This window comes from Spea bombifrons, chromosome 4 (assembly GCF_027358695.1).
Source record: "Spea bombifrons isolate aSpeBom1 chromosome 4, aSpeBom1.2.pri, whole genome shotgun sequence".
In the NCBI taxonomy this organism is placed as follows: Eukaryota; Metazoa; Chordata; class Amphibia; order Anura; family Pelobatidae; genus Spea; species Spea bombifrons.
In genome coordinates this window covers 110,860,804-110,932,892 of record NC_071090.1, presented here as the reverse complement: position 1 = coordinate 110,932,892, position 72,089 = coordinate 110,860,804, and the positions used below count along the sequence as shown (strand labels likewise).

General features: G+C 39.2%; 2 protein-coding genes and 8 non-coding genes across 10 annotated transcripts; 1 reads left to right on the top strand and 9 right to left on the bottom strand.

Annotated features, from left to right (window-relative positions):
* Nucleotides 1-11,541: 11,541 nt before the first annotated feature.
* TRNAI-UAU (transfer RNA isoleucine (anticodon UAU)) lies at nucleotides 11,542-11,634 on the bottom strand. The gene is given in 2 exon segments: nucleotides 11,542-11,577; nucleotides 11,597-11,634. It is a non-coding gene; the product is annotated as a tRNA-Ile (tRNA).
* Nucleotides 11,635-17,858: 6,224 nt separating this feature from the next.
* TRNAI-UAU (transfer RNA isoleucine (anticodon UAU)) lies at nucleotides 17,859-17,951 on the bottom strand. The gene is given in 2 exon segments: nucleotides 17,859-17,894; nucleotides 17,914-17,951. It is a non-coding gene; the product is annotated as a tRNA-Ile (tRNA).
* A 5,724-nt stretch (nucleotides 17,952-23,675) lies between these two features.
* TRNAI-UAU (transfer RNA isoleucine (anticodon UAU)) lies at nucleotides 23,676-23,768 on the bottom strand. Its single transcript is given in 2 exon segments — nucleotides 23,676-23,711; nucleotides 23,731-23,768. It is a non-coding gene; the product is annotated as a tRNA-Ile (tRNA).
* A 4,007-nt stretch (nucleotides 23,769-27,775) lies between these two features.
* Nucleotides 27,776-28,711, top strand: LOC128491721 (olfactory receptor 10A7-like). The gene has a single exon (XM_053464034.1). The coding sequence runs from the start codon at nucleotides 27,776-27,778 to the stop codon at nucleotides 28,709-28,711; it is 936 nt and encodes a 311-aa protein (XP_053320009.1).
* Nucleotides 28,712-29,499: 788 nt separating this feature from the next.
* TRNAI-UAU (transfer RNA isoleucine (anticodon UAU)) lies at nucleotides 29,500-29,592 on the bottom strand. The gene is given in 2 exon segments: nucleotides 29,500-29,535; nucleotides 29,555-29,592. It is a non-coding gene; the product is annotated as a tRNA-Ile (tRNA).
* Nucleotides 29,593-35,417: 5,825 nt separating this feature from the next.
* On the bottom strand, nucleotides 35,418-35,510 carry TRNAI-UAU (transfer RNA isoleucine (anticodon UAU)). The gene is given in 2 exon segments: nucleotides 35,418-35,453; nucleotides 35,473-35,510. It is a non-coding gene; the product is annotated as a tRNA-Ile (tRNA).
* Nucleotides 35,511-40,898: 5,388 nt separating this feature from the next.
* Nucleotides 40,899-41,786, bottom strand: LOC128491720 (olfactory receptor 5V1-like; the record flags this gene model as incomplete). Its single annotated transcript, XM_053464033.1, has 1 exon — nucleotides 40,899-41,786. A coding segment is annotated over exon 1 (888 nt), but the record flags the coding sequence as incomplete, so codon positions are not given.
* A 22,093-nt stretch (nucleotides 41,787-63,879) lies between these two features.
* On the bottom strand, nucleotides 63,880-63,972 carry TRNAI-UAU (transfer RNA isoleucine (anticodon UAU)). The gene is given in 2 exon segments: nucleotides 63,880-63,915; nucleotides 63,935-63,972. It is a non-coding gene; the product is annotated as a tRNA-Ile (tRNA).
* A 5,829-nt stretch (nucleotides 63,973-69,801) lies between these two features.
* On the bottom strand, nucleotides 69,802-69,894 carry TRNAI-UAU (transfer RNA isoleucine (anticodon UAU)). Its single transcript is given in 2 exon segments — nucleotides 69,802-69,837; nucleotides 69,857-69,894. It is a non-coding gene; the product is annotated as a tRNA-Ile (tRNA).
* A 362-nt stretch (nucleotides 69,895-70,256) lies between these two features.
* TRNAR-CCU (transfer RNA arginine (anticodon CCU)) lies at nucleotides 70,257-70,329 on the bottom strand. Its single transcript has one exon. It is a non-coding gene; the product is annotated as a tRNA-Arg (tRNA).
* Nucleotides 70,330-72,089: the final 1,760 nt, after the last annotated feature.

The window sequence follows — 72,089 nt, the reverse complement described above, 5'->3', positions numbered from 1 at the left end:
CAGGTTGATGTCTGTTTTATCATAATCAGTTTTGTATAATAAAACTTAAATACAAAAAGAAAAAAAAGCTGTCCATGAGTGGTCCTCCTGGGAGTGTGGTTTGGCAGAGACGGCGTGGTCCTGAAAAGCTGGGAGGAGAGACTCAAAGTAAAGCAGAAAAAACAGCAACAGAAAAAAGAAGAGTAAAATAAGATGCCTTCACACCTACGGCCATACCACCCTCTATATGCCTGATTTTGACTAATCTCTGAAGCTAGGCGGAGTTCAGCCTGGTTAGTACCTGGGTGGGAGACCCCCTGGGAATAACAGGTGTTCTAGACTGTTGCTTTTCTCACATGGGGTTCAAGCCTATGCAGAACAGCAGCATGGGACAGTGCATCACCTTGGTATATGCCAGACTTGATGGTCACTTGTGCTTGCTGTCTTGAGTTGGCTTCCAGACTCCCACTGAGTTCTTGAGGAAGGTCCTTAGTGTTGACTTTGTATGGCTGTAGGCATTCACTGATCCGTGTATTGCCTTGAGTCGTAGTCTTTCCTGAAGTCAACCTAGGCTGTGCTCAGGTTGGTCTGTCTAGACATTGAGTCTTAGGCGACTGTTCTGTCTATAAGAAACTGATGCTTGGAGCATCTAGTGTTGTTCCCAATGGGATACTGGCTCAAGTTAGGCAACTCCTGCACCAAAAAAGCACAGACAACTACTCAGACATTATCGATAAGCACACACGCATGCCCGATCATCAAAGCATAAAAATTAAAAACGTATAAACAATAATAAAAATAATAATGCAACTTAAAATGCCCCTTTTATGTTTAGTTGTTAATACTGGGGTGCATTTATTCTGCAAATTCTATTTTTTGGAATTAAGAACTCCTTTACAGAGTTAAAACTTTCTGAAGATGAGTTTATAAAACAAATTGTTTTTGTCACATCTCATTAGAAAAGTTTCATCAGTATAAAAAGTTTTTCATGCAATTAATATTGAAGAGTCTGGTTCCAGCTGCACATGAACTCTCTGTATAATACGCATCCCTAGTGGTCTTACAAAGAAATGTCATTCCTTCCTGTAAATTTCACAATCTATAAAAACCTATGGATCATGCAAAGACAAATGAATTGGGCTGATACACCGTCTGTCGCAAAATAGTAATGGTTTTTATCACTCATTTTAGTATTAAATCTTCCTATTGGGGACTTAACAGCAAAAATCAGGCTAAGCGTAAGTTTACCAACTTTTTTTTGTTATAGCTGATTGTGAGATATAAATAATATTCAATTTAATCACATCTAGAGGTTGGTTGCCAATTGAAATATAATCAATAATAATAATAGTAATAATAATTTTCACTTGAGTAGTAATATTACTTTTTCCTGCTAATTTTATTAGAGGGACACACAATATTTGTTTGTATTAGGAAATAGCAGATCAGCTTGAAGAGGTTTATTGTATCTGCATGCTGGGTTTTTTTTTCCGTTTTAAAAAAGTATACAACATGTATTTTCTTTTGGCCCTTTAAGGGTTAAGGGCACTGTCTGAGGCAATGGTAAATGGAGAATACCAACGCATGCATTAACCTATAACACTCTAAATCAATTTCCAATTTCAAGGGATCATGTCTAAAACTACTCCATCGTGTATCGAAAAATTTGGATTTTGGATCGTTGCATTGGGCATTGGTTATTTTTTTTTTCACCTTATGTTGAGGAAAACTAGATTTTTGTCTGAAATGTAAACTCCCGAAAAGAACACCTTTGATATCGGCAGCAAAGAATGCTGGGAATGGTATTCATACGGGCCCATACTGCATGATATATTTCCTTTCTTTCTCTTGTTTTTTAGACTATGTTTAAAGTCAATGAAACTAAAGTGACCACATTTCAAATGTTGGGATTTCCGGGGCTCCAGATGTTCAGCCCCGTGCTATTTATGCTTTTCCTTTTGATCTACATCTTGATCGCGCTCGGGAACTTGCTGATTATTGTGTTGGTGGTGAAGGTCCAAAGCCTGAAGTCTCCCATGTATTTCTTCCTCACTCAGTTATCCTTGTCTGATATTCTGCTCACCACAGACGTTACTCCTTATTTGCTCCATCTTATCATTAACGGAGGAAGCAGAATATCTATTACTGGCTGCATCACACAGTTTTTCTTCTATGCAGTTTCAGTTGCTTCTGAGTGTCTTCTTCTCACAGTGATGTCCTATGACCGGTATTTAGCCATCTGCAGGCCGCTCCATTACACCTCTGTCATGGATTTAAGGCTTCAGCTCCAACTGGTCTTTTGGTCTTGGCTTCTGGCTTGTATAGTAACATTATTTGTTGTTGTACTCCTTTATAACCTACAGTTCTGTGGCCCCCAATTTATTGACCATTACTTCTGTGACATAGCACCTATTATAGAACTGTCCTGTTCAGATCATACCTCTATTGATCGTATATACTTTGTCCTTGTATTTATTGTGGCACTTATCCCATTTTTGTTAATCGTTTTTACATATATCTTCATATTTATCACCATCTTTCGGATTTCCTCCAGCACGGGAAGGCAGAAAACCTTTTCCACTTGCGGCTCTCACTTGACTGTAGTGAGTACCTACTATGGCACTCTAATAATAATTTACATGGTTCCCACCAAAGGTCAATCATTTAATGTCAATAAGGTTATATCTCTCCTATATACTATGGGGACCCCATTTTGCAACCCTATTATATACAGCCTCAGGAACCAGGAGATTAAGACTGCGTTGGTGAGATGCCTCCTTTCCTTGTGGCCAGATGATGATAGCACCTCCAAGATGAAGATAAGAAAGAAAGGAAAATGATTGAACTATGTCCAGTTCTATTTCAGTAAAGACTATTTATGTTCTGCAAATCAACTTTCACAGCACCATTTACTTTATGCCAGGCACACGGTTACATCTTATATTTGGTACCTGTACTAAGGTTAAGAAACCAAGTTACCAGAGCAACATGAGCCAAAATGAGAGTTCATAAGATAGCATTCATTATTCTTATTACCCTTGATCATTGAGCTTTGTGTTAGGCATACAATCTTTCTAAGTCTGGAGTAAAACAGGGTTTATTGTTAAAATCTCACATCCTCCGTTGAGTTGGGAATATATTTTATTTGAATAAATGCAAATGAGCACACTAGCATATATGGCTAATATATCTTCGGGCAGAATGCTGCCCTCTATTGGTTAGATACATTGAGTAGCAGAATAACTTAGGATTTCAAGCATATGGAACAATCCTACTCAATGTATCGTACCAACAGAGGGCAGCATTCTGCCCGAAGATATCATAAGTTATTATGCTATGTTAAATGTCCGTACCAGCGACTTTGTTTGTCGCTGGCACGGACTTTTAACTGTTGCAGCAGGGTCCCAGTTTTTTTTTTTCTTTTTTTCTGCATAGTAACCAGTGGTAAGGGGCCGTGCGAGTGAGCCTATTGGTTGCTTGCATGGCCCTTTAACCTACGGATTTCTGCTCCCGTTATCCAACGCAGCATCGCAGGGGTTAACGGGAGCAGAAATCAGGAGTTAAAAAGGCTGTGCGAGTGAGCCTATTGGTCACCTGCAGGGTCTTCCTCTGACATCAACCAATTGGTTGATGCCAGAGGAAGACCCTGCAGGTGACCAATGGGCTCACTCGCACTGCCCTGTAACCCCTGACGACGAACCTGCGGATTTCCGCTTCAGTCAACTCCCGCGATGCCGTGAAGATAAGGTAGGCTAGATGGGGAAGGGACCGGGGAGATTAGTAGACAAAGACGAATACGATCATGAAGATTCTTCGCGTGTGAGTCTTCTTATTCGCCTACGTTTTACCGGCACTGTATTCTCTTCTTCGTGTCTTCGGAACGAACATGAAAATGCACGTTTTCATGTTCGCCCGAAGACGAATGCACAAGTCTAGTATATAGTAATACATTTGACCCTCAGGAAAGAATTGAAATCCAAACATGTAGGAAATTCCACTTCACCGATCATGTCGTGTCAGTGCTGGGAACCTCAGGTCAGGGTGGGGGCATCCGGGTCCCTTCCTTAAGTGGTATTTGGTTACGGTACCTGGATTACTTGGCAAGCTTGGTGTGTGCATTGTGTTTATTGTATATATTTACATGTTGGTGTTTGAGTCATTGTCCTTGTTAACGCACCGATGTTGTTTCAGGTTTTGGCGTGACAATGGCTCTAATAAATAAAATTGGCTGTGGCCTTTTCTTATCCATATTCTATGGTATGTGGCGTCATTATTGGGGTTAATGGGGGGCAAGCCTAGGCCGGAAGATCAAAGCTGGCCTTGTCTTATACCTATTTCATAAAGCTTTAAATCCGTCATAGTCTTTACCTATTATTTTTTTCTAGGTTAATGTTCTCGTATGCTAACAGGCTCTGCTATCACCCCAAATAGTGACCAAATAGGTTAAAAAGCTGATTAAAACAAAATCATTTATGTATTTTAACCCCTTCGCGACCTTTGCCGGTTCAGGACCGTCATGACAAGAAGGTCACTAAATGACCTTTGACGGTCCTGAACCGTCAAAAAGTTAAATAAGCTTAGAAAGTGATCAAGGATCACTTTCTTCGCTTAAACGGCCTTGCTGCAATGCCTCGATGTCGAGGCATTCAGCAAGGCCGAGATCGGCATCGGGGGCCATGTCTGGCCCCTCCCCGGGGCGTCAACAGCCGCCATACATTGTATGGCGGCGGACGCCCGTTTTAAAAGCGTTTAGGAGGCGATCAACGATCGCCTCCTAAACTTAAATGGTGTCGCTGGAATGCCTCGATCAGGAGGCATCCAGCGACACCAAACACTTACCTTTAGGTGGGCTGTGACCGCTCCGGAGAGCGGTCACAGCCGCAGCTGCCGGTGATCTTCGCCATCAAGTAAGATGGCCGCCGCCCTGTAAAAAAAACAAACAAGAAAAAGTTTGCTAGATGGTCTCCAGACCCTCTAGAGAACTGGCTCCACTTGCTGGTTGAATACAGGTACTGCATTCAACCATGCAAGTCAATGGAGCCCAGCTTTCTAATCACTATGTGATTAGTAAAATATTCAAAAAAAAATGGGAAAAAAAAAAAATGGAAAAAAAAAAAGTGCTAACATTTAAAAATAATTATGCAGTGATGTCACTAGATGAACCATCCAGTACCAGCAAAATGTGTAAAAAAAAATATAAAAAAAGTATTAAAAAAATAAAAAAAAATAAAAAAATAAAGTTTATTATTTTGAGCAAGTGCTAAAATTTCTCAAAAATCTCAAAGAGTTAAAATAAAAGCACTTCAAATACCCAAGGGGTGTCTAATATATAAAAAAAATGGCTGATGGGGTAAATTGGAGTGGCCTAGCTCACAGATAGGGCATAGGTACAGACTGACCAAAATGGAGAAAAAAAGCGCACTTCCCAAATGTGGCATTTTAAATCTGAAACAACCCGACAAACCCATGCATGTCGGGTATCACGGCACTCAGGAGATGTTCCTGAACACATATTGGGGGGTTGTTTGACAGTGACATATACCAGAACCTGTATATCTATAACTAAAGTACAATTTGTGTGAAAAAAATTACTATTACAAAGTTTGACAAAGTGTAGTTCTATAATTGGTGCATGGAAAGGGTTAAAATAACAACATTCGGGATACCCTGGGGTGTCTAGTTTTCCAAAATATATGGTTTGAATGGGTTAAATTGAGTTAACCGGCTTCAAAGATATTCCAAAGAGGAGATGGAGGCAGAATGACCAAATGACCACCTGAATTACGCATGCCCCAAAAGTAGCCTTTTACCAGCCAAACAATCTGACAAACCCATGCATGTGGGGTATCGCTGTACTCAGGAGATGTTCCTGAACACACATTGGGGTGTTGTTTGACAGTGACATATACCAGAACCTGTATATCTATAACTAAAGTACAATTTGTGTGGAAAAAAAAATAAAAAAAATTACTATTACAAAGTTTGACAAAGTGTAGTTGTATAATTGGTGTATGGAAAGGGTTAAAATAACAGCATTTGGAATACCCTGGGGTGTCTAGTTTTCAAAAATATATGGTTTGAATGGGTTAAATTGAGTTAACCGACTTCAAAGATGTTCCAAAGAGGAGATGGAGGCAGACTGACCAGATTTGTTAAAAAAGATTTGGAAATCATAAAACGCTGCTTGTACTTATTGCCCTATAACGTACAAAAAACAGCAAAACATAAAAACATTGGGTATCTCTAAACTCAGGACAAGTAGTAGAATCTATTTAGCTAGTTTTTTTACTTGCTTTTTTAGGTGAGTAAAAGATTTTTCAAATAAAAGTCATAAAATGTCTTTTTTTTTCAATTTTTCACCATGTTTTTTTTATTTTATTTATAGTAAATAAGATGATACGATCAATGGTATCTGAAGAAAGCCCATCTTGTCCTGAAAAAAACAATATATAACTTATGTGGGTACACTAAATGGGTGAGGAGAAAATTACACCTGAACACAAGCACCACAAAAGTGTCAAAACAGCCTCGGTCCCACAGGGTAGAAAACGAAAAATGAGCCCGGTCCTTAAGGGGTTAAGAGAACCAAAGTTTTTCTAATTCATATGTTTCAAGGCGTATCTAAAGTATCCATTACTTGAGTATTTGTAAAATACATGTTTCTTGTTACTTTCTCAAACAAGGATTTGAAAGAAAATCTATATTATCCATGCACAATATATTATATTACCATAGGAACATGGATTCTCTGTGGTCTCTGACGGAGAAGTTGCTGCATTAGGATTTTAAAAGTCTGTCAGGAGTTAAAAATCAACCAATTGGCCGATGCCAGAGGAGGTCCCTGCAGGCGACCAATAGGCTCACTCGCACTGCCCTGTAACCCCTCACGACGAACCTACGGATTTCCGCTTCCGTTAACTCCTGCGATGCCGCGAAGATAGTCTACTCATGTTTAGTGCAATCTTATGTATTATGACTAGGTATATTTTACTTCCAATAGGATCAGTTCACAGTAGTTATTTGTCTAGTTAATCTAAGTAGCACAACTAAAGTCACATGCACCACCACAATATAAATCCAAAAGCAACTCAATTCACATTTAACCCCTTCATGTCCAGTGATGTACCGGATACATCATGCCCAAGTGGGCTCATTGGTTCTATGATGTACCTGGTATGTCATGCAAAAAAAATTATGCCCACACGTGGTGATTGCGGGGGCACTGCTGCTGCTGTCTGCCTTGGTGTCTCTATAGGCTCAACGCGCAATCGAGGGTAAATTGGCAATTGCGTTCCCAGTTTTTGCAGGGCTCTGCAGCTGCTGGTCTGGGTTTTAACCACAAAAATGTTCCTACACTTCATGAGTGGTGAGTGGTAATAAAAGAACAGAGGCATACATTGCCCTATATAACCCTGCCTAATCCCAAGCTTGTAGGTAAAGGGGCTAAATATTATTAAATATCCATTATAGGGTCATTAAATCCAGGGGGACTTAGTGTTGTTTTTTTTTTTTTGTTTTTTTATTTTACTACTTTAATACCTTAGGACGGGGATGGAGGGAGAGAGGAATGGGATGGGTTTTGTGTCCCTACAAAGGGGATCATGAATTTAGAAGGAAAGGGGTAAGTACATTACATCCCCAGAAAGGTAAACTAAATTAGGCCCAAATGCATTAGTTCCAAAATTTTCCTCTCAGCCCTCCTCCAGCAAATCTACCATTGTAAGGGTCCAAGAAGATCATGTTTCCATACATCCGTAGATTAGTCTCATTGCATAGACTCCCGAAGAAGAAACAAAAAACCAAGAGAGGAGCAAAAAATGCTGAAATGTTTTGCGAAAACATCTTCTGGTTCGGTTTTTCCTAATGTTACATTAGGGAGAGTTTTCTGTTTTCTCATAACTTTCTTCCCAGGTTATTGGTCAGTGGGGTTCTCCATCACCATAAAAAAAATCTATTCTTTTGTTTTCTCTTACTGTAACATGTTTGCATCTTTTATCATTACATAAGTTATGGTGGGTGATGGAATCCCTTCCACTTAAAATTAAGGGGGTAGTAGAAGCATTATTATTAAACACTGATCTACAGACACCAGACAAGCCAGAAGGCTTGTTTTTTCCCCACCATAACTTTAGTTATTGGTATTTCTCATGCTTCCCCGAGCCTCAAGTATTAAGCCAGTATCACAACCTCATGCTGCCGAGTCCTATTAAGGATGAAACAGCTGTCCATGGGTGGTGATCTGGCTATCGCACCTCTTCCTGAGTTTTGTCTAAAGGCTGTCCAGCACAGCGGGCAATTACTTTCAAGGGATCCATGTATAAAGTGGATATAGAGGCAAAAGGTGATCATCGTTGACCTTATTTGCATGCGCCTACCCAGAATCCCTTGCGGCAGTGGCAGCACCATGAGATTTCTGAGGGAAAAACACACCTTCTGGCTTATTTGGTATCTGTAGATGAGTGTTTAATAATAATAATGCTTCTACTACATCTTTAACATTGTAAGTAAAACTTTTCTGGAAGATTAAAAATCTTAAATCCACTGAATCTCAGTCACTACAATTTAAAAATAGTTAATACACAGAGGGATGTGTAATCCCAGTATTGCTGCAATCAGGCCTCTTCCCTGGAGTTCTCTGAGAGATGCCCATCCCCAGGGTCCTTACAGAGAAAGGACGTCATGGTTCTTTAACCTTATAAAAAGCAGGCATTGTCTGTTTATTGCCTGGTATGTCTTCTACAGAAACAGTGTGGGGTCCGATCAGGAAATTATTTCAACCATGCTTCGGTTAGATCAAAACCTGAATCCTCTGATATGGTGATATAACAAGGTGGACTAGGCAAGTACGTTTTCCAAAGCTCTGGCTTCTAAACCTCATTGATAAAAAAGCGAAGAAGAATACTAAATGACTTTTGATATATTTTTTAAATATTTTATATACCTAATTAGCTATGTCTTGATGTCTAGTTAGGTGATAGAGTGATAATAGGAAGGTACAGTAGATATATTTTAATCATTTCCAATATTTTTCTTCTGAGTGCTTCATGTCTACAAAACATTCCCTTTTGGTATCTTACTTTGAAATGCAAATATTCTGGCAGTATTTTAAGACCATAACGTTGACTTAAGACCTGTTCTCTGGGAATCTCAACCCAAATTGGGACTTTAGGCAATGGTGTGTTCTAAAGGGCTTCATTAAATCAAGATCATGCAAGATAAAAGTCATGTCCAACTTCCACCTCTCATGTCCTCGTCTGCAACTCGTTAATCCCCACTCTACTCAACTTTTAGAGACTTGACCAAGTGGGTTGAAAGTACGTGAGATTTTACTGTATGCAACTCAAGGTGTATCGCTAACTTTTTTCCCCACTTTTTTTTTAACCTAAAATATTTTATTTAGATTCTTTGTAGGTTTTATATAAATCTGTACATCTATAATATCTCCGATTTTAGGATGCTGAAGCTTCACTGTTTGAAAAGTTCAGCGTGAAGAGAACTGCATAACCTGAGAACAAACCTTTGGACTTTCATCGCTATTGGGTCACTGTAATACCATCTCTACCTGCTACTTCGTCTTTACGTTTAACACTTGGGCTTTACACAGAATACTAACTGCACATTTAAGATAGAGCTGAAGCACCGAGAAGAAACAATTAACCCTTGTGTGCCTATTTCTGTAAAATCTGTCAGATACTTATATCTTGTTGTCTCCTTTCTTGATCTCTATGTTTGAAATAAACCAGACCAAAGTGACGGAGATTCTGTTGTTGGGTTTTCAGAATCCTCAGATTTTTAACTCTTTAATATTTGTTGTGTTCCTTGTGATGTACATCTTGACGTTAGTTGGGAACCTGCTGATTATTATACTGGTGGCAAAGTTTGATAGCCTGAAATCTCCCATGTATTTCTTCCTCACTCAGCTGGCATTGAGTGATAACCTTCTGACCACAGTTATAGTTCCAATCATGCTTCACGTTATAATTAATGGAGGAAGCCCAATATCTCTTTCAGGCTGCATCACCCAGTTTTATTTTTATTGTGTTTCACAAGCTTCAGAGTGTTTCCTTCTTGCAATGATGTCCTACGACCGGTATTTAGCCATTTGCCGCCCTCTGCATTACACTTCTGTCATGGATTTTAGGCTAAATGTTCAACTTATTCTTTATTCTTGGCTTTTAGCATGTTTACTAACATTTATGGTTGCCCCTGCGGTTTCAGTGTTACAGTTCTGCGGTCATGTCATTGACCATTATTTCTGTGATCTCGCTCCTCTACTAGAGCTCTCATGTACAAAGCATACTGCTGCTGAACTCATAGATCTTATCATGGGCATACCCTTTGTAACCATTCCTTTCCTCTTTATTATTTTCACATATGTTTCCATTGTCATCACCATCCTTGGTATCTCCTCCAGCGCCAGGAGGCAGAAAGCCTTCTCCACCTGCAGCTCTCACCTGACTGTAGTGTGTACCTACTACGGGACTGTAATTATAGTTTATTTCGCTCCTTCCAAAAAACAATCATTTAACATGAATAAATTGTTATCTCCTTTGTATACAGTGCTTTGCCCATTTGTTAACCCCATTATATATAGCCTTCGAAATGACGATATTAAGATAAACTTGAAAAAGTTTATTATAAATGGCCTCAAAAGAGTTTAGAATAATGTCTGTTGGGTATTCAATTTATACATTTTTGTCAAAAGCCCACATATGCACTTAAAAAAAAACAAAAACCTTGCATACACTGGCATGCAGGAGAGCGAATCGCCAATTAATTAACCTGTAAAATGCAGGCGAGTTGGAGCTCATTTCCTTCCCCCTTACCTCAAAGTCTGGGTAACGGCAAAAATCACAATCTACCCCTTGGACCTGAAAGGGCAAAAAACCTCTGGTGGAAAAAACTCTTACAGCACCCATGATCAGCAAAGCCATCAGCCATCTTCTTTTGCTGAAGGAAAGGATCATCCAAGAGATAAAACACGATACATACTAAATAGTTTTTTTTCTGTATTTTAAATGCATATAGAGCTATGTCTTGAAATGTCATTATTCATATACATTTCCTGAAACACTAAGCTTCTTTGGGATAAAATCTTAAATCTGTAAATAATTCTGCATGCAATAACTCACAATGGCTCTAACTATTTCTTCAAAATGTCCATCCTTAGTATATATATTCCCAAAAAATCACAGACTTTGAATTTTTATACCAAACAATTTTATTTCCTTATAACTATAAAGTAATTAATAAATACTATTCTAAAACCATGTATTAATATTTTGTCATGGTATGAAACTCATCTACATCACTAAAATCACATTCAGAATCACTCTGTACTAATAATATAGCTAATTCTTACCTACTGAGCATGTGTAGACCACCAGGGAATCGCTGTTGGTTGGTTTGGAACCATAAACTCTCCCAGCAGTTCTTAACCGCGGTCAGTGCTTCATTAAGCCGTGTTAACGTCTACTAATGAAAATACTGGAGAAAATATATTCCTGCACATTATTCCTATAAAAAAATTTTTCAAATAAAACTTGAAAGCTTAAAGGGAAGTGCTCCAGGTGAGGCTTGAACTCACAACCTCGGCATTGCTCAACAAATACTGCCTTATAAGTACCGCGCGCTAACCGATTGCGCCACTGGAGCTTCGTGCTGGTGTCACCTTACACTCGGTTTTCTTGTTTTGTCACTTGCAAACTTAACGCTCCTCTGTGGGACAGCGAAAATTGATGAAAAGGCTTCTTGCACATTAAGAAAGGTAGCTTGACCAAAGTTCGCTTGAAGCCTTTTCAGTCCACAAGCCAATTGTCTGTTTTTTCTTTCAAAATAGGCGTGTGGAAAGCTTTGTGATTCCCATGCAAGCTTGTAGAGCCATGCTTAAAGGGGTGGTTTTGGGACATGGATTTCGAGTGGAATGGATTTGTGGCATAAAAAAAACTTTGCGTATTGGTGGATGTCATGGGAAGCGTGTCATATTGTGCCGAACTACTCTCTTGCTCGGGACTCAAAAACCACAATCCCTGGCTTAGGAGGCCAGTGCCTTATCCATTAGGCCACTGGGGCATGTGGTAGCAGCACTGGCTGGTTTTGGTGGCTGCAAACTAGGTTCAGAGAGCCCTCATTATGACTCTAGTTTGTTGCCCGACATACGAGATCGACTGATCGCTCTGGGCTAAAGCACTCAATTAGCAAAAAGCAACCAAGCAAACACTACTTTTGGAATGTCTTTTGAAAAGAGGCCCAAAAATTGGACGTTCCTCCAAAACTGCATCCCCTGTTGGCTTCCAATCAAAAACAAATTCCATTCTTCCATCATCAATACCATCAATGTCATGATGCAAGTATTGTGTGGCACGTAATCTTGGGGTTCCAGTCTCATAAATGTTTTTATTTTCAGACTCTCTTTAATACATGTCCTACCACCATCACGCCCCCATCACTTTGCAGGCTATTTCTATTTAACGTACTTATATAATATTCTACTAGTAAGTGTTTTAAGGGTTCTTACCCTTTCCTCGCTAGACACATAAAAAGCAGGCCCAGGTCATATGAGCTTACAATCTATTTCATTTACACAATTTGAACCTCTCTCTTGAGTTCTGTCTAAAGGCTTTGGTACAGCAGACATTTACTCTCAAGGGATCCATGTATAAAGTGAATATAGAGGTGAAAGGTGATCATTGTTGACCTTATTTGCATGCGCCTACCCAGAATCCCTTGTGGTTGTGGCAGCAGCAGAAGCTTTCTGCCTTATCTGGTGTCTGTAGATGAGTGCTTAATAATTCTTCTGCTACGCCCTTAATTTTAACTGGAAGGATTTACCATCCTCTGTTTTTATTTATTCTTTCTTTCTTTCTTCTTTTTTTTTTTTTTAAAAAGGGGGCCTTTTATGGAGTGAGTCATCTTGCAATTGTTGCTCTTTCTCTCTTTATGATTGTGTGACCATCAACTTCATGCCTAGCCACTTGTGGCATTTAGAGGATAGGCCATAGGTAAGGATTTTTTTGGTATGATTAGTGTTCTTTAAGTCTTCCTTTCTTAGGAATTTTTGGGCGGCAAACAAAGACCAGTGGGTTCACAGATCACAGTTGAATGGGTTGAATTTCTCCTTTGAGTGCTTGGATTAACATTCTGATATTTAGAGGAAGAAGGTAGGTTGGGATTTTTTGTATTTTTTCTAACATTATGTCTATCTCACAGTACAGGGCCTATAAGTTCACTTTATCATATTTCACCCTGCCATCCACCTAAACACTATAGCCCCATATTCATTTAATTACTCACTGCATGCGATGCGGAGGAATACATGGTCATTGTCGATTTCTCCTCGGTTAATATCGGGTTCTATTGACCTCTATTTTTTAAATGTATTCTACCTTTCCAAACTCGCATGCACTCACATACAGATTGTAAGTACGTGAAGTGCAGGACATAGAATTACATTTCCTGGAAGAAACAGACAGCAACCATGCATCCCAAGATCATAATTTGTTAATTGGAATTAGAGTTCCTTAACCTTAACCTTTTTTTCCATTTGGTGAGGCATCTTCTTACATCCTATAGGATCCCCAAGCATGGGATGGAAAGAATGGAAGGAAGCCTTGGATGGGTACCATGCCTCTTGGATTGTAGGTTTATTTTTTAAAGATGTTTATTCAGTACTTTATGGCGGTATGGGTCAGCTTTGTACCCCCCTTTTATACCTCTCCTCTGATGACATATTTATATGTTCAGTAGGTTGCCTAGAACTTGAAAAGGAACAACAGGAAGACTTACACAAAGTTATGCATTGGAGGTTTGAAGATATTTTTTTTTCAAGAGATGATGAAATACATTTCTCCATAGCATAAAAAAACTCAGTTACTGTATTCAGTAAGATGTGAAGCAGTCGTTCAAGTTAAGGATTAACTCGACTGACCTTTCATGATTGAGGTAGCATGCTGTTATAAGTATATACAACACATGCCATCACATGTTAAAACTTGGTCATGTTTGTAAAGTATTAAAATTGTTTTAAAAAAATACTTGGTAAACAACTTTTTTTGGCCAATTTTTTTGCAAGGTATTACAAGGCCATGTAACTATAAATTTTGCGAGTTATATGTGAGGACATGTGAGTGAATGCAAGTTTGATGTGAAAATACATGCCCGGAACTTGCAAAAATGATGCACTCAAGGTAAGAAAACAAAGAAAAAGACTAAACTAAATAAATCATTAGAAAAGCTACGATCCTTAGGACCTGTTTCAACCACAAAAGGACCATTTTTCCTATACTCCATGTGTGGCAATAAAAGCACTGATGGGTATAACCCTACCCAATCCCAAACTCATAGGTATGTGGGGCTAAATATTTTGAATCTTTCTCATTGCGGCCATGATCTCAAGGGAGTCTTAGTGGAGGGGAGTTTTTTTTTTAATTTAACTCCTTCAATACCGCAGAACAGAGATGGAGGGAGAGAGGAATGGAATGGGGTTTGTGTCCCGACAAAGGGAATCATATTTATTTTAAATCCCCTCAACTCAAATGCCAGAAGGTGAGACACTCAATGCAAGTGAAAGTACAACTTGCTTTGCAAGTGTTAGAATCTGAGGTTATGCAAAAGTCAGCTCAATCTAGTTAACCTTAAGTTGATTGACCGCCTGTGTCAAGGCTTCCATCCTGTAAAGCATCACTTGACCCTTCCTAAATAAATAGTAATTGGTGCTAAATTAAATAAAATGCCCATCCCTTTATACTACTGGCTCGTGCCTGGTGTTTCCTAATGTTACATTAGGTTGAGTTTTGTGTTCTCTTATAACTTTCTGCTCAGGTTATTGGTTAGTGGGGTTCTCTATCACTATACAAAATGAGCTGACATTTGTGAAATATTCTCTATTTTTCTATGAGATGCATGAATTTGATTTAAAAATCTCAAATCCAATGAACCTGAGTCACTTTAATTTAAAAATAGTTAATACACAGAGGGATGTGTAATCCCGGTATTGCTGCAATCAGGCCTCTTCCCTGGAGTTCTCTGAGAGATGCCCATCCCCAGGGTCCTTACAGAGAAAGGACGTCATGGTTTTTTAACATTATAAAAACCTCTCAAGCAGGCATTGTCTGTTTATTGCCCGGTATGTCTTCTACAGAAACAGTGTCGGGTTCTATCAGGAAATTATTTCAACCTTGCTTCGGTTAGATCAAAATCCTCTTATATGGTGATATAACAAGGTGGACCAGGCAAGTAAGTTGTCCAAAGCTCTGGCTTCCAAACCTCATTGACAAAAAAAGCAAAGAGGAATACTAAATGACTTTTGATATATTTTTTAAATATTTTATATACTGAATTATCTATGTCTTGATGTCTAGTTAGGTGATAGAGTGATAATAGGAAGGTACTTCTTCTGAGTGCTTCTTGTCTACAAAATGTCCCTGATATTCCTTTTTTTGGAATCTTACTTTGAAATGCATATATTCTGTCAGTATTTTAAGACCACAATGTTGACTGGTGCCGAATGAGGCATAAGACCTGTTTTGGGGGATTCCCAAACCAAATTGGGCAATGTGGTTTCTAAAGGGCTTCATTAAATCAAGATCATGCAAGATGAAAGTCATGTTTCATGAACTTCCACCTCTCATGTCCTCGTCTGCAACTCGTAAATCCCCACTCTACTCAACTTTTAGAGACTTGACCAAGTGGGTTGAAAATATGTCTGTCAATAATACACTAGTGTTTTACACATTTATATAAAATAGGTGAGATTTTAGGTGTACCGCTTAGTTTTCCCCTCTAATTCTTTTATCTAAAATATGTTATTTTTATTATTTGTAGGTTATCTATAAATCTGTACATCTATAATATCTCTGATTTCAGGATGCTGAAGCTCCATTGTTTGAAAAGTTCAGCGTGAAGAGAACTGCATAACCTGAGAACAAACCTTTGGACTTTCATCGCTATTGCGTCACTGTAATACCATCTCTACCTGCTACTTCATCAAAAAATGATTTGGGTTTTACACAGAATACTAACTTGTCTCTATGAGGTAAAAAACTGCACAATTAAGACAGAGCTGAAGCACAGAGAAGAAACAATTAACCCTTGTGTGCCTATTTCTGTAAAATCTGTCAGATATTTATATCTTGTTGTCTCCTTTCTTGATCTCTATGTTTGAAATAAACCAGACCAAAGTGACGGAGATTCTGTTGTTGGGTTTTCAGAATCCTCAGATGTTTAACTCTTTAATATTTGTTGTGTTACTTGTGATGTACATCTTGACGTTAGTCGGGAACCTGCTGATTATTATACTGGTGGCAAAGTTTGATAGCCTGAAATCTCCCATGTATTTCTTCCTCACTCAGCTGGCATTGAGCGACAACCTTCTGACCACAGTTATAGTTCCCAACATGCTTCACGTTATAATTAATGGAGGAAGCACGATATCTCTTTCAGGCTGCATCACCCAGTTTTATTTTTATTGTGTTTCACAAGCTTCAGAGTGTTTCCTTCTTGCAATGATGTCCTACGACCGGTATTTAGCCATTTGCCGCCCTCTGCATTACACTTCTGTCATGGATTTTAGGCTAAATGTTCAGCTTATTCTTTATTCTTGGCTTTTAGCATGTATGATAACATTTATGGTTGCCCCTGCGGTTTCAGTGTTACAGTTCTGCGGTCATGTCATTGACCATTATTTCTGTGATCTCGCTCCTCTACTAGAGCTCTCATGTACAAAGCATCCTGCTGCTGAACTCATAGATCTTATCATAGGCATACCCTTTGTAACCATTCCTTTCCTCTTTATAATTTTCACATACATCTCCATTGTCATCACCATCCTTGGTATCTCCTCCAGCGCCGGGAGGCAGAAGGCCTTCTCCACCTGCAGCTCTCACCTGACTGTAGTGTGCACCTACTACGGGACTGTAATTATAGTTTATTTGGCTCCTTCCAAAAAACAATCATTTAACATGAATAAATTGTTATCTCCTTTGTATACAGTGCTTTGCCCATTTGTTAACCCCATTATATATAGCCTTCGAAATGACGATATTAAGATAAACTTGAAAAAGTTTATTATAAATGGCCTCAAAAGAGTTTAGAATAAAGTCTATTGGGTATTCAATTTATACATTTTTGTCAAAAGCCCACATATGCACTTAAAAAAAACAAAAACCTTGCATACACTGGCATGCAGGAGAGCAAATCGCCAATTAATTAACCTGTAAAATGCAGGCGAGTTGGCGCTAATTTCCTTCCCTCTTACCTCAAAGTCTGGGTGACGGCAAAAATCACAATCTACCCCTTGGACCTGAAAGGGCAAAAAGCCTCTGGTGGAAAAAACTCTTACAGCACCCATGATCAGCAAAGCCATCAGTCATCTTCTTTTGCTGAAGGAAAGGATCATCCAAGAAATAAAACACGATACATACTAAATTGTTTTTTCTATATTTTTAATGCATAGAGAGCTATGTTTTGAAATGTCATTATTCATATACATTTCCTAAATCACAGACAGTTTTATTTCCTTATAACTACAAAGCAATTAATAAATACTATTCTAAAACCATGTATTATGTTAGTCTCAATATTTTTTCATTGTATGAAACTTTTTTTTTTTATATAAAATCATCTACATCACTAAAATCACATTCAGAATCAATATGTACTAATAATATAGCCAATTCTTACCTACTGAGCATGTGTAGACCACCAGGGAATCGCTGTCGGTTGGTTTGGAACCATGAGCTCTCCCAGCAGTTCTTAACCGCGGTCAGTGCTTCATTAAGCCGTGTTAACGTCTACTAATGAAAATATTGGAGAAAATATATTCCTGCACATTATCCCTTAAAAAAAATCTTTCAAATAAAACTCGAAAGCTTAAAGGGAAGTGCTCCAGGTGAGGCTTGAACTCACAACCTCGGCATTGCTCAACAAATACTGCCTTATAAGTACCGCGCGCTAACCGATTGCGCCACTGGAGCTTCGTGCTGGTGTCAGCTTACACTCGGTTTTCTTGTTTTGTCACTTGCAAACTTAACGCTCCTCTGTGGGACAGCGAAAATTGATGAAAAGGCTTCTTGCACATTAAGAAAGGTAGCTTGACCAAAGTTCGCTTGAAGCCTTTTCAGTCCACAAGCCAATTGTCTGTTTTTTCTTTCAAAATAGGCGTGTGGAAAGCTTTGTGATTCCCATGCATTCCTCCACGGCCAAGTTGCTCAGAGTGAATGTCTAAGACTCAGACAACTGCTCTGAGCAACTTGGCTTGGGAGGAACAGGGATTTCAACACACTTGGCAAAAAGCAGGGCAAGGCACACCACGGAGCAACTTGGCTTGGGGAGACTAATGGCTTCAATGTCATGAGTCAAAGGTCCGTAAGAGCAGCTGCCCTTCATTAAGGGAGCTCAGTGCCGGTCACCGATAGAGTCGTTCATACAGACCTTTACCGAAACTTGGCCTGGGAAGGCTCCAGGAGTTAAAGCTCTGTGCGAGTGATTCTATTGGTCGCCGGCAGGGGCCTCCTCTGGCATCAACCAATGAAGGCCAACTTACGGTATTATTATTTTTAATGTCTGCCCTCATTATTTTTAATTATTCCTTGGGCTTTTTTTAATTTTAAGGAACAAAAGGCTTTAGTGACTTCACACATGACTACTAGATGGATCTGGACAAGCTTTTTACTATATAAGTGTCAAGTGAGTGGACAGCTAGAAGATTAAGAGGAAGGTGTTTAGTAGAGATGTGTATTAGTATATATTTCTTTATACTCTCTATCTGACTAGACACATCCCATCTCTCATCACTCTAAACACTATACTTTCCCTCATACCCCATTGTACATAAAGTAAGGGAAGATAGTGTCATTGTCAGCTCCTCTGTTTTTTTGGTATGATTAGTGTTCTTTAAGTCTTCCTTTCTTAGGAATTTTTGGGCGGCAAACAAAGACCAGTGGGTGCACAGATCACAGTTGAATGGGTTGCATTTCTCCTTTGAGTGCTTGGATTAACATTCTGATATTTAGAGGAAGGAGGTAGGTTGGGATTTTTTGTATTTTGTCTAACATTATGTCTCTCTCACAGTACAGGGCCTATAAGTTCACTTTATCATATTTCACCCTGCCATCCACCTAAACACTATAGCCCCATATTCATTTAATTACTCACTGCATGCGATGCGGAGGGATGCATGGTCATTGTCGATTTCTCCTTGGTTGATAGCGGGTTCTATTGACCTCTATTTTTAAATGTATTCTACCTTTCCAAACTCGCATGCACTCACATACAGATTGTAAGTACGTGAAGTGCAGGACATAGAATTACATTTCCTGGAAGAAACAGACAGCAACCGTGCATCCCAACCTCATAATTTGTTAATTGGAATTAGAGTTCCTTAACCTTAACCTTTTTTCCATTTGGTGAGGCATCTTCTTACATCCTATAGGATCCCCAAGCATGGGATGGAAAGAATGGAAGGAAGCATTGGATGGGTACCATGCCTCTTGTCTTGTAGGTTTATTTTTTTTAAGATGTTTATTCAGTACTTGATGGAGGTATGGGTCAGCTTTGTACCCCCCTTTTATACCTCTCCTCTGATTGTGACATATTTATAAGGAAGACTTACACAAAGTTATGCATTGGAGGTTTGAAGATATTTTTTTTCAAGAGATGATGAAATACATTTCTCCATAGCATAAAATAACTCAGTTACTGTATTCACTAAGATGTGAAGCAGTCGTTCAAGTTAAGGATTAACTCGATTGACCTTTCATGATTGAGAAGGCATGCCATCACATGTTAAAACTTGGTCATGTTTGTAAAGTATTAAAATTATAGAAAAAAATAAAAAAATACTTGGTAAACAACTTTTTTGTCAAATATTTTTGCAAGGCCATGTAACTATAAATTTTGCGAGTTTTATGTGAGGTCATGTGAGTGAATGCAAGTTTGATGTGAAAATACATGCCCGGAACTTACAAAAATGATGCACTCAAGGTAAGATAACAAAGAAAAAGACTAAACTAAATAAATCATTAGAAAAGCTACGATCCTTAGGACCTGTTTTAACCACAAAAGCACCATTTTTCCTATACTCCATGTGTGGTAATAAAAAAACTGAGGGGTAAATTGCTCTATATAACCCTACCCAATCCCAAACTCATAGGTATGTGGGGCTAAATATTTTTTATCTTTCTCATTGCGGCCATGATCTCAAGGGAGTCTTAGTGAAGGGGAGGTTTTTCTTTTTTTAACTCCTTCAATACCGCAGAACAGAGATGGAGGGAGAGAGGAATGGGATGGGGTCTGTGTCCTGACAAAGGGAATTGTATTTATTTTAAATCCCCTCAACTCAAATGCCAGAAGGTGAGACACTCAAGTGAATGTACAACTTGTTTTGCAAGTTTTAGAATCTGAGGGTATGCAATTGGGGTTGAGTCAGCTCAATCTAGTTAACCTTAAGTTGATTGACTGCCTGTCAAGGCTTCCATCCTGTAAAGAATCACTTGACCCTTCCTAAATAAATAGTAATTAGCGCTAAATTAAATGAAATGCCCATCCCTTTATACTAGGTTTTTCCTAATGTTACATTAGGTTGAGTTTTGTGTTCTCTTATAACTTTCTGCTCAGGTTATTGGTCAGTGGGGTTCTCTATCACTATACAAAGTGAGCTGGGATTTGTGAAATATTCTCTATTTTTCTGGAAGATGCATGAATTTGATTTAAAAATCCCAAATCCAATGAACCTGAGTCACTTTAACTTAAAAATAGTTAATACACAGAGGGATGTGTAATCCCAGTATTGCTGCAATCAGGCCTCTTCCCTGGAGTTCTCTGAGAGATGCCCATCCCCGGGGTCCTTACAGAGAAAGGACGTCATGGTTTTTTAACATTATAAAAACCTCTTAAGCAGGCGATGTCTGTTTATTGCCCGGTATGTCTTCTACAGAGACAGTGTGGGGTCCTATCAGGAAATTATTTCAACCTTGCTTCGGTTAGATCAAAACCTGAATCCTCTGATATGGTGATATAACAAGGTGGACGAGGCTGGTAAGTTTTCCAAAGCTCTAAAGGCTTCTAAAGCTCTTCGAAAAAAGCAAACAAGAATACTAAATGACTTTTGATATATTTTTTAAATATTTTATATACCTAATTATCTATGTCTTGATGTCTAGTTAGGTGATAGAGTGATAATAGGAAGGTACAGTAGATATATTTTAATTATTTCCAATATTTTTCTTCTGAGTGCTTTGTGTCTACAAAATGTCCCTGATACTCCCTTTTTTAAATCTTACTTTGAAATGCATATATTTTGTCAGTATTTCAAGACCATAATGTTGACTGGTGCCAAATGAGGCATACGACCTGTTCTTTGGCATTCCCAACCAAAATTGGTGTCATGTCCAACTTCCACCTCTCATGTCCTCGTCTGCAACTCGTAAATCCCCACTCTACTCAACTTTTACAGACTTGACCAAGTGGGTTGAAAATATGTCTGTCAATAATACACTAGTGTTTTACGCATTTATATATAATAGCTGAGATTTTACTGTATGTAACTCGAGGTTTACCACTAACTAAATTCTTTTAGCTAAAATATGTTATTTTTCTTCTTTGTAGGTTATATTTGAATCTGTACATATATAATATCTCTGACTTCACTGAAGCTCCAAGTTCAGTGTGAAGAGAACTGCATAACCTGAGAACAAACCTTTGGACTTTCATCCCTATTGGGTCACTGTTATACCATCTCTACCTGCTACTTCATCTTTACGTTAACCACTCAGATTAACTGCTTATAGAACTTTTAGTTTCCTTAAAAATTGATTTGGGTTTTACAAAAAATATCAACTTGTCTCTATGAGGTAAAAAAACTGCAGAATTAAGATAGAGCCGAAGCACCGAGAAGAAACAATTAACCCGTATGTGCCTATTTCTGTAAAATCTGTCAGATATTTATATCTTGTTGTCTCCTTTCTTGATCTCTATGTTTGAAATAAACCAGACCAAAGTGACGGAGATTCTGTTGTTGGGTTTTCAGAATCCTCAGATGTTTAACTCTTTAATATTTGTTGTGTTCCTTGTGATGTACATCTTGACGTTAGTCGGGAACCTGCTGATTATTATATTGGTGGCAAAGTTTGATAGCCTGAAATCTCCCATGTATTTCTTCCTCACTCAGCTGGCATTGAGTGATAACCTTCTGACCACAGTTATAGTTCCAATCATGCTTCACGTTATAATTAATGGAGGAAGCCCAATATCTCTTTCAGGCTGCATCACTCAGTTTTATTTTTATTGTGTTTCACAAGCTTCAGAGTGTTTCCTTCTTGCAATGATGTCCTACGACCGGTATTTAGCCATTTGCCGCCCTCTGCATTACACTTCTGTCATGGATTTTAGGCTAAATGTTCAACTTATTCTTTATTCTTGGCTTTTAGCATGTTTACTAACATTTATGGTTGCCCCTGCGGTTTCAGTGTTACAGTTCTGTGGTCATGTCATTGACCATTATTTCTGTGATCTCGCTCCTCTACTAGAGCTCTCATGTACAAAGCATCCTGCTGCTGAACTCATAGATCTTATCATGGGCATACCCTTTGTAACCATTCCTTTCCTCTTTATTATTTTCACATATGTTTCCATTGTCATCACCATCCTTGGTATCTCCTCCAGCGCCGGGAGGCAGAAAGCCTTCTCCACCTGCAGCTCTCACCTGACTGTAGTGTGCGCCTCCTACGGGACTGTAATTATAATTTATTTGGCTCCTTCCAAAAAACAATCATTTAACATGAATAAATTGTTATCTCCTTTGTATACAGTGCTTTGCCCATTTGTTAACCCCATTATATATAGCCTTCGAAATGACGATATTAAGATAAACTTGAAAAAGTTTATTATAAATGGCCTCAAAAGAGTTTAGAATAAAGTCTATTGGGTTTTCAATGTATACATTTTTGTCAAAAGCCCACATATGCACTTAAAAAAAAAAAAAAAAACCTTGCATACACTGGCATGCAGGAGAGCGAATCGCCAATTAATTAACCTGTAAAATGCAGGCGAGTTGGCGCTAATTTCCTTCCCTCTTACCTCAAAGTCTGGGTGACGGCAAAAATCACAATCTACCCCTTGGACCTGAAAGGGCAAAAAATCTTTGGTGGAAAAAACTCTTACAGCACCCATGATCAGCAAAGCCATCAGCCATCTTCTTTTGCTGAAGGAAAGGATCATCCAAGAAATAAAACACGATACATACTAAACTGTTTTTTCTATATTTTTAATGCATAGAGAGCTATGTTTTGAAATGTCATTATTCATATACATTTCCTAAATCACAGACAGTTTTATTTCCTTATAACTACAAAGCAATTAATAAATACTATTCTAAAACCATGTATTATGTTAGTCTCAATATTTTTTCATTGTATGAAACTTTGTTTTTTATATAAAATCATCTACATCACTAAAATCACATTCAGAATCAATATGTACTAATAATATAGCCAATTCTTATCTACTGAGCATGTGTAGACCACCAGGGAATCGCTGTCGGTTGGTTTGGAACCATGAACTCTCCCAGCAGTTCTTAACCGCGGTCAGTGCTTCATTAAGCCGTGTTAACGTCTACTAATGAAAATATTGGAGAAAATATATTCCTGCACATTATCCCTTAAAAAAATCTTTCAAATAAAACTCGAAAGCTTAAAGGGAAGTGCTCCAGGTGAGGCTTGAACTCACAACCTCAGCATTGCTCAACAAATAATGCCTTATAAGTACCGCGTGCTAACCGATTGCGCCACTGGAGCTTCGTGCTGGTGTCAGCTTACACTCGGTTTTCTTGTTTTGTCACTTGCAAACTTAACGCTGCTCTGTGGGACAGCGAAAATTGATGAAAAGGCTTCTTGCACATTAAGAAAGGTAGCTTGACCAAAGTTCGCTTGAAGCCTTTTCAGTCCACAAGCCAATTGTCTGTTTTTTCTTTCAAAATAGGAGTGTGGAAAGCTTTGTGATTCCCATGCATTCCTCCACGGCCAAGTTGCTCAGAGTGAATGTCTAAGACTCTGACAACTGCTCTGAGCAACTTGGCTTGGGAGGAACAGGGATTTCAACACACTTGGCAAAAAGCAGGGCAAGGCACACCACGGAGCAACTTGGCTTGGGGAGACTAATGGCTTCAATGTCATGAGTCAAAGGTCCGTAAGAGCAGCTGCCCTTCATTAAGGGAGCTCAGTGCCGGTCACCGATAGAGTCGTTCATACAGACCTTTACCGAAACTTGGCCTGGGAAGGCTCCAGGAGTTAAAGCTCTGTGCGAGTGATTCTATTGGTCGCCGGCAGGGGCCTCCTCTGGCATCAACCAATGAAGGCCAACTTACGGTATTATTATTTTTAATGTCTGCCCTCATTATTTTTAATTATTCCTTGGGCTTTTTTTAATTTTAAGGAACAAAAGGCTTTAGTGACTTCACACATGACTACTAGATGGATCTGGACAAGCTTTTTACTATATAAGTGTCAAGTGAGTGGACAGCTAGAAGATTAAGAGGAAGGTGTTTAGTAGAGATGTGTATTAGTATATATTTCTTTATACTCTCTATCTGACTAGACACATCCCATCTCTCATCACTCTAAACACTATACTTTCCCTCATGCCCCATTGTACATAAAGTAAGGGAAGATAGTGTCATTGTCAGCTCCTCTGTTTTTTTGGTATGATTAGTGTTCTTTAAGTCTTCCTTTCTTAGGAATTTTTGGGCGGCAAACAAAGACCAGTAGGTGCACAGATCACAGTTGACTGGGTTGCATTTCTCCTTTGAGTGCTTGGATTAACATTCTGATATTTAGAGGAAGGAGGTAGGTTGGGATTTTTTGTATTTTTTCTAACATTATGTCTCTCTCACAGTACAGGGCCTATAAGTTCACTTTATCATATTTCACCCTGCCATCCACCTAAACACTATAGCCCCATATTCATTTAATTACTCACTGCATGCGATGCGGAGGGATGCATGGTCATTGTCGATTTCTCCTTGGTTAATAGCGGGTTCTATTGACCTCTATTTTTAAATGTATTCTACCTTTCCAAACTCGCATGCACTCACATACAGATTGTAAGTACGTGAAGTGCAGGACATAGAATTACATTTCCTGGAAGAAACAGACAGCAACCGTGCATCCCAACCTCATAATTTGTTAATTGGAATTAGAGTTCCTTAACCTTAACCTTTTTTCCATTTGGTGAGGCATCTTCTTACATCCTATAGGATCCCCAAGCATGGGATGGAAAGAATGGAAGGAAGCATTGGATGGGTACCATGCCTCTTGTCTTGTAGGTTTATTTTTTTTAAGATGTTTATTCAGTACTTGATGGAGGTATGGGTCAGCTTTGTACCCCCCTTTTATACCTCTCCTCTGATTGTGACATATTTATAAGGAAGACTTACACAAAGTTATGCATTGGAGGTTTGAAGATATTTTTTTTCAAGAGATGATGAAATACATTTCTCCATAGCATAAAATAACTCAGTTACTGTATTCACTAAGATGTGAAGCAGTCGTTCAAGTTAAGGATTAACTCGATTGACCTTTCATGATTGAGAAGGCATGCCATCACATGTTAAAACTTGGTCATGTTTGTAAAGTATTAAAAATATAGAAAAAAATAAAAAAAATACTTGGTAAACAACTTTTTTGGCAAATATTTTTGCAAGGCCATGTAACTATAAATTTTGCGAGTTTTATGTGAGGTCATGTGAGTGAATGCAAGTTTGATGTGAAAATACATGCCCGGAACTTACAAAAATTATGCACTCAAGGTAAGATAACAAAGAAAAAGACTAAACTAAATAAATCATTAGAAAAGCTACGATCCTTAGGACCTGTTTTAACCACAAAAGCACCATTTTTCCTATACTCCATGTGTGGTAATAAAAAAACTGAGGGGTAAATTGCTCTATATAACCCCACCCAATCCCAAACTCATAGGTATGTGGGGCTAAATATTTTTTATCTTTCTCATTGCGGCCATGATCTCAAGGGAGTCTTAGTGGAGGGGAGGTTTTTTTTAAATTTAACTCCTTCAATACCGCAGAACAGAGATGGAGGGAGAGAGGAATGGAATGGGGTCTGTGTCCTGACAAAGGGAATCATATTTATTTTAAATCCCCTCAACTCAAATGCTAGAAGGTGAGACACTCAATGCAAGTGAATGTACAACTTGTTTTGCAAGTGTTAGAATCTGAGGGTATGCAATTGGGGTTGAGTCAGCTCAATCTAGTTAACCTTAAGTTGATTGACCGCCTGTCAAGGCTTCCATCCTGTAAAGCATCACTTGACCCTTCCTAAATAAATAGTAATTGGTGCTAAATTAAATAAAATGCTCATCCCTTTATACTACTGGCTCGTGCCTGGTTTTTCCTAATGTTACATTAGGTTGAGTTTTGTGTTCTCTTATAACTTTCTGCTCAGGTTATTGGTCAGTGGGGTTCTCTATCACTATACAAAATGAGCTGACATTTGTGAAATATTCTCTATTTTTCTGGAAGATGCCTGAATTTGATTTAAAAATCTCAAATCCAATGAACCTGAGTCACTTTAACTTAAAAATAGTTAATACACAGAGGGATGTGTAATCCCAGTATTGCTGCAATCAGGCCTCTTCCCTGGAGTTCTCTGAGAGATGCCCATCCCCGGGGTCCTTACAGAGAAAGGACGTCATGGTTTTTTAACATTATAAAACCCTCTAAAGCAGGCGATGTCTGTTTATTGCCCGGTATGTCTTCTACAGAAACAGTGTGGGGTCCTATCAGGAAATTATTTCAACCTTGCTTCGGTTAGATCAAAACCTGAATCCTCTGATATGGTGATATAACAAGGTGGACGAGGCTGGTAAGTTTTCCAAAGCTCTAAAGGCTTCTAAAGCTCTTCGAAAAAAGCAAACAAGAATACTAAATGACTTTTGATATATTTTTTAAATATTTTATATACCTAATTATCTATGTCTTGATGTCTAGTTAGGTGATAGAGTGATAATAGGAAGGTACAGTAGATATATTTTAATTATTTCCAATATTTTTCTTCTGAGTGCTTCGTGTCTACAAAATGTCCCTGATACCTTTTTTAAATCTTACTTTGAAATGCATATATTTTGTCAGTATTTCAAGACCATAATGTTGACTGGTGCCAAATGAGGCATACGACCTGTTCTTTGGCATTCCCAACCAAAATTGGTGTCATGTCCAACTTCTAGCTCTCATGTCCTCGTCTGCAACTCGTAAATCCCCACTCTACTCAACTTTTACAGACTTGACCAAGTGGGTTGAAATAATGTCTGTCAATAATACACTAGTGTCTTACGCATTTATATATAATAGCTGAGATTTTACTGTACGTAACTCGAGGTTTACCACTAACTAAATTCTTTTAGCTAAAATATGTTATTTTTCTTCTTTGTAGGTTATATTTGAATCTGTACATATATAATATCTCTGATTTCACTGAAGCTCCAAGTTCAGTGTGAAGAGAACTGCATAACCTGAGAACAAACCTTTGGACTTTCATCGCTATTGGGTCACTGTAATAGCATCACTACCTGCTACTTCATCTTTATGTTAAACACTCAGATTAACTGCTTATAGAACTTTTAGTTTCCTTAAAAATTGATTTGGGTTTTTACAAAAAATATCAACTTGTCTCTATGAGGTAAAAAAACTGCAGAATTAAGATAGAGCTGAAGCACCGAGAAGAAACAATTAACCCTTATGTGCCTGTTTCTGTAAAATCTGTCAGATATTATATCTCCTCTCTTGATTTATATGTTTGAAATAAACCAGACCAAAGTGACGGAGATTCTGCTGTTGGGTTTTCAGAATCCTCAGATGTTTAACTCTTTAATATTTGTTGTGTTCCTTGTGATGTACATCTTGACGTTAGTCGGGAACCTGCTGATTATTATACTGGTGGCAAAGTTTGATAGCCTGAAATCTCCCATGTATTTCTTCCTCACTCAGCTGGCATTGAGCGACAACCTTCTGACCACAGTTATAGTTCCCAACATGCTTCACGTTATAATTAATGGAGGAAGCACGATATCTCTTTCAGGCTGCATCACCCAGTTTTATTTTTATTGTGTTTCACAAGCTTCAGAGTGTTTCCTTCTTGCAATGATGTCCTACGACCGGTATTTAGCCATTTGCCGCCCTCTGCATTACACTTCTGTCATGGATTTTAGGCTAAATGTTCAGCTTATTCTTTATTCTTGGCTTTTAGCATGTATGATAACATTTATGGTTGCCCCTGCAGTTTCAGTGTTACAGTTCTGTGGTCATGTCATTGACCATTATTTCTGTGATCTCGCTCCTCTACTAGAGCTCTCATGTACAAAGCATCCTGCTGCTGAACTCATAGATCTTATCATAGGCATACCCTTTGTAACCATTCCTTTCCTCTTTATTATTTTCACATATGTTTCCATTGTCATCACCATCCTTGGTATCTCCTCCAGCGCCGGGAGGCAGAAAGCCTTCTCCACCTGCAGCTCTCACCTGACTGTAGTGTGCACCTACTACGGGACTGTAATTATAGTTTATTTGGCTCCTTCCAAAAAACAATCATTTAACATGAATAAATTGTTATCTCTTTTGTATACAGTGCTTTGCCCATTTGTTAACCCCATTATATATAGCCTTCGAAATGACGATATTAAGATAAACTTGAAAAAGTTTATTATAAATGGCCTCAAAAGAGTTTAGAATAAAGTCTATTGGGTATTCAATTTATACATTTTTGTCAAAAGCCCACATATGCACTTAAAAAAAACAAAAACCTTGCATACACTGGCATGCAGGAGAGCAAATCGCCAATTAATTAACCTGTAAAATGCAGGCGAGTTGGCGCTAATTTCCTTCCCCCTTACCTCAAAGTCTGGGTGACGGCAAAAATCACAATCTACCCCTTGGACCTGAAAGGGCAAAAAGCCTCTGGTGGAAAAAACTCTTACAGCACCCATGATCAGCAAAGCCATCAGTCATCTTCTTTTGCTGAAGGAAAGGATCATCCAAGAAATAAAACACGATACATACTAAATTGTTTTTTCTATATTTTTAATGCATAGAGAGCTATGTTTTGAAATGTCATTATTCATATACATTTCCTAAATCACAGACAGTTTTATTTCCTTATAACTACAAAGCAATTAATAAATACTATTCTAAAACCATGTATTATGTTAGTCTCAATATTTTTTCATTGTATGAAACTTTTTTTTTTTATATAAAATCATCTACATCACTAAAATCACATTCAGAATCAATATGTACTAATAATATAGCCAATTCTTACCTACTGAGCATGTGTAGACCACCAGGGAATCGCTGTCGGTTGGTTTGGAACCATGAGCTCTCCCAGCAGTTCTTAACCGCGGTCAGTGCTTCATTAAGCCGTGTTAACGTCTACTAATGAAAATATTGGAGAAAATATATTCCTGCACATTATCCCTTAAAAAAATCTTTCAAATAAAACTCGAAAGCTTAAAGGGAAGTGCTCCAGGTGAGGCTTGAACTCACAACCTCGGCATTGCTTAACAAATACTGCCTTATAAGTACCGCGCGCTAACCGATTGCACCACTGGAGCTTTGTGCTGGTTTCAGCTTACACTCGGTTTTCTTGTTTTGTCACTTGCAAACTTAACGCTCCTCTGTGGGACAGCGAAAATTGATGAAAAGGCTTCTTGCACATTAAGAAAGGTAGCTTGACCAAAGTTCGCTTGAAGCCTTTTCAGTCCAGAAGCCAATTGTCTGTTTTTTCTTTCAAAATAGGCGTGTGGAAAGCTTTGTGATTCCCATGCATTCCTCCACGGCCAAGTTGCTCAGAGTGAATGTCTAAGACTCAGACAACTGCTCTGAGCAACTTGGCTTGGGAGGAACAGGGATTTCAACACACTTGGCAAAAAGCAGGGCAAGGCACACCACGGAGCAACTTGGCTTGGGGAGACTAATGGCTTCAATGTCATGAGTCAAAGGTCCGTAAGAGCAGCTGCCCTTCATTAAGGGAGCTCAGTGCCGGTCACCGATAGAGTCGTTCATACAGACCTTTACCGAAACTTGGCCTGGGAAGGCTCCAGGAGTTAAAGCTCTGTGCGAGTGATTCTATTGGTCGCCGGCAGGGGCCTCCTCTGGCATCAACCAATGAAGGCCAACTGCCCTCCTTATTATTTTTAATGTCTGCCCTCATTATTTTTAATTATTCCTTGGGCTTTTGTTTAATTTTAAGGAACAAAAGGCTTTAGTGACTTCACACATGACTACTAGATGGATCTGGACAAGCTTTTTACTATATAAGTGTCAAGTGAGTGGACAGCTAGAAGATTAAGAGGAAAGTGTTTAGTAGAGATGTGTATTAGTATATATTTCTTTATACTCTCTATCTGACTAGACACATCCCATCTCTCATCACTCTAAACACTATACTTTCCCTCATGCCCCATTGTACATAAAGTAAGGGAAGATAGTGTCATTGTCAGCTCCTCTGTTTTTTTGGTATGATTAGTGTTCTTTAAGTCTTCCTTTCTTAGGAATTTTTGGGCGGCAAACAAAGACCAGTGGGTGCACAGATCACAGTTGAATGGGTTGCATTTCTCCTTTGAGTGCTTGGATTAACATTCTGATATTTAGAGGAAGGAGGTAGGTTGGGATTTTTTGTATTTTTTCTAACATTATGTCTCTCTCACAGTACAGGGCCTATAAGTTCACTTTATCATATTTCACCCTGCCATCCACCTAAACACTATAGCCCCATATTCATTTAATTACTCACTGCATGCGATGCGGAGGGATGCATGGTCATTGTCGATTTCTCCTTGGTTAATAGCGGGTTCTATTGACCTCTATTTTTAAATGTATTCTACCTTTCCAAACTCGCATGCACTCACATACAGATTGTAAGTACGTGAAGTGCAGGACATAGAATTACATTTCCTGGAAGAAACAGACAGCAACCGTGCATCCCAACCTCATAATTTGTTAATTGGAATTAGAGTTCCTTAACCTTAACCTTTTTTCCATTTGGTGAGGCATCTTCTTACATCCTATAGGATCCCCAAGCATGGGATGGAAAGAATGGAAGGAAGCATTGGATGGGTACCATGCCTCTTGTCTTGTAGGTTTATTTTTTTTAAGATGTTTATTCAGTACTTGATGGAGGTATGGGTCAGCTTTGTACCCCCCTTTTATACCTCTCCTCTGATTGTGACATATTTATAAGGAAGACTTACACAAAGTTATGCATTGGAGGTTTGAAGATATTTTTTTTCAAGAGATGATGAAATACATTTCTCCATAGCATAAAATAACTCAGTTACTGTATTCACTAAGATGTGAAGCAGTCGTTCAAGTTAAGGATTAACTCGATTGACCTTTCATGATTGAGAAGGCATGCCATCACATGTTAAAACTTGGTCATGTTTGTAAAGTATTAAAATTATAGAAAAAAATAAAAAAATACTTGGTAAACAACTTTTTTGTCAAATATTTTTGCAAGGCCATGTAACTATAAATTTTGCGAGTTTTATGTGAGGTCATGTGAGTGAATGCAAGTTTGATGTGAAAATACATGCCCGGAACTTACAAAAATTATGCACTCAAGGTAAGATAACAAAGAAAAAGACTAAACTAAATAAATCATTAGAAAAGCTACGATCCTTAGGACCTGTTTTAACCACAAAAGAACCATTTTTCCTATACTCCATGTGTGGTAATAAAAAAACTGAGGGGTAAATTACTCTATATAACCCTACCCAATCCCAAACTCATAGGTATGTGGGGCTAAATATTTTTTATCTTTCTCATTGCTGCCATGATCTCAAGGGAGTCTTAGTGAAGGGGAGGTTTTTCTTTTTTTAACTCCTTCAATACCGCAGAACAGAGATGGAGGGAGAGAGGAATGGGATGGGGTCTGTGTCCTGACAAAGGGAATTGTATTTATTTTAAATCCCCTCAACTCAAATGCCAGAAGGTGAGACACTCAAGTGAATGTACAACTTGTTTTGCAAGTGTTAGAGTCTGAGGGTATGCAATTGGGGTTGAGTCAGCTCAATCTAGTTAACCTTAAGTTGATTGACTGCCTGTCAAGGCTTCCATCCTGTAAAGCATCACTTGACCCTTCCTAAATAAATAGTAATTAGCGCTAAATTAAATAAAATGCCCATCCCTTTATACTAGGTTTTTCCTAATGTTACATTAGGTTGAGTTTTGTGTTCTCTTATAACTTTCTGCTCAGGTTATTGGTCAGTGGGGTTCTCTATTACTATACAAAGTGAGCTGGGATTTGTGAAATATTCTCTATTTTCCTGGAAGATGCATGAATTTGATTTAAAAATCCCAAATCCAATGAACTTGAGTCACTTTAACTTAAAAATAGTTAATACACAGAGGGATGTGTAATCCCAGTATTGCTGCAATCAGGCCTCTTCCCTGGAGTTCTCTGAGAGATGCCCATCCCCGGGGTCCTTACAGAGAAAGGACGTCATGGTTTTTTAACATTATAAAAACCTCTAAAGCAGGCGATGTCTGTTTATTGCCCGGTATGTCTTCTACAGAGACAGTGTGGGGTCCTATCAGGAAATTATTTCAACCTTGCTTCGGTTAGATCAAAACCTGAATCCTCTTATATGGTGATATAACAAGGTGGACGAGGCTGGTAAGTTTTCCAAAGCTCTAAAGGCTTCTAAAGCTCTTCGAAAAAAGCAAACAAGAATACTAAATGACTTTTGATATATTTTTTAAATATTTTATATACCTAATTATCTATGTCTTGATGTCTAGTTAGGTGATAGAGTGATAATAGGAAGGTACAGTAGATATATTTTAATTATTTCCAATATTTTTCTTCTGAGTGCTTTGTGTCTACAAAATGTCCCTGATACTCCCTTTTTTAAATCTTACTTTGAAATGCATATATTTTGTCAGTATTTCAAGACCATAATGTTGACTGGTGCCAAATGAGGCATACGACCTGTTCTTTGGCATTCCCAACCAAAATTGGTGTCATTTCCAACTTCCACCTCTCATGTCCTCGTCTGCAACTCGTAAATCCCCACTCTACTCAACTTTTACAGACTTGACCAAGTGGGTTGAAATAATGTCTGTCAATAATACACTAGTGTTTTACGCATTTATATATAATAGCTGAGATTTTACTGTATGTAACTCGAGGTTTACCACTAACTAAATTCTTTTAGCTAAAATATGTTATTTTTCTTCTTTGTAGGTTATATTTGAATCTGTACATATATAATATCTCTGATTTCACTGAAGCTCCAAGTTCAGTGTGAAGAGAACTGCATAACCTGAGAACAAACCTTTGGACTTTCATCGCTATTGGGTCACTGTAATACCATCTCTACCTACTACTTCGTCTTTACGTTAAACACTCAGATTAACTGCTTATAGAACTTTTAGTTTCCTTAAAAATTGATTTGGGTTTTTACAAAAAATATCAACTTGTCTCTATGAGGTAAAAAAACTGCAGAATTAAGATAGAGCTGAAGCACCGAGAAGAAACAATTAACCCTTATGTGCCTGTTTCTGTAAAATCTGTCAGATATTTATATCTCCTCTCTTGATCTATATGTTTGAAATAAACCAGACCAAAGTGACCGAGATTCTGCTGTTGGGTTTTCAGAATCCTCAGATGTTTAACGCTTTAATATTTGTTGTGTTCCTTGTGATCTACATCTTGACGTTAGTCGGGAACCTGCTGATTATTATATTGGTGGCAAAGTTTGATAGCCTGAAATCTCCCATGTATTTCTTCCTCACTCAGCTGGCATTGAGCGACAACCTTCTGACCACAGTTATAGTTCCCAACATGCTTCACGTTATAATTAATGGAGGAAGCACAATATCTCTTTCAGGCTGCATCACCCAGTTTTATTTTTATTGTGTTTCACTAGCTTCAGAGTGTTTCCTTCTTGCAATTATGTCCTACGACCGGTATTTAGCCATTTGCCGCCCTCTGCATTACACTTCTGTCATGGATTTTAGGCTAAATGTTCAACTTATTATTTATTCTTGGCTTATACCATGTTTACTAACATTTATGGTTGCCCCTGCGGTTTCAGTGTTACAGTTCTGCGGTCATGTCATTGACCATTATTTCTGTGATCTCGCTCCTCTACTAGAGCTCTCATGTACAAAGCATCCTGCTGCTGAACTCATAGATTTTATCATGGGCATACCCTTTGTAACCATTCCTTTCCTCTTTATAATTTTCACATATGTTTCCATTGTCATCACCATCCTTGGTATCTCCTCCAGCGCTGGGAGGCAGAAGGCCTTCTCCACCTGCAGCTCTCACCTGACTGTAGTGTGCACCTACTACGGGACTGTAATTATAGTTTATTTCGCTCCTTCCAAAAAACAATCATTTAACATGAATAAATTGTTATCTCTTTTGTATACAGTGCTTTGCCCATTTGTTAACCCCATTATATATAGCCTTCGAAATGACGATATTAAGATAAACTTGAAAAAGTTTATTATAAATGGCCTCAAAAGAGTTTAGAATAAAGTCTATTGGGTATTCAATTTATACATTTTTGTCAAAAGCCCACATATGCACTTAAAAATAAAAAAAAACTTCCATACACTGGCATGCAGGAGAGCGAATCACCTATTAATTAACCTGTAAAATGCAGGCGAGTTGGAGCTCATTTCCTTCCCCCTTACCTCAAAGTCTGGGTGACGGCAAAAATCACAATCTACCCCTTGGACCTGAAAGGGCAAAAAACCTCTGGTGGAAAAAACTCTTACAGCACCCATGATCAGCAAAGCCATCAGTCATCTTCTTTTGCTGAAGGAAAGGATCATCCAAGAAATAAAACACGATACATACTAAATAGTTTTTTCTATATTTTTAATGCATATAGAGCTATGTCTTGAAATGTCATTATTCATATACATTTCCTGAAACACTAAGCCTTTTTGGGATAAAATCTTAAATCTGTAAATAATTCTCCATGCAATAACTCACAATGGCTCTAACTATTTCTTCAAAATGTCCATCCTTAGTATATATATTCCCAAAAAATCACAGACTTTGAATTTTTATACCAAACAATTTTATTTCCTTATAACTATAAAGCAATTAATAAATACTATTCTAAAACCATGTATTAATATTTTTTCATTGTATGAAACTCATCTACATCACTAAAATCACATTCACAATCACTCTGTAATAATAATATAGCCAATTCTTACCTACTGAGCATGTGTAGACCACCAGGGAATCGCTGTCACCCGATTTGAAACCATGAACTCTCCCAGCAGTTCTTAACCGCGGTCAGTGCTTCATTAAGCCGTGTTAACGTCTACTAATGAAAATATTGGAGAAAATATATTCCTGCACATTATCCCTTAAAAAAATCTTTCAAATAAAACTTGAAAGCTTAAAGGGAAGCGCTCCAGGTGAGGCTTGAACTCACAACCTCGGCATTGCTCAACAAATACTGCCTTATAAGTACCGCGTGCTAACCAATTGCGCCACTGGAGCTTCGTGCTGGTGTCAGCTTACACTCGGTTTTCTTGTTTTGTCACTTGCAAACTTAACGCTCCTCTGTGGGACAGCGAAAATTGATGAAAAGGCTTCTTGCACATTAAGAAAGGTAGCTTGACCAAAGTTCGCTTGAATCCTTTTCAGTCCACAAGCCAATTGTCTGTTTTTTCTTTCAAAATAGGCGTCTGGAAAGCTTTGTGATCCCCATGCAAGCTTGTAGAGCCATGCTTAAAGGGGTGGTTTTGGGACATGGATTTCGAGTGGAATGGATTTGTGGCATAAAAAAAACTTTGCGTATTGGTGGATGTCATGGGAAGCGCGTCACATTGTGCCGAACTACTCTCTTGCTCGGGACTCAAAACCACAATCCCTGGGTTAGGAGACCAGTGCCTTATCCATTAGGCCACTGGCACATCTGGCAGTAGCACTGGCTGGTTTTGGTGGCTGCAAACTAGGTTCAGAGAGCCCTCATTATGACTCTAGTTTGTTGCCCGACATACGAGATCGACTGATCGCTCTGGGCTAAAACACTCAATTAGCAAAAAGCAACCAAGCAAACACTACTTTTGGAATGTCTTTTGAAAAGAGGCCCAAAAATTGGACGTTCCTCTGGAAAATCACCTCTTTGGCAATCAGCTTGATTTGCCTGGTTGGCTTCTACAGGGAGTGCTAAAATAGCGACATCTAGTGGTCACTAGGAAATCCAACATTGAACCACATGCTGTAAAAAATATTTTCTACAATATCGACACCTAGTGGTCATCTAGTAAATCCGACATTGGACAACAAGCGGTGAAATATTTTGTCGAATCTATTATGTCATAGGACCAGAAAGGGTTAAATTGTCTCTTAATCTTTAGACCTTGATCACACAATCCTCAACAGGAAAATCGGTAAAATCTATTCTTCTTTCTTTATTATTATTGCTAATAACTCCATGTAAAACATAAAAACATAATTTTCTGAAAATGACTGAGATGAGCTGAAAAATCACACAACATATAATATCTGCCTCCCTACAGTCCTTCAATAAAGTGTGTCTTCTATGACTAGTGATAGAGCCATAGACACATTTTTTATTTTATGCACGACTCCTTGACACATTAGTGAGGCTGACCGTGGATCCGGGGAGGAAAGCCCTCCCCACAAAAAGAATGATGATCGGTGCGGCGGCGCCCGTCTAAAAGAGCTTAGGAAGCGATCGGAATCGATAAACGATGTTGCTGACATGCCTCGATATCGAGGCATGTAGTAACACAACCCCCTACCCCGATAGCCTTGTGATTGCTCTGAAGAGCAACCACAAGTGCCATCATGCAGATGACGTTGCCCTATGGGAATTTATAATGCCAATATTTTAACTCTTTCCATGCAGGAATTTTTGTGAAGCGAAGAGCAACCACAAGTGCCATCATGCAGATGACGTTGCCCTATGGGAATTTATAATGCCAATATTTTAACTCTTTCCATGCAGGAATTTTTGTGAAGCGATAGAATTATAGGACTTTCTCATAAAAAACTATATATATATGAGTGGTGATCTGGCTACTGAACCTCTCTCTTGAGTTCTGTCTAAAGTGGATATAGAGGTGAAAGGTGATCATTGTTGACCTTATTTGCATGTGCCTACCCAGAATCCCTTGTGGTTGTGGCAGCAGCAGAAGGTTTCTGCCTTATTTGGTAGATGTAGATGAGTGCTTAATAATTCTTCTGCTACGCCCTTAATTTTAACTGGAAGGATTTTCCATCACCTTTACCCCACCATAACTTTTGTTATTGGTATTTCTGGTTATTGCAGCTAAACTAAACATTATGGACAGGGAAACAAATGTTATCAAACAAATACATCCTATAAAAAGTTAAAAACTACCTAACGTGGCATAATTTATATTCAAATGACAATTAACCATTTCAGTGCCTGTAAAACTATGCAATCATTTACCTCTACAGACAAGCAAGGATTATATTTGATAGGGCAGCTTCTATTGCAGGAATTGTGTACACTACACGCATTCCTTCTCCCTCCTATCTCTTCTATCAGTTTTTAAACTGCACCTGCACACTCTCTCTCACACATGGACTCTCTCCCTTTGTTGCACCCCATCCTTCCTCTTCTGTCAGTATATTCTCTGCAGCTGCGCACTCCCCGTCAGTATCTTCTCTGCAGCTTCACAGACAGATCATAGGAGACCAAACAATGGCTGGAGAAGATGGGTGAGCAAGTGGTGGGGTAGGTACAAGGCAGTGGAAGTGGACAAGGGTACGGACGAGGCAAGAAGGGGAGTGAAGACTGTGGGTAATGGGTACAGAGAGGACTATGGGGACAAGAGCAGGTGGCACAGAGAACCCTAAGGGAATAAGGGCAGGAGGCACAGACATGACCGAGGGAGAGGAAATGGATTGGAAATTAAATTCATTGTCTTACAAAGAATGTGCCAAAAACAAAAGGAAAGCTCTGAAATAATTTGGGGGCCTTCTGTACAAGTTTCTTGGAAAATCTCAGTAGAGGTATGATGGGCATCAATACAATTTGACAATAATAATTATAAACAGCAAAATAAACTAATATTTTAACCCCTTAAGGACAATGGGCAATCCCTAAACCCATTGAAAACAATGCATTTGTCATTAAGGGGTTAAAGAAGATTGATCACTGATATTTCATATCAGTACCATCAAGTACCATCTTTATGCTATATTGTAAATCCTGTCTGCACATGCGCAGATGGCAGTTTCCCGGCAAGTCAGGTGTTAGGTGATGCAGCTTGCTTAGAGAAACCACCAAATGCACACGTGCAGAAACGCCACAGAAATCTATAAAACAGTAGACAGTAATGGTGTTTACTGAGCGTAGACCAGACATCCATACTGGCAGTTAGCAGGGAATGATGGAGTTGCTGTCAGAGCTCTTGTGCATGAATGAGGAGTGAGAAACAAAATGCAAATGAAAGCAGTGAGCGGTGGAAAGGAGAGGAAAAAACAGAATAAACAGAAAGTAGACTCAGTACTTAAAGACTATGGTGGGACGCTCTGTACCCCGACTGGGTACTCCTGCCAAACGTTGCTTCCTCCTGTCAGGACACCAGCGATTAACCCCTTCAGTGCCAGACAGAACCAGCGTTGTAGAGAGAAGTGGGGACGCCACTGAACCGGAGCTGCGCTGGCACTGTGGCTAGCCGAAGCTTACTTAAGGTATCATAGCAGCCCACCCCAAGCATCAGACAGCACTCATGTTGAGGTGGAAACATGACCCATTTTTATTGAAAACACACCAATATTTAAACATTACAAGTGGTTAATATGCATACCATAGACACAGCAAACCACACACAGTTCTCCATCAGGTCCTCCTTTGCACACGTCTCAGTATTTGATTCAACCCACCAGCAGATCACTATTGTAGTCTGTGGGGAGGACGGAGCAATTTAAAGTCTTCTCTGGGCACCATTAATGAGATACCTGTGTGGAGGGCTTTAAATTGCATGAGAGTCTCAGTGGGTTAATGGCAGTGCAGTCCAACTGATTTAGCTCCTTCACAAGTAATACAGCCATAAAAAATTAGATAGGATTTGATGAAATTGACGTAGTGGCGAGCTAATGGCCATATAGTTTGACAAAATCCCCAATATTTATGGCTGGGTATTCACTGATCATTTCCTTTGTTGTGTGTACCTATTGGTCAGACTCTGAATGCTTTTTAGGGTCTGCTCCCCTTTCTGTACCTTTTGTGCATTTAACTTGGCTTTCTTAGTGGTAAATCATACATGGTTTTTATTCATAAATGCACGTTTTCTTATTGTCATTTTAATCTTCTAATTCCGTAGACTGTATATAACAGGATTCAACAGTGGGGACACAATAGTGTAACACACAGAAACCATTTTTTGTAATCTTAAATACTGTTCTTTAGACAGAATCACGTAGTTAAACACCAGCGCCCCATAATACATACAGACCACGGTCAGGTGGGAGCTGCAGGTGGAGAAGGCTTTTTGTCTTCCAGTTGAGGTTGAGATCTGGAGGATGGCGAGAATGATATTTATATAAGTTACAGAGATAACAATTACTGGCAGAAATAATATTGGGATAGAGCCTACAGCAATGACTATTTGCGTGTCTGAGCATGAAAGTCTGAGAAGTGGAAGAAGGTCACAATAAAAATGGTTAATTATATTTGACCCACAAAAGGTCATTTTATGAAAAAGGACCATATGTGATAAAACAAGAAGTATTCCACACACCCAAGAGGAAGTTACAAGAAGAATACAATGAAGGGTTATATATTTCCCTTAAGAACATTCTCCCCAATTTCCTGCTAATGGGGATAAGGATTAAATATTTTTTTTAAAAAATGAATCCCTCACCCTATTCCCAGTATTCCCAAGGTGGCTAGTTTTCAAACATATAGGGTTTGATGGGAGTAAATTTCATTGACTGGCTTAAAAAATGTAACAAATAGGACATGGAGGCAGTATGGTCAGATTTTAAAAAAATATATATTTTGAGCACAGCAGAAATGTTACAAAGGGTACAAAAATTTAAAAAAACAACCCAGTCTTTAAAGATTTCCAACATCTCTTTGCTTGCAAGCAACCTGCTTAGGTTTTCTGCTTTTAAAAACTCTCATATACTGACACCTCCTACATGTGAGTGCATGCAAGGTTTTTCTCTCCTGTGAGTGCTAATTCCAGTTGGCTTTCGTGAATTTGTGAGTTGGACTTTTAATTCGCAACTGCTCTCAGTTTAGTGAACAGATGTGGAAATAGATGCGTTCTAGACATTAAGAGACTGGGTTGAAATTATATGGAAAGGGAGGGAGTAAGAGGAAAGAGAGGGCCTCATATGAAGGCTGTATTAGCAATAGAGAAAGCCTGGATAATTTGTAATATTAATTTTTATTTACTTTGATAAACCATTGGTCAATTATTAAAATTATTTACATTTTTTCCATTCATTTCACACGGACTTAGAAAATATTAAGCTTAAAGCCTAAACTGAGATATCACATGACCGACTTATGTATATTTATTAACCCCTTAAGGACAATGGACGGTCCCTAAACCCATTGAAAACAATGCATTTTGAGCCCGTACATGTACGGGCTTTGTCATTAAGGGGTTAAACAGCTCATACTGTTAACCCTTGCTGCATATATTTTTTTTGCTAGATAAACAGAGATAAATATAATAAGATAATCCAATCATCTCTATATTATGTTAATTGTATCTCTATTAAATGTATTTTATTTTCTTAATATCCACGTGTAAGGAAAAAAGCATTGTTGTTCATACATAAATTGGTGACGCTATATTGAACTAGGAGTCTGTTCATTGTACATAGTTTTTAATTTATATTTTTTTTCCGGAAAATCATTTTTGTTATTGTCTTTTTAATCTCTTCATTCCTTACACTGTATATAAGTGGGTTTAATAGCGGGGTCATAATAGTATAACACACAGATATCATTTTTTGTAACCCTAAGTAATGTCCTTTAGATGGAATCACATAGTTAAACACCAAGGTCCCATAATACATACAGACCACGGTCAGGTGGGAGCTGCAGGTGGAGAAGGCTTTTTGTCTTCCAGCTGATGTAGAGATCCGGAGGATGGCGACAATGATGTTTATATAAGATAAAGAAATAAAAATAAAAGGTAGAAATACTAAAGGGATAGAGTTGAAAAAGTTTACTGTTTCACTAGCTGATGTGTCTGAACAGGAAAGTCTGAGAAGTGGAGGAAGGTCACAATAAAAATGGTTAATTGTATTTGACTCACAAAATGTCATCTTGTACAAAAGAACAATATGTGGGAAAGCAAACACTAAACCACATACCCAAGAAAAAGTTGCAAGAAGAATACAAAGTTTGAGGTCCATGATTGTGGAATAACGCAATGGGTTACAGATGGCCAAATACCGATCGTAGGACATCACGGTGAGGAGGAGACATTCGTTAACAGTGGGCACAGAGAAAAAGTAGAATTGCGTGAAGCAGCCAGCTTGGGATATAGAACTTCCTTCTCTCAATATAATCTGCAGCATTTCAGGTTGAATGGTTGTGGAGAGAAGGATGTCATTGAGAGACAGGTGGCTGAGGAAGAAGTACATCGGGGAATGCATATGGTGACTTATGGAGACAAACGATATGATTGTGAAATTAGCAAATAATGTTAACATGTAAATTATTAGAAACAGAAGAAAAAGCATGGTTTTAAGGCTGTGAATGTTCTCAAATCCCAGAATCCGGAATTCATTGATTGTTGTCTTGTTCATTAGATTCTCTAAGATGTTTTTATGTAAAAATAAATGCATGAATATTCTCTGAAACAAACAAAAAAAGTCATTGTAATTTGCTGAAAGTAGCAGGGTATGTCATCAGCCAAAAAGGTTGAAAATAGATAATATATGTCAATAAATAGCAAAATAGTTAATTAAGTAGCGTTCCAAAGTATCTGTAAAATATCAATCATTTATCCTTCTTAGGCAATAATAAAAAACCATAACGATTCTGAGTAATGAGCTTACCTGCCTCCTGCTGATGGATTTTAAATGCATGAAGTCTGTCTATGTGCGCTGTGAATATATTTATACCTTTTCAAGATATTCTGTAGGAGGTCACTAGGGATGGATATTCTACAGAGGTTTTCAGGGAAGGACCCTTGTGTAGACAATGAACAAAGGGACAAATTGCATCATTTCAGAGGCAATTTCAATTTGTTATAAACATATAATCACATCTCATTTAGAAGTTGTTGGGTTTTTTTGCTAAAGACAGTGTGTTCTGATATCTGTATATATGTCTACATATTGTAAATAGTACTATATTGGGTTGTACCCTTACACTACCACCCAGTGGAGAAATGATGTATTGCAGCATGTTTCTATTAACCTGTTTCTGTACCAGTACTGTTTCATGCTTTTTTTATACTATTCCCTGTTAGTAAAGTGACCTGATCTAGGCTAGCTAGGACCTTATTCGTATTGGCTCAAGACTAAATAGTCATGTTTGTATGCATATGTGTTCTAATAATTTGTGCAGATAATATATTTTCCTAATTCTTATTTTGTATAGTTTTATAAAGATTTTTTTAAAGCGTCCAAATAGTCCTCCATGCCTCCTTTTATTTAGAAGCTGCTCTCTGTCTGCCAAACCTTGCCCTATAAAGACATTGTGAGGGCAGAACAGTAAAAGGACTTGTTACATGGTGGGTCTAGCAACAGCAAAACTGGATTCCTTATACACAGTACCATCTTATCTCTTCAGCCATCAAACACTTAGAAAGTTAACCCCATCATGCACAGTTGGTGTCTTAAGGTGATTTACTTCAAACGTCCCATTGACTGTGTTTACTCTGATACCGCTAGATGCTATAAGACTGAACCAGTGCTCTCATGTGACAATCTAAGTGGTCACATTCTGACCACTTCTGAAAAACCAGCAGAATGTCAACAGTGAGTGAGCCAAACTTAGTTCATTGGCAAGTATGGTAGGCAGCAGCCAAAGGGTTAATCCAGAGAGAGTCCAGAGTTGACATAGCAGGCAACAGACAAAAGGTTAATCCAAGGGTCGGAAACAGGAGAACCAAAGGGACAGGAGCACAGAGCTAGGGACACAATGCAGCACACTGAGGACTTCACAATAGCTGAACACCATATGCAGAGAACCTTGAAGTTAAACAGAGTTTTGGTCCCCCCCCAAAAATCCAGTTTAGCTATTTTTCCAATTTTGACACAAGATGGCGGCGTCCTTTAAAAAAACAACCAAGTTTCCAAAAGGGTCTATCAAGCTCAGCGGGACATCAATTCCAAATTTCAGTTGAGGGGGACCAGCTCGTATGTATTCCCATCCCCCGCACACAACATAGGATTGTGAATACCGCCTCCTGTGTGATAGATCTAACGAAAAATACAGTTGATCTAACCGGATCTAACAAATATCTACCAAAATCCATTGAAAAAAAATCCAAATTTCAGTTGAGGGGGGGCAGCATTAAGTATGCAATATCTTAGTCATTAGACTAGATCTAACAAAAATTTTGTCTGATCAAACCTGATCTAACACAGAGCTGTCATAATGAGTAACATTTTGTTGAATTTTTTGTTAAGGGGGGGCTGGTTACGGGTTAGCCCCCGCTGAAAAAGATTGTTAATATTGCTTATTTTAGAGTAGATCTAACAGAAAAAAAAACAGTTGATCAAACCTGATCTAACAAAGATCTAACAAATGCAATGATCTTTTGTAAAAAATCTTAATATGGGGGGGGCAACCCGGGGGAGGTAGTTTTAAGGGTCAAGTCTAGACAGTTGATTTAACCTTTAACTCATCTGGCCACTCAACTTCTTAATGAATAGACCAAAAACAGTAATCAACGTTGCTGATATGAAGCTATAGATACATAAACCAACCACGGCATGGATTGAATGAACATACCCAGATAGACACGAATGGACCCACGTAAGTGCCAGTTCTGTCTATAGGAAGCTAAAGAAGAACTAATATCTCACCATGTGCATGGGTTTTCCCAAAGGTTCTTGTTCTGGTAAGACAAACGTTGTTACCTTTACTGAGCAGAATGTTTGTCCAGGCCGGTAATAAAAAGCTTTTATATTTTTTATCATGCTGTACTAGTATATAAAGTAGCCGGACAAAGAAATAACACCTCCTTCAATATAACATTTCAGTTTCAAAAGTTGTGGTGAGAAGGGCAGGTGTTGAGGAGGAAGTACATTAAAGCATTCATATTGCAACATGTGATGACCAGCCATATGATGGTGATGGAAAACCCTTCCACTAAAATTTAGGGGTAGTAGAAGTATTATTAAACACTCATCTACAGACACCAGACACGCCAGAAGGCTTGTTGTTCCCTCAGAAATCTCATGGTGTTGCCACAACCACAAGGGATTCTGGGTAGGCGCATGCAAATAAGGTCAACAATTATCCACTTTTGCCTCTATATCCACTTTATATGTGGATCCCGTGAAAGTAATCGCCCGCTGTACAGGACAGCCTTTAGACAAAACTCAGGATGAGGTGCAGCAGCCAGATCACCACCCATGGACAGCTTTTTTTGTGTTTAAGTTTATTTATACAAAACTGATTATGATACAACAAACATTTTGTGCCTGTTTTGACAAAATTACGTTAGTTCAGACAGTCGATAAGCAGTACTCAGCTCAGGGCAATACACGTTACAGTACGACTTCAGTTTACGGAAAGCTCAGTAATATACAGTAGAAGCAGTGTACAATTATATTTCCAGACATGGCACATATGGTTAGCACATTAATGGAACACAGCCTGGGGAAATGTGATGGAAGGGGTGGGTGAAGGGGAGGGTAAAGGGGGCCGAGGAGAATGGGGCTAGTCTTCAGACCTATGAGTGGAAAAAACAATCCTTCTGCTTTTTCTTGTCGATGTAGATTAGTGCTTAATAATGCTTCTGCTACCCCCCCCATGGTTACATAGACTCCATCATTTGCGGGTTGAGCTTTCTGTAGGCGTAGAAGTGATTAGAAGATATGATATGTTATATATAATAGATTATTATATTATATATTAGACTTGTGCAAATGGACCAAAAAATGATTTTTTTGAAAACTTTCCAGCAAGAAAAGTCAACGGGAGTCTTGGAGCTGCAGGAAAGGAAGCAGGTGCATGGAAGCGGTCGTGGAGTAGGTAAGGAGACATTTAGAAAGTTTGCAACGGAGTCCGTATATGAGAGAGAGAGAGAGTGAGTAAGAATGCGTGTGAGGGAAAAAAAAAAAAAAAACAACAACAACAAAATTCAAATAAAAGTTTCATTGGAGGTGCCGTTTTGGACATTTGTACGAACTGACTAAATTAGCAAATTTTGTTAAAATTTCTGATTGCACGAATTTAGCCTTTGCAAATTATTTTTTTCTAGATTATTCTTACTGCTTTCTAACCACAGAACATTGTGATAATACCCCAAACAGTGCTTTAAATAAACAATTTGCATTTCAATGAGAACCAATCTTTTATTTGTAAAGCACCAACAAATTATACATCGCTGTACAATTTAAATGGCGCAGTTAACACACATAACAAACGTACATTAATACATTCAGACACATCAGGAGATGAGAATGAACTTAAGGAAAAAATTATATTTTTTGAACTGTATCTTTGCTCTATTAACCATCACCATTCTGTTCTTAAAAGGACTTGACAAAATTTACATTACAATTCCAAAATTACAATGACAAAAGGCACCAAGTATAGGAAAAAAAAACTTAATTGTAAAATCTTATTCAGTACATTGTTTTTGTTTTTTTTTGCCTAAAGAGTTACAAACCATACAGCCAATAATTTTAAAACAATACGTTTTAACAAATTCTAGTTTAATAGAGTAGGCAATATATCCGACTACATAAAATCAGTGTAGTCTTCGTGCTCGTCTTCGGCAAATGTCCGTATGAGCAACACTATTGGTCGCCAGCAGGAGGCCCCCAATGAGGCCCCCAATGAGCACACTACCATATATGGCTAATATATTCTCGGACAGAATGCTGCCCTCTATTGGTTATACATTGAGTAGCATTGTTCCATTTGCTTGAGAAAAAGTTATTATGCTACTCAATGTAAAACCAACAGAGGGCAGCATTCTGTCCGAAGATATATTAGCCATATGTGGCAGTGTGTTCATTTTCATTTATTAATTATTCAAATAAAATATATTCCCATGATCCTCTGGTCTCCCCGCTGCAACAGTTAAATGTCCTCACTCGCGGACATTAATTCTGTCGAACTTGCAAACTCTTTTTTTCTATTTATTTTGGGGGTTTTTCTTTGTATTAAACTGTTAGACAAAAGGATCATGGGAATATATTTTATTTGAATAAATGCAAATGAGCACACTGCCACATATGACTAATATATATCTTCGGGCAGAATGCTGCCCTCTATTGGTTATACATTGAGTAGCATAATAACTTTGGATTTCAAGCATATGGAACAATGCTACTCAACATATCTTACCAATAGAGGGCAGCAGGGTCCCATTTTTTTTTCTCTTTCTTTCTGCATAGCAACCAGTGGTAAGGGGCCGTGCGAGTGAGCCTATTGGTCGCTTGCACGGCCCTTTAACCTACAGATTTCTGCTCCCGTTATCCAACGCAGCATCACAGGGGTTAACGGGAGCGGAAATCAGGAGTTAAAAAGGCCGTGCGAGTGAGCCTATTGGTTGATGCCAGAGGAAGACCCTGCAGGTGACCAATAGGCTCATTCACACTGCCCTGTAACCCCTGACGACGAACCTGCGGATTTCCACTTCAGTCAACTCCCGCGATACTGTGAAGATAAGGTAGGCTAGATGGGGAAGGGACCGGGGAGAATAGTAGACGAAGGCGAAGATTCTTCGTGTGTGAGTCTTCGTCTTCGCCTACGTTTTACCGGCACTGTCTTCTCTTCTTCATGTCTTCAGAACGAAAACGCACTCTTCGTGTTCGTTTTCATGTTCGCCCGAAGACGAATGCACAAGTCTAGTAAGAAGGGCAGGTGTTGAGGAGGAAGTACATTAAAGCATTCATATGGCAACATGTGATGACCAGCCATATGATAGTGAGATTAGAAACAAAACAAAAAGGATGGTTTTAGTGCTGTGGACATTCTCAAATCTCAAACAGGTATTTCAAGATGCTTCCGTGTGAAAAAGGAATGTAAGTTGCACCTAAACAACCAGTAAAGTTGTAAAGGGAACAACTGATATTCCCAGGCGGTCTCCCATACAGATACTAACCAGGCCCAACTCCGCATGGCTTCCAAAATCAGACAAAACCGGGCGCATTCAGGTTGGTATGGCCATAGCTAAGGACACCTTTCGTTTAACTCCACCCCAGAGTATTTGAAATGTTGATAGTTTACCTCTTCCATGCCCTAATTCTACCACCAGCCTTTGTCAAAGTTTGGGTAGTAATTTTCTTTGTGTTTTTTTTCTCACACAAATTGTACTTCAGGCATATATTTACAGCTCTGGGTGTATGTCACTTCTAAACCTTATTTGCATGTGCCTACCCAGAATCCCTTGTGGTTGTGGCAGCACCATGAGATTTCTGAGGGAACAACAAGCCTTCTGGCTTGTCTGGTGTCTGTAGATGAGTGTTTAATAATAATGCTTCTACATACCCCTAAATTTTAGTGGAAGGGTTTTCCATCACCTTTACCCACCATAACTTATGTAACGGTATTTCTTGGTTACCCCAAGCATCAAGTATTAAGCCAGCGTCACAACCTCATGCTGATGAGTCACGTTAAGGATGAAACAGCTGTCCAGCTGTACATGAGTGGTCCTCCTGGGAGTGTGGTTTGGCAGAGACAGCACGGTCCTAAAAAGCTGGGAGGAGAGACTCAAAGTAAAGCAGAAAAAACAGCAACAGAAAAAAGAAGAGTAAAAAAAGATGCCTTCACACCTGCGGCAATACCACCCTCTATATGCCTGATTTTGACCAATCTCTGAAGCTAGGCGGAGTTGAGCCTGGTTAGTACCTGGGTGGGAGACCCCCTGGGAATAACAGGTGTTGTAGACTGTTGCTTTTCTCACATGGGGTTCAAGCCTATGCAGAACAGCAGCATGGGACAGTGCATCACCTTGGTATATGCCAGACTTGATGGTCACTTGTGCTTTCTGTCTTGAGTTGGCTTCCAGACTCCCATTGAGTTCTTGAGGAAGGTCCTTAGTGTTGACTTTGTATGGCTGTAGGCATTCACTGATCCGTGTATTGCCTTGAGTCGTAGGCTTTCCTGAAGTCAACCTAGGCTGTGCTCAGGTTGGTCTGTCTAGACATTGAGGCTTAGGCGACTGCTCTGTCTATAAGAAACTGATTCTTGGAGCATCTAGTGTTGTTCCGAATGGGGTATTGGCTCAAGTTAGGCAACTCCTGCACCAAAAAAGTACAGACAACTACTCAGACATTATCGATAAGCACACACGCATGCCCGATCATCAAAACATAAAAATTAAAAACGTATACACAAAAATAAAAAAAATAATGCAACTTAAAATGCCCCTTTTATGTTTAGTTGTTAATACTGGGGTGCATTTATTCTGCAAATTCTATTTTTTGGAATTAAGAACTCCTTTACAGAGTTAAAACTTTCTGAAGATGAGTTTATAAAACAAATTTTTTGTCACAGCTCATTAGAAAAGTTTCATCAGTATAAAAAGTTTTTCATGCAATTAGTGTTGAAGAGTCTGGTTGCAGCTGCACATGAACTCTCTGTATAATACGCATCCCTAGTGGTCTTACAAAGAAATGATGTCATTCCTTCCTGTAAATGTCACAATCTATAAAAACCTATGGATCGTGCAAAGACAAATGAATTGGGCTGATATACTGTCTGTCGCAAAATAGTAATGGTTTTTATCACTCATTTAAGTATTAAATCTTCCTATTGGGGACTTTACAGCAAAAACCAGGTTAAGCATAAGTTTACCAACTTTTGTTTTTGTTATAGCTGATTGTGAGACATAAATAGTTTGCAATTTCATCACATCTAGAGGTTGGTTGCCAATAATAATCATAATAATAATAGTATTAATAATTTTCACTTGAGTAGTAATATTACTTTTTCCTCCTAATTTTACTAGAGGGACACACAATATTTGTTTGTATTAGGAAATAGCATGCTGGTTTTTTTCCATTGAAAAAAGTATACAACATGTATTTTCTTTTGGCCCTTTAAGAGTTAAGGGCACTGTCTGAGGCAATGGTAAATGGAGAGTACTAACACATGCATTAACATAAGGAATCATGTCTAAAACTACTCAATCATGTATCGTAAAATTTGGATTTTGGATCGTTGCATTGGGCATTGGTTATTTTTTTTTCACCTTATGTTGAGGGAAACTAGATTTTTGTCTGAAATTTAAACTCCCGAAAAGAACACCTTTGATATCGGCAGCAAAGAAAGCTGGGAATAGTATTCATCCGGGCCCATACTGCATGATATATTTCCTTTCTTTCTCTTGTTTTTTAGACTATGTTTAAAGTCAATGAAACTAAAGTGACCGCATTTCAAATGTTGGGATTTCCGGGGCTCCAGATGTTCAGCCCCGTGCTATTTATGCTTTTCCTTTTGATCTACGTCTTGATCGCGCTCGGGAACTTGCTGATTATTGTGTTGGTGGTGAAGGTCCAAAGCCTGAAGTCTCCCATGTATTTCTTCCTCACTCAGTTATCGTTATCTGATATTCTGCTCACCACAGACGTTACTCCTTATTTGCTCCATCTTATCATTAACGGAGGAAGCAGAATATCTATTACTGGCTGCATCACACAGTTTTTCTTCTATGCTGTTTCAGTTGCTGCTGAGTGTCTTCTTCTCACTGTGATGTCCTATGACCGGTATTTAGCCATCTGCCGGCCGCTCCATTACACCTCTGTTATGCATTTAAGGCTTCAGCTCCAACTGGTCTTTTGGTCTTGGCTTCTGGCTTGTATAGTAACATTATTTGTTGTTGTACTCCTTTATAACCTACAGTTCTGTGGCCCCCAATTTATTGACCATTACTTCTGTGACATAGCACCTATTATAGAACTGTCCTGTTCAGATCATACCTCCATTGATCGTGTATACTTTGTCCTTGTATTTATTGTGGCACTTATCCCATTTTTGTTAATCGTTTTTACATATATCTTCATATTTATCACCATCTTTGGGATTTCCTCCAGCACGGGAAGGCAGAAAACCTTTTCCACTTGCGGCTCTCACTTGACTGTAGTGAGTACCTACTATGGGACTCTAATAATAATTTACATGGTTCCCACCAAAGGTCAATCATTTAATGTCAATAAGGTTATATCTCTCCTATATACCCTGGGGACCCCATTTTGCAACCCTATTATATACAGCCTCAGGAACCAGGAGATTAAGACTGCGTTGGTGAGATGCCTCCTTTCCTTGTGGCCAGATGATGATAGAACCTCCAAGATGAAGATAAGAAAGAAAGGAAAATGATTGAACTATGTCCAGTTCTATTTCAGTAAAGACTATTTATGTTCTGCAAATCAACTTTCACAGCACCATTTAATTTATGCCAGGCACACGGTTACATCTTATATTTGGTACCTGTACTAAGGTTAAGAAACCAAGTTACCAGAGCAACATGAGCCAAAATGAGAGTTCATAACATAACATTCATTATTCTTATTACCCTTGATCATTGAGCTTTCTGTTAGGCATACAATCTTTTTCAGTCTGGAGTAAAACAGGGTTTATTGTTAAAATCTCACATCCTCCGTTGAGTTGGGTTTAATGCCTTTTTCTACAGATTGACCATTAATGGCCTTCTTGTGTCAATGCAAAGGAGAAGAAGTCATACTACCTTGTAGATGTTATATGTGCACTAGACAGACATGGAACAGCTGGTGGAGATGTTTACCATGAGAACCTACTTGGTTCTAACCATACATTAATGAGTCATCTTGTGTGAAAAACGTGTGACCATGGAAGTGATGCATTGAAAGTTAGAGGCGGTGGGGTCTGCACAAATGTCAAACCAGCCTTGATATCATGTTTCCATATTTCTGATGGTAGTGAATCCTTGTGCGCATGGAAAGTAAAATGCAATAATGCCAACATGAACATGCTGAAGACTAAGACATGCACACAAAAACATGTATGCCGCTGTTTGATTGGTTACCCATTGTCACATAAAACACCAACAACAGGAGGTTATGGTGGTTGTGCTACCACCTCAAGACTTCTGAGGGGAAAAAAAAACAATCCTTCTGCTTTTTCTTGTCGATGTAGATTAGTGCTTAATAATGCTTCTGCTACCCCCCCCCCCCATGGTTACATAGACTCCATCATTTGCGGGTTGAGCTTTCTGTAGGGGTAGAAGTGATTAGAAGATATGATATGTTATATATAATAGATTATTATATTATATTATATATTAGACTTGTGCAAATGGACCAAAAAATGATTTTTTTTAAATTTTCCAGCAAGAAATTATTGGGGTTAATGGGGGGGGCAAGCCCAGGCCGGAAGATCGAAACTTCAACAGTCATTGCTCCGTGGCCTTGTCTTATACCTATTTCATAAAGCTTTAAATCCGTCATAGTCTTTACCTATTATTTTTTCTAGGTTAATGTTCTCGTTTGCTAACAGGCTCTGCTATCACCCCAAATAGTGACCAAATAGGTAAAAAGCTGATTAAAACAAAATCATTTATGTATTTTTAAGAGAACCAAATGCTTTTCTAATTCATATGTTTTCTTTCTAGATTATTCTTATTGCTTTCTAACAACAGTTTGGTAAAAAATTATGCAGCGCTGTACATTTTAAATGGCGCAGTTAACACATACATAACAAACATACATTAATACATACAGACACATCAGGAGATGAGAATGAACTCGGATCTGTAAAATAAGAACATTTTTATATTTTTTGAACTGTATCTTTGCTCTATTAACCATCACCATTCTGCTCTTAAAAGGACTTGACAAAATTTACATTACAATTCCAAAATTACAATTACAAAAGGCACCAAATATAGGAAAAGAAAAAAAAAATAATTGTAAAATTTTATTCAGTACATTGTATTTGTTTTTTTGCCTGAAGAGTTACAAGCCATACAGCCAATAATTTTAAAACAATACGTTTTAACAAATTCTAGTTTAATAGAGTAGACAATATATCCGACTACATACAACCCGTATACAGTAGACTTGGGCACCAGGGAGCTCTTCGTCTTTGTGCTCGTCTTCGGCAAATGTCCGTATGAGCAACTCTATTGGTTGCCAGCAGGAGGCCCCCAATGAGCACACTACCATATATGGCTAATATATTCTCGGACAGAATGCTGCCCTCTATTGGTAAGATACATTGAGTATCATTGTTCCATATGCTTGAAATCCAAAGTTATTATGCTATCTAACCAACAGAGGGCAGCATTCTGTCCGAAGATATATTAGCCATATGTGGCAGTGTGTTCATTTTCATCTATTAATTATTTAAATAAAATATATTCCCATGATCCGCTGCTCTCCCCGCTGCAACATTAAATGTCCGCACTCGCAGACATTAATTCTGTCGAACTTGCAAACTCTTTTTTTCTATTTATTTTGGAGGGTTTTTTTTTATTAAACTGTTAGACGAAAGGATCATGGGAATATATTTTATTTGAATAAATGCAAATGAACACACTGCCACATATGGCTAATATATGTTCGGACAGAATGCTGCCCTCTGTTGGTTTTACATTAAGTAGCATAATAACTTTGGATTTCAAGCATATGGAACAATGCTACTCAATGTATCTAACCAACAGAGGGCAGCATTGTGTCCGAAGTTATAATAAGTTATTATGCTAAGTTAAATGTCCGTACCAGCGACTTTGCTGATTGCTGGCACGGACTTTTAACTGCTGCAGCAGGGGCCCAAGTTTTTTGTTTTTTTTCCTTTCTTTCTGCATAGCAACCAGTGGTAAGGGGCCGTGCGAGAGCCTATTGGTCGCTTGCACGGCCCTTTAACCTAAAATTTCTGCTCCCGTTATCCAACGCAGCATCACAGGGGTTAACAGAAGCGGAAATCAGGAGTTAAAAAGGCCGTGCGAGTGAGCCTATTGGTCACCTGCAGGGTCTTCCTCTGGCATCAACAAATTGGAAGACCCTGCAGGTGACCAATAGGCTCACTCACACTGCCCTGTAACCTCTGACGACGAACCTGCGGATTTCTGCTTCAGTCAACTCCTGCGATGCCGTGAAGATAAGGTAGGCTAGATGGGGAAGGGACCGGGGAGATTAGTAGACGAAGGCGATTCTTCATGTCTTTGTCTTCGCCTACGTTTTACCGCCACTGTCTTCTCTTCTCCGTGTCTTCGGAACGAACACGAAAACGCACTCTTCGTGTTCGTTTTCATGTTCGCCCGAAGACCAATGCAAAAGTCTAGTATACAGTAATATATTTGACTCTCAAGAAAGAATTTAAATCCAAGCATGTAGGAAATTCCAGTTCACCGATCATGTCGTGTCAGTGTTGGGAACCTCAGGTCAGGGTGGGGGCATCCGGGTCCCTTCCTTAAGTGGTATTTGGTTCTGGTACCTGGGTTACTTGGCAAGCTTGGTTTTCATTGTGTTTATTGTATATATTTACATGTTGGTGTTTTGAGTCATTGTCCTTGTTAACGCACCGATGTTTATTGTTTCAGGTTTTGGCGTGACAATGACTCTAATAAATACAATTGGCTGTGGCCTTTTCTTATCCATATTCTATGGTGTGTGGCGTCATTATTAGGGTTAATGGGGAGTTAAGCCTAGGCCGGAAGATCGAAGCTACAACAGTCATTGCTCCGTGGCCTTGTCTTATACCTATTTCATAAAGCTTTAAATCCGTCATAGTCTTTACCTATTATTTTTTTCTAGGTTAATGTTCTCGTATGCTAACAGGCTCTGCTATCACCCCAAATAGGTTAAAAAGCTGATTAAAACAAAATCATTTATGTTTTTTAAGAGAACCAAACGTTTTTCTAATTCATATGTTTCAAAGCATATCTAAAGCATCCATTACTCGAGTATTTGTAAAATACATGTTTCTTGTTACTTTCTCAAACAAGGATTTGAAAGAAAATATATATTATCCATGCACAATATATTATATTACCATAGGAACATGTGACTCTATTGGTCGCTCTTACAGACTTTTAATCTCCTGGTGCCTTAACTTGGCCGGGAGAGACCACTGGTCTCCCTGCTCTATCAGTTAAATGTCTGTACAAGCGACTTGATTGGTCGTTCGTACGGACTTTTAACTGTTGCAGCAGGGAGACCAGTGGTCAAGTTGCGCCTTAAGGAGTTAAGGGGCCGTGCGAGTGAGCCTATTGGTCGCTTGCACGGCCCTTTAGGTTCGCTGTCCCATAGGTTCGCTGTCAGGAGTTAAAAATCAACCAATTGGCCTATGCCAGAGGAGGTCCCTGCAGGCGACCAATAGGCTCACTCGCACTGCCCTGTAACCCCTGACGGCGAACCTATGGATTTACGCTTCCGTCAACTCCTGCATACTTTAGATCCAATAGGATCAGTTCACAGTTATTTGTCTAGTTAATCTAAGTAGCACAACTACAATATGATTGAAAAGCAACTCAATTCACATTTAACCCCTTCATGTCCAGTGATGTACCGAATACGTCATGCCCAAGTGGGCTCATTGGTTCTATGATGTACCCACACTTGGTGATTGCGGGGGACACTGCTGCTGCTGTCTGCCCATGTGTCTCTATAGGCTCAACGCGCAATCGCGGGTAAATTGGCAATTGCGTTCCCAGCTGCCACAAGCAGCTTCAGAGAAGGGGGCTGTGTGTGTTGCTTGGGTTAATATCCGTTTTTTACAGGACTCTGCTGCTTCTGGTCTGGGTTTTAACCACAAAAGGACCCATTTTCCTACACTTCATGTGTGGTGAGTGGTAATAAAAGAACAGAGGCATACATTGCCCTATATAACCCTACCTAATCCCAAACTTGTAGGTAAAGGGGCCAAATATTATTAAATATCCATTATAGGGCCATTAAATCCAGAGGGACTTAGTGGTGGGGTTTTTTTTTTGGTTTTTTTTTATTTTACTACTTCAATACCTTAGGACAGGGATGGAGGGAGAGGGGGATGGGATGGGATGGGGTTTGTGCCCCTACAAAGGGGATCATATTTATTTTAAATCCCCTCAACCCAAAGGCCAGAAAGTGAGACACTCACATAAACTCACAAATAACTCACAGATTAGTGAATGTGCAACTTGTTTTGCAAGTGTTAGCACCTGAGGGAGTTGAGTCTGCTCAGGCTAGTTAATCCGTAACTTGATCGACCGCCTGACTTGAGGCTTCTATCCCGTAAAACATCTAAAAAGCATTACTAACATTACTTGACCCTTGCTAAATTAATATTAATCGGGGCTAAATGACAATTTGAAATGTCCATCCCTTTATTTGTTATTGAATCGCACGATTCCTTTTACATCCTTCTCCTCTTTTTTCTTTTATTAAGATTCCATGAATTTAGAAGGAAAGGGGTGAGTACATTACATCCCCAGAAAGGTAAACTAAATTAGGCCCAAATGCCAACAGAGCCTGAGGCAATCATGAATAACATGAGTTCCAAATTTGTCCTCTCAGCCCTCCTCCAGCAAATCTACCATTGTAAGGGTCCAAGAAGATCATTTTTCCATACATCCGTAGATTAGTCTCATTGCATAGACTCCCCGAAGAAGAAAAAAAAACCAAGAGAGGAGCAAAAAATGCTGAAATGTTTTGCGAAAACATCTTCTGGTTCGGTTTTTCCTAATGTTACATTAGGGAGAGTTTTCTGTTCTCTCATAACATTCTGCCCAGGTTATTGGTCAGTGGGGTTCTTCATCACCATAAAAAGTCTATTGTTTTTGTTTTCTCTTACTGTAACCTGTTTGCATCTTTTATCATTACATAAGTTATGGTGGGTAAAGGTGATGGAATCCCTTCCACTTAAAATTAAGGGGGTAGTAGAAGCATTATTATTAAACACTCATCTACAGACACCAGACAGCCAGAAGGCTTGTTTTTTCCCACCATAACTTTAGTTATTGGTATTTATCATGCTTCCCCGAGCCTCAAGTATTAAGCCAGTATCACAACCTCATGCTGCCGAGTCCTATTAAGGATGAAACAGCTGCCCATGGGTGGTGATCTGGCTATCGCACCCCTCCCTGAGTTTTGTCTAAAGGCTGTCCAGCACAGCGGGCAATTACTTTCAAGGGATCCATGTATAAAGTGGATATAGAGGCAAAAGGTGATCATCGTTGACCTTATTTGCATGCGCCTACACAGAATCCCTTGCGGCAGTGGCAGCACCATGAGATTTCTGGAAAAACACACCTTCTGGCTTATTTTGTATCTGTAGATGAGTGTTTAATAATGCTTCTACTACATCTTTAACATTGTAAGTAAAACTTTTCTGGAAGATTAAAAATCTTAAATCCACTGAATCTCAGTCACTACAATTTAAAAATAGTTAATACACAGAGGGATGTGTAATCCCAGTATTGCTGCAATCAGGCCTCTTCCCTGGAGTTTTCTGAGTGATGCCCATCCCCGGGGTCCTTACAGAGAAAGGACGTCATGGTTTTTTAACATTATAAAAACCTCTAAAGCAGGCATTGTCTGTTTATTGCACGGTATGTCTTCTACAGAAACAGTGTGGGGTCCTATCAGGAAATTATTTCAACCGTGCTTCGGTTAGATCAAAACCTGAATCCTCTGATATGGTGATATAACAAGGTGGACCAGGCAAGTACGTTTTCCAAAGCTCTGGCTTCTAAACCTCATTGATAAAAAAGCAAAGAAGAATACTAAATGACTTTTGATATATTTTTTTTAATATTTTATATACCTAATTATCTATGTCTTGATGTCTAGTTAGGTGATAATAAGAAGGTACAGTAGATATATTTTAATCATTTCCAATATTTTTCTTCTGAGTGCTTCATGTCTACAAAACATTCCCTTTTGGTATCTTACTTTGAAATGCAAATATTCTGGCAGTACTTTAAGACCATAACGTTGACTTAAGACCTGTTCTCTGGGATTCTCAACCCAAATTGGGACTTTAGGCAATGGTGTGTTCTAAAGGGCTTCATAAAATCAAGATCATGCAAGATAAAAGTCATGTCCAACTTCCACCTCTCATGTCCTCGTCTGCAACTCGTTAATCCCCACTCTACTCAACTTTTAGAGACTTGACCAAGTGGGTTGAAAGTACGTGAGATGTTACTGTATGCAACTCAAGGTGTATCGCTAACTTTTTTCCCCAATTTGTTTTTTAACCTAAAATATTTTATTTAGATTCTTTGTAGGTTTTATATAAATCTGTACATCTATAATATCTCTGATTTCAGGATCCTGAAGCTTCACTGTTTGAAAAGTTCAGCGTGAAGAGAACTGCATAACCTGAGAACAAACCTTTGGACTTTCATCGATATTGCGTCACTGTAATACCATCTCTACCTGCTACTTCGTCTTTACGTTTAACACTTGGGCTTTACACAGAATACTAACTGCACATTTAAGATAGAGCTGAAGCACCGAGAAGAAACAATTAACCCTTGTGTGCCTATTTCTGTAAAATCTGTCAGATATTTATATCTTGTTGTCTCCTCTCTTGATCTCTATGTTTGAAATAAACCAGACCAAAGTGACGGAGATTCTGTTGTTGGGTTTTCAGAATCCTCAGATGTTTAACTCTTTAATATTTGTTGTGTTACTTGTGATGTACATCTTGACGTTAGTCGGGAACCTGCTGATTATTATACTGGTGGCAAAGTTTGATAGCCTGAAATCTCCCATGTATTTCTTCCTCACTCAGCTGGCATTGAGCGACAACCTTCTGACCACAGTTATAGTTCCCAACATGCTTCACGTTATAATTAATGGAGGAAGCACAATATCTCTTTCAGGCTGCATCACTCAGTTTTATTTTTATTGTGTTTCACAAGCTACAGAGTGTTTCCTTCTCACAGCGATGTCCTATGACCGGTATTTGGCCATTTGCCACCCATTGCATTACACGTCCATCATGGATTTTAGGCTAAATGTTCAACTTATTCTTTATTCTTGGCTTTTAGCATGTATGATAACATTTATTGTTGCCCCTGCGGTTTCCGCTTTACAGTTCTGTGGTCATGTCATTGACCATTATTTCTGTGATCTTGCTCCTCTACTAGAGTTGTCTTGTACAAAGCATCCTGCTGCAGAACTCATAGATCTTTTCATAGGCATACCCTTTGTCATGGGAGCAGGCCTGCTAATAAAGTTACAATGAGTGGGAGGAGTCACATTGGTAACTGACTCCAGAGGGAGAGTAACTGACAGCAGCCATGACAGACACTGCCTGTGAGTTATGCTAGATGTTTCATGAATAAAGCAGTTAACAGAAGATCTACTGGAGTGTTTATTTCATGACATGGTGTCAGAAGTGCTGTTTACCCTACATTAACAGTCTGCAAGTTTGCCAACATGTCCAAGTTTCAGCCTCCTGAACCCTTTGATTTCTGTCAGCCTGCAGCATGGCCAGCATGGCGTCAGAGGTTCTCCCGGTTTCGCATCGCTTCAAAATTGGATAAGGAGAGTGGAGAGGTACAGGTTAACTCACTCTTGTATGCCATGGGGAAGGATGTAGAGCCCATATATAATGCATTCATTTTCCAGGAAGGGGAAGAATATAACTTTGATATTGTCATGGACAAACTGAGTGCCCATTTTGTCCCACGGAGAAATGTAATCCATGAAAGGGCCTGTTTCTATAAACGCAGTCAGCTAGCAGGAGAGTCTGTGGAGTCCTTTGTACGCAGTTTATTTGAAATGGCAGAGTACTGTGAATTTGGTCCTGCTAAGGAGGAACACATCCGTGACCGAATTGTTATTGGTGTAGCTGATGCTGATGTGTCGCAGAAGTTGCAGCTGGAGCCTGAACTGACACTAGATGTGGCTATCAGAATGGCACGCCAAAGCGAGATGGTAAAAGCACAGAATGTGACCATGAGGTCTGAATGCATGGTGAATGAAATGCAGACTACCACACGTTCTATTAGAGAGAAGCATAGTACGGGCAGTAGGCTGCAGACTGCAGAAGGGCTGAAATCACGCTGCTCTCGCTGTAACCGCATTCATGGACCGAAAACCCCCTGCCCTGCTAAGAATAAGAGATGTAGAAAATGCAATCGCATGGGTCATTTTGAAGTTACATGTAAAACAGAGATGGTAAAGGAAATTGAAGTTGGATGTGAATCTGAATGTACAGATGAACTATTCCTTGGATCAGTATCACAGTGGCTGGACACCGATGACTGTTGGAGTGTGGAACTCCCTGTGATGGGGGCATGCATCAAATTCAAGATTGACACAGGGGCAGATATCTCTGTTATGTCTGAGAAAAGCTTTAAATCATTACCACAATGCCCCATCTTGGAAGCTAGCAGAGCATGTGTCCGCAGCCCAGGAGGGCGTGTAGACTGTGTGGGCAGATTCCTCGCACGCAGTGTGTATAAATCAAGGCACTTCACCTTCTGGATCTATGTCATAAGAGGTCGGTGTGGTAACAACCTCCTTAGCCGCACAGTGGCTTGTAGATTAGGCCTTGTCTCTAGAATTAATGAAATACAGAGTGACATGTTTGGAGACATAGGACTATTAAACTGTGAACCGGTACGGATTCAACTGAGACCCGATGCTGTTCCTTACAGTTTGTCTACTCCTCGCAGGATACCATTTCCTATTTTGCCCAAGGTAGAGGCTGAACTGAAGCGTATGCAGGCTCTAGGGATAATTGAGGTGGTGACGGAAGCAACCGACTGGTGTGCACCCATGGTGCCGGTAACAAAGAAAAATGGAAAAATCAGAATTTGCGTGGATTTAAAACGTCTGAATGCGGCAGTAAAAAGAGAACGGTATGTCTTGCCTACACTTGAGGATATTGCACCTAAGCTGGCGGGGGCACGATTCTTTTCCACACTAGATGCCTCTAGTGGATTTTGGCAGATCCCCTTAGATCCAGGTAGCCAGAAATTAACTACTTTTATCACCCCTGTCGGGCGGTTCTGCTTCCGCCGCCTCCCTTTTGGCATCTCCTCGGCTCCAGAGATCTTCCAGCGAGAGATGAGTGCTCTCTTGAGGGACCATGAAGGCGCAGTAGTTGTCATGGATGATATTCTGGTCTATGGCTCTACAGCAGAGGAACATGATCACCGTTTGGAAAAAGTGCTACAGACTATCAGACAGTCTGGACTTAAGCTGAACAAAGATAAATGTTGCTTTAAACAATCTGAATTGCGCTATTTTGGACATCTTGTAAGCAGTCAGGGCATAAGGCCCGATGAAAGCAAAGTACGTGCCGTCACAGAAATGAAAAGCCCTGCGACAGTGCAAGAACTTAGGCAGATTCTGGGTCTTATTAATTTTCTGGGCAAATTCTTGCCAGATCTATCAACAGTTTTGCACCCGGTGACCGAACTGTTAAAAAATGATGTTGCCTGGTACTGGGGTGAGCCCCAAGAGAAGGCTTTGGCTCAGGTGAAGAAGATGTTGGTGTCAGCACCAGTATTAAAATTCTATGAGTCTACCAGGACAACAGTGGTGAGTGCAGATGCAAGTTGTTATGGGCTTGGCGCCGCACTGCTACAGGAACATGATGGGGAATTGTGTCCAGTGGCCTTCTGTTCACGGACCCTAACAGATACTGAAAAGCGGTATGCCCAAATTGAGAAAGAGTGTCTGGCGGGTGTGTGGGCCTGCGAGAGATTTCAACGATATCTAGTGGGCCTGGATTTCTTCAGCCTGGAAACAGATCATAAGCCCCTGGTGCCTCTGATTAACTCATTTGATCTGGATAAGGCCCCAATTCGCTGCCAACGGCTACTAATGCGCCTTCTGAGGTTCAATGTCAAAGCCATACATGTTCCTGGGAAGAGGATGGTGGTAGCTGATACTCTGTCAAGACTTCCCTTAGAAGACAGTGACTTCTCTGACTCTGACTATGAGGTCCAAATGTTTGTGGACTCTGTTATGTCTTCACGTCCAGTTTCAGAAGCAAGACTAGAAAAAATCAAACAAGAAACCTTGCAGGATGCTGATCTCCAGGATGTTATCCGGTTCATTCGGGAGGGTTGGCCAAGCTGCCGATCCGCCTGTGTGTCCCTAAGCAGGTATTATACTGAGAGGGCTCACCTCTCTGAGGTGGATGGCCTTATTCTTTTCCAGGATAGGATTGTCATCCCAACAAGCTTAAGGCGCGAGGTGCTACAACAGCTACACCATGGCCACCAGGGCATCACAAAGTGCAGAGAAAGGGCTGCGCTATCAGTTTGGTGGCCTGGCATCAATGTGGATATAGCAGAACTGATCTTAAGGTGTGCTTTCTGTCGTGATAATCGGCCTACTCAGAGGAAGGAGCCCCTGGTAACATCCCCACTGCCTGGGGGCCCCTGGCAAAGGATTGCTGCTGACCTATGTGAGATGAGGGGTAGGAGATACCTGATTGTGGTAGACTACTACTCAAGATACATTGAAATAGCACCTCTCACTGCAATGACTAGCCGAAGTGTCATCTCCCATCTCAAAAGCATGTTTGCTAGATGGGGCATTCCACTGGAGTTTGTGAGTGATAATGGCATGCAGTTTGCCTCTGATGAGTTCAAAAAGTTCAGTGAGGAATATGATTTTCGGCACACCACGTCTAGCCCACACTACCCGCAGTCCAATGGGGCTGCTGAGAGGGCCGTCCAGACTGCTAAGCATATTCTGAAACAGCAGGATCCGTACCTAGCCCTCATGGCTTATAGGGCCACACCGCTGCAGGCAACCGGTACAAGTCCAGCTCACCTCATGTTGGGCCGCCACATGCGTACCACTGTCCCTCAGTGGAATCTCAGTGTACCGGCAGGTGATGACCTTCCATGGGCAGTGAAGGAGAGAGACGAAAAGATGAAGACGTCTTATCAATTCTTCTACAACAGAAGACATTCAGCACGCCCTCTGTCTAAATTGTCCCCTGGCCAGAGTGTTAGGGTGAAGCTAGACCAGGAGACAAGCTGGAAGACCCCTGCTACTGTTATATGTCACTCTCAAGACCCACGTTCCTATGTAGTACAGACCAACACAGGTGCTGTGCGCAGGAACCGCAGGCATCTCCAAGCTATTCCAGATTTAGACTGCGGAGAACAACCTGGGGAACACTGCACTGATACTCCACTGGCAGATAGTGGACCATGCCCAGTTTCGCAACCAGAGCGTAATACAGTTGTTCCAGGAGGTTCCCAGGTCTCTGCTGCCTCCAATAACTTCAAGACAACTTCCAGCGGCAGAGTGGTGAAACCTCCAATCCGTTACAGGGACACAAACTGTATAATGTTTAGTTAGTACAGTAACATGAAGAATGGGCAGAATAATCCCTATGTTACTGGGGGCTAGGGTAGTCTACCCCGATGCCCAAGTCAGGAATATGTTGTTGTTTAGTTTAAAATATATGCATATTACCTACCTCCCTGCTGATGGTACCTTTTATATTGTTATGTATTGCTGGTGTTTGTTCTTATTTCTTTAAGGAGGAAGATGTCATGGGAGCAGGCCTGCTAATAAAGTTACAATGAGTGGGAGGAGTCACATTGGTAACTGACTCCAGAGGGAGAGTAACTGACAGCAGCCATGACAGACACTGCCTGTGAGTTATGCTAGATGTTTCATGAATAAAGCAGTTAACAGAAGATCTACTGGAGTGTTTATTTCATGACACCCTTTGTAACCATTCCTTTCCTCTTTATTATTTTCACATACATCTCCATTGTTATCACCATCCTTGGTATCTCCTCCAGCGCCGGGAGGCAGAAAGCCTTCTCCACCTGCAGCTCTCACCTGACTGTAGTGTGCACCTACTACGGGACTGTAATTATAGTTTATTTCGCTCCTTCCAAAAAACAATCATTTAACATGAATAAATTGTTATCTCCTTTGTATACAGTGCTTTGCCCTTTTGTTAACCCAATTATATATAGCCTTCGAAATGACGATATTAAGATAAACTTGAAAAAGTTTATTATAAATGGCCTCAAAAGAGTTTAGAATAAAGTCTATTGGGTATTCAATGTATACATTTTTGTCAAAAGCCCACATATGCACTTAAAAAAAAAAAAAACTCGCATACACTGGCATGCAGGAGAGCAAATCGCCAATTAATTAACCTGTAAAATGCAGGCGAGTTGGCGCTCATTTCCTTCCCTCTTACCTCAAAGTCTGGGTGACGGCAAAAATCACAAGGGCAAAAAATCTTTGGTGGAAAAAACTCTTACAGCACCCATGATCAGCAAAGCCATCAGTCATCTTCTTTTGCTGAAGAAAAGGATCATCCAAGAAATAAAACACGATACATACTAAATTGTTTTTTCTATATTTTTAATGCATAGAGAGCTATGTTTTGAAATGTCATTATCCATATATATTTCCTAAATCACAGACAGTTTTATTTCCTTATAACTACAAAGCAATTAATAAATACTATTCTAAAACCATGTATTATGTTAGTCTCAATATTTTTTCATTGTATGAAACTTTTTTTTTTATATAAAATCATCTACATCACTAAAATCACATTCAGAATCAATATGTACTAATAATATAGCCAATTCTTACCTACTGAGCATGTGTAGACCACCAGGGAATCGCTGTCGGTTGGTTTGGAACCATGAACTCTCCCAGCAGTTCTTAACCGCGGTCAGTGCTTCATTAAGCCGTGTTAACGTCTACTAATGAAAATATTGGAGAAAATATATTCCTGCACATTATCCCTTAAAAAAATCTTTCAAATAAAACTTGAAAGCTTAAAGGGAAGTGCTCCAGGTGAGGCTTGAACTCACAACCTCGGCATTGCTCAACAAATACTGCCTTATAAGTACCGCGCGCTAACCGATTGCGCCACTGGAGCTTCGTGCTGGTGTCACCTTACACTCGGTTTTCTTGTTTTGTCACTTGCAAACTTAACGCTCCTCTGTGGGACAGCGAAAATTGATGAAAAGGCTTCTTGCACATTAAGAAAGGTAGCTTGACCAAAGTTCGCTTGAAGCCTTTTCAGTCCAGAAGCCAATTGTCTGTTTTTTCTTTCAAAATAGGCGTGTGGAAAGCTTTGTGATTCCCATGCATTCCTCCACGGCCAAGTTGCTCAGAGTGAATGTCTAAGACTCAGACAACTGCTCTGAGCAACTTGGCTTGGGAGGAACAGGGATTTCAACACACTTGGCAAAAAGCAGGGCAAGGCACACCACGGAGCAACTTGGCTTGGGGAGACTAATGGCTTCAATGTCATGAGTCAAAGGTCCGTAAGAGCAGCTGCCCTTCATTAAGGGAGCTCAGTGCCGGTCACCGATAGAGTCGTTCATACAGACCTTTACCGAAACTTGGCCTGGGAAGGCTCCAGGAGTTAAAGCTCTGTGCGAGTGATTCTATTGGTCGCCGGCAGGGGCCTCCTCTGGCATCAACCAATGAAGGCCAGCTTACGGTATTATTATTTTTAATGTCTGCCCTCATTATTTTTAATTATTCCTTGGGCTTTTTTTAATTTTAAGGAACAAAAGGCTTTAGTGACTTCACACATGACTACTAGATGGATCTGGACAAGCTTTTTACTATATAAGTGTCAAGTGAGTGGACAGCTAGAAGATTAAGAGGAAGGTGTTTAGTAGAGATGTGTATTAGTATATATTTCTTTATACTCTCTATCTGACTAGACACATCCCATCTCTCATCACTCTAAACACTATACTTTCCCTCATGCCCCAATGTACGTAAAGTAAGGGAAGATAGTGTCATTGTCAGCTCCTCTGTTTTTTTGGTATGATTAGTGTTCTTTAAGTCTTCCTTTCTTAGGAATTTTTGGGCGGCAAACAAAGACCAGTGGGTGCACAGATCACAGTTGAATGGGTTGCAATCCTCCTTTGAGTGCTTGGATTAACATTCTGATATTTAGAGGAAGGAGGTAGGTTGGGATTTTTTGTATTTTGTCTAACATTATGTCTCTCTCACAGTACAGGGCCTATAAGTTCACTTTATCATATTTCACCCTGCCATCCACCTAAACACTATAGCCCCATATTCATTTAATAACTCACTGCATGCGATGCGGAGGAATACATGGTCATTGTCGATTTCTCCTTGGTTAATAGCGGGTTCTATTGACCTCTATTTTTAAATGTATTCTACCTTTCCAAACTCGCATGCACTCACATACAGATTGTAAGTACGTGAAGTGCAGGACATAGAATTACATTTCCTGGAAGAAACAGACAGCAGCCGTGCATCCCAACCTCATAATTTGTTAATTGGAATTAGAGTTCCTTAACCTTAACCTTTTTTCCATTTGGTGAGGCATCTTCTTACATCCTATAGGATCCCCAAGCATGGGATGGAAAGAATGGAAGGAAGCATTGGATGGGTACCATGCCTCTTGTCTTGTAGGTTTATTTTTTTTTAAGATGTTTATTCAGTACTTGATGGAGGTATGGGTCAGCTTTGTACCCCCCTTTTATACCTCTCCTCTGATTGTGACATATTTATAAGGAAGACTTACACAAAGTTATGCATTGGAGGTTTGAAGATATTTTTTTTCAAGAGATGATGAAATACATTTCTCCATAGCATAAAATAGCTCAGTTACTGTATTCACTAAGATGTGAAGCAGTCGTTCAAGTTAAGGATTAACTCGATTGACCTTTCATGATTGAGAAGGCATGCCATCACATGTTAAAACTTGGTCATGTTTGTAAAGTATTAAAATTATAGAAAAAAATAAAAAAATACTTGGTAAACAACTTTTTTGTCAAATATTTTTGCAAGGCCATGTAACTATAAATTTTGCGAGTTTTATGTGAGGTCATGTGAGTGAATGCAAGTTTGATGTGAAAATACATGCCCGGAACTTACAAAAATTATGCACTCAAGGTAAGATAACAAAGAAAAAGACTAAACTAAATAAATCATTAGAAAAGCTACGATCCTTAGGACCTGTTTTAACCACAAAAGCACCATTTTTCCTATACTCCATGTGTGGTAATAAAAGAACTGAGGGGTAAATTGCTCTATATTACCCTACCCAATCCCAAACTCATAGGTATGTGGGGCTAAATATTTTTTATCTTTCTCATTGCGGCCATGATCTCAAGGGAGTCTTAGTGGAGGGGAGGTTTTTTTTAAATTTAACTCCTTCAATACCGCAGAACAGAGATGGAGGGAGAGAGGAATGGAATGGGGTCTGTGTCCTGACAAAGGGAATCATATTTATTTTAAATCCCCTCAACTCAAATGCTAGAAGGTGAGACACTCAATGCAAGTGAATGTACAACTTGTTTTGCAAGTGTTAGAATCTGAGGGTATGCAATTGGGGTTGAGTCAGCTCAATCTAGTTAACCTTAAGTTGATTGACTGCCTGTCAAGACTTCCATCCTGTAAAGAATCACTTGACCCTTCCTAAATAAATAGTAATTAGCGCTAAATTAAATGAAATGCCCATCCCTTTATACTAGGTTTTTCCTAATGTTACATTAGGTTGAGTTTTGTGTTCTCTTATAACTTTCTGCTCAGGTTATTGGTCAGTGGGGTTCTCTATTACTATACAAAGTGAGCTGGGATTTGTGAAATATTCTCTATTTTCCTGGAAGATGCATGAATTTGATTTAAAAATCCCAAATCCAATGAACCTGAGTCACTTTAACTTAAAAATAGTTAATACACAGAGGGATGTGTAATCCCAGTATTGCTGCAATCAGGCCTCTTCCCTGGAGTTCTCTGAGAGATGCCCATCCCCGGGGTCCTTACAGAGAAAGGACGTCATGGTTTTTTAACATTATAAAAACCTCTAAAGCAGGCGATGTCTGTTTATTGCCCGGTATGTCTTCTACAGAGACAGTGTGGGGTCCTATCAGGAAATTATTTCAACCTTGCTTCGGTTAGATCAAAACCTGAATCCTCTGATATGGTGATATAACAAGGTGGACGAGGCTGGTAAGTTTTCCAAAGCTCTAAAGGCTTCTAAAGCTCTTCGAAAAAAGCAAACAAGAATACTAAATGACTTTTGATATATTTTTTAAATATTTTATATACCTAATTATCTATGTCTTGATGTCTAGTTAGGTGATAGAGTGATAATAGGAAGGTACAGTAGATATATTTTAATTATTTCCAATATTTTTCTTCTGAGTGCTTTGTGTCTACAAAATGTCCCTGATACTCCCTTTTTTAAATCTTACTTTGAAATGCATATATTTTGTCAGTATTTCAAGACCATAATGTTGACTGGTGCCAAATGAGGCATACGACCTGTTCTTTGGCATTCCCAACCAAAATTGGTGTCATGTCCAACTTCCAGCTCTCATGTCCTCGTCTGCAACTCGTAAATCCCCACTCTACTCAACTTTTACAGACTTGACCAAGTGGGTTGAAATAATGTCTGTCAATAATACACTAGTGTTTTACGCATTTATATATAATAGCTGAGATTTTACTGTACGTAATTCGAGGTTTACCACTAACTAAATTCTTTTAGCTAAAATATGTTATTTTTCTTCTTTGTAGGTTATATTTGAATCTGTACATATATAATATCTCTGATTTCACTGAAGCTCCAAGTTCAGTGTGAAGAGAACTGCATAACCTGAGAACAAACCTTTGGACTTTCATCGCTATTGGGTCACTGTAATACCAACTCTACCTGTTACTTCGTCTTTATGTTAAACACTCAGATTAACTGCTTATAGAACTTTTAGTTTCCTTAAAAATTGATTTGGGTTTTTACAAAAAATATCAACTTGTCTCTATGAGGTAAAAAAACTGCAGAATTAAGATAGAGCTGAAGCACCGAGAAGAAACAATTAACCCTTATGTGCCTGTTTCTGTAAAATATGTCAGATATTTATATCTCCTCTCTTGATCTATATGTTTGAAATAAACCAGACCAAAGTGACCGAGATTCTGCTGTTGGGTTTTCAGAATCCTCAGATGTTTAACTCTTTAATATTTGTTGTGTTCCTTGTGATGTACATCTTGACGTTAGTCGGGAACCTGCTGATTATTATATTGGTGGCAAAGTTTGATAGCCTGAAATCTCCCATGTATTTCTTCCTCACTCAGCTGGCATTGAGCGATAACCTTCTGACCACAGTTATAGTTCCCAACATGCTTCACGTTATAATTAATGGAGGAAGCACAATATCGCTTTCAGGCTGCATCACTCAGTTTTATTTTTATTGTGTTTCACTAGCTTCAGAGTGTTTCCTTCTTGCAATTATGTCCTACGACCGGTATTTAGCCATTTGCCGCCCTCTGCATTACACTTCTGTCATGGATTTTAGGCTAAATGTTCAACTTATTCTTTATTCTTGGCTTTTAGCATGTATGATAACATTTATGGTTGCCCCTGCGGTTTCAGTGTTAAAGTTCTGCGGTCATGTCATTGACCATTATTTCTGTGATCTCGCTCCTCTACTAGAGCTCTCGTGTACAAAGCATACTGCTGCTGAACTCATAGATCTTATCATGGGCATACCCTTTGTAACCATTCCTTTCCTCTTTATAATTTTCACATATGTTTCCATTGTCATCACCATCCTTGGTATCTCCTCCAGCGCCGGGAGGCAGAAGGCCTTCTCCACCTGCAGCTCTCACCTGACTGTAGTGTGCACCTACTACGGGACTGTAATTATAGTTTATTTGGCTCCTTCCAAAAAACAATCATTTAACATGAATACATTGTTATCTCCTTTGTATACAGTGCTTTGCCCATTTGTTAACCCCATTATATATAGCCTTCGAAATGACGATATTAAGATAAACTTGAAAAAGTTTATTATAAATGGCCTCAAAAGAGTTTAGAATAAAGTCTATTGGGTATTCAATTTATAAATTTTTGTCAAAAGCCCACATATGCACTTAAAAAAAAACCAAAAAACCTTGCATACACTGGCATGCAGGAGAGCAAATCGCCAATTAATTAACCTGTAAAATGCAGGCGAGTTGGAGCTCATTTCCTTCCCCCTTACCTCAAAGTCTGGGTGACGGCAAAAATCACAATCTACCCCTTGGACCTGAAAGGGCAAAAAGCCTCTGGTGGAAAAAACTCTTACAGCACCCATGATCAGCAAAGCCATCAGTCATCTTCTTTTGCTGAAGGAAAGGATCGTCCAAGAAATAAAACACGATACATACTAAACTGTTTTTTCTATATTTTTAATGCATATAGAGCTATGTCTTGAAATGTCATTATTCATATACATTTCCTGAAACATTAAGCATTTTTGGGATAAAATCTTAAATCTGTAAATAATTCTGCATGCAATAACTCACAATGGCTCTAACTATTTCTTCAAAATGTCCATCCTTAGTATATATATTCCAAAAAAATCAATTGAATTTTTATACCAAACAATTTTATTTCCTTATAACTATAAAGCAATTAATAAATACTATTCTAAAACCATGTATTAATATTTTGTCATTGTATGAAACTCATCTACATCACTAAAATCACATTCAGAATCACTCTGTACTAATAATATAGCTAATTCTTACCTACTGAGCATGTGTAGTCCACCAGGAAATCGTTGTCACCCGATTTGAAACCATGAACTCTCCCAGCAGTTCTTAACCGCGGTCAGTGCTTCATTAAGCCGTGTTAACGTCTACTAATGAAAATATTGGAGAAAATATATTCCTGCAAATTATCCCTTAAAAAAACCTTTCAAATAAAACTTGAAAGCTTAAAGGGAAGTGCTCCAGGTGAGGCTTGAACTCACAACCTTGGCATTGCTCAACAAATACTGCCTTATAAGTACCGCGCGCTAACCGATTGCGCCACTGGAGCTTCGTGCTGGTGTCACCTTACACTCGGTTTTCTTGTTTTGTCACTAGCAAACTTAACGCTCCTCTGTGGGACAGCGAAAATTGATGAAAAGGCTTCTTGCACATTAAGAAAGGTAGCTTGACCAAAGTTCGCTTGAAGCCTTTTCAGTCCACAAGCCAATTGTCTGTTTTTTCTTTCAAAATAGGCGTGTGGAAAGCTTTGTGATTCCCATGCAAGCTTGTAGAGCCATGCTTAAAGGGGTGGTTTTGGGACATGGATTTCGGGTGGAATTGATTCCTGGCGTAAAAAAAACCTTGCCTACTGGCAGATGTCTTACGAACAGCATTACACTGGGCCAAACCGGTCCCTTGCTCGGTTAAGAACACCCCAGATGGGACTCGAACCCACAACCCCTGGCTTAGGAGGCCAGTGCCTTATCCATTAGGCCACTGGGGCATATGGTAGCAGCACTGGCTGGTTTTGGTGGCTGCAAACTAGTTTCAGAGAGCCCTCATTATGACTCTAGTTTGTTGCCCGACATACAAGATCGACTGTTCGCTCTGGGCTAAAACAGTCAATTAGAAAAAAAAAAAAACAAGCAAACACTACTTTTGGAATGTCTTTTGAAAAGAGCCCCAAAAATTGGACGCTCCTCTGGAAAATCACCTCTTTGGCACCTGCTTGATTTGCCTGGTTGACTTCTACAGGGAGTGCTAAAATAGCGACATCTAGTGGTCACTAGGAAATCCAACATTGAACCACATGCTGTAAAATATATTTTCTATAATAGCGACACCTAGTGGTCATCTAGTAAATCCGACATTAGACAACAAGCGGTGAAATACTTTGTCGAATCTATTCTGTCATAGGACCAGAAAGGGTTAAATTGTCTCTTAATCTTTAGACCTTGATCACACAATCCTCAACAGGAAAATCAGTAAAATACATTCTTCTTTCTTTATTATTATTGCTAATAACTCCATGTAATACATAAAAACATAATTTTCTGAAAATGACTGAGATGAGCTGAAAAATCACACAACATATAATATCTGCCTCCCTACAGTCCTTCAATAAAGTGTGTCTTCTATGACAAGTGATAGAGCCATAGACACATTTTTTATTTTATGCACGACTCCTTGACACATTAGTGAGGCTGACCGTGGATCCGGGGAGGAAAGCCCTCCCCACAAAAAGAACGATGATCGGTGCGGCGGCGCCCGTCTAAAAGAGCTTAGGAAGCGATCGGAATCGATAAACGGTGTTGCTCACATGCCTCGATATCGAGGCATGTAGTAACATAAACCCCCTACCCCGATAGCCTTGTGATTGCTCTGAAGAGCAACCACAAGTGCCATCATGCAGATGACGTTGCCCTATGGGAATTTATAATGCCAATATTTTAACTCTTTCCATGCAGGAATTTTTGTGAAGCGATAGAATTATAGGACTTTCTCATAAAAAACTATATATATATGAGTGGTGATCTGGCTACTGAACCTCTCTCTTGAGTTCTGTCTAAAGTGGATATAGAGGTGAAAGGTGATCATTGTTGACCTTATTTGCATGTGCCTACCCAGAATCCCTTGTGGTTGTGGCAGCAGCAGAAGCTTTCTGCCTTATTTGGTAGATGTAGATGAGTGTTTAATGATTCTTCTGCTACGCCCTTAATTTTAACTGGAAGGATTTTCCATCACCTTTACCCACCATAACTTTTGTTATTGGTATTTCTGGTTATTGCAGCTAAACTAAACATTATGGAAAGGGAAACAAATGTTATCAAACAAATACATCCTATAAAAAGTTAAAAACTACCTAACGTGGCATAATTTATATTCAAATGACAATTAACCATTTCAGTGCCTGTAAAACTATGCAATAATGTACCTCTACAGACAAGCAAGGATTATATTTGATAGGGCAGCTTCTATTGCAGGAATTGTGTACACTACACACATTCCTTCTCCCTCCTATCTCTTCTATCAGTTCTCTCTCACACATGGACTCTCTCCCTTTGTTGCACCCCATCCTTCCTCTTCTGTCAGTATATTCTCTGCAGCTGCGCACTCTCTCGCACAGTGACTTCCCCCCACTCCCCCGTCAGTATCTTCTCTGCAGCTTCACAGACAGATCATAGGAGACCAAACAATGGCTGGAGAAGATGGGTGAGCAAGTGGTGGGGTAGGTACAAGGCAGTGGAAGTGGACAAGGGTACG

Coding starts and splice junctions, on each gene's coding strand:
- LOC128491721 (XM_053464034.1), top strand. CDS start 27,776: ATGTTTGAAATAAACCAGACCAAAGTGACGGAGATTCTGCTGTTGGGT.